Consider the following 60,096-nt stretch of genomic DNA (forward strand, 5'->3'; position numbering starts at 1 on the left):
ACTCACAAAAAGTGATTGATTTGGGGCTTTCAGGTGAAGTTTCAGCATGAAGCTAAAATGACCATAACCTTTACAGATGAACTTAATTCCTTTAAACTTTTGAATGGACACGTCCAACTGTTCAGTGTGTCAGACAAAATGAGAATGTCGTCAAGTCACACAAAGCAGAAACGATTGATCATATACAGGTCCATGGGTAGTATTTACAATCTGTTCAACAACAATGGTTGTAATATCTATTTTCTTTTCATATCAAGCAGAAGATGTTTGCAAGCCTGTTAGGTGTTTTTTTCAGAGGGGAATTACTAGTTGTCCCTGCAATAGAAGAGGGAATAACCCACAATTCAATCCAATCCAAGACTACAGTAGCAGTGTTGTTGCTTCATGTGCTAAGTCACAATGATCATTGTGATGCAACGAAAAGCAGTTAAAGGGATAGTTGGGATTTTTTGACATGAAGTTGTATGACCCATCAGGAGTCCATCAGCAGCGACTTACTCCCCACTTGGTCCCCAAAGTCCAGGTCTGGTTGGATTTCAGTGATGGAGAACGTAGTTCCAGGTAGTCGATGGGTTTACAGACGTAAGGAGTTTGGCTTCTCAAAACAATATGCGTTCAAAAGAGTCATTAATACATTTGCATCACAAAAATGCCTTCTCCAAAAAAAATATCAGACCTCACAAATCGCGAGCCAAATATAACGCAGAGCGATTTGTGAGATTGTCAGATATTTCAAAATAACACATTTTAAGACATAACTCATTACAAGACGGTGAAGTTGTGATATTTTTGCCCAAGGTTATCGTACCGTCAGAATCTCACACCGGCCCATGCCTACACAAAACCAATCAGCTGTAATACAGTTCCTGGATACACTGATAAACCAGATTGCTTTCTCTGCAATGAATTAACCATGTTACCCTCTGACTTACTATTAGTCTACATTGCTAATGATGTGGCTAACCGAGCAGCAAAGAACCACAATACTATCACTTGGGGAGAGTGTATCAGTACAAATACAACTTATTTTACTTTCAGTCGACCCCGGCATTCTTGTTTCATGGTGGCCTTGACATGTGACTTGGATAAGACTATTGTCACTTGTGAGTCAAGGGTTAATCTTGTATAATCTCATGATTAAAAGTCTGTTCTATATAATGTTGGTGTTTTTTTACTGGAAGTTTGATTTGCATTTTTGCTAACTTTATTGTTGCAAGTTTGCATTGGTGGATGTCAGAATTATACATTACACTTTTGAATCAATGCTTGTATTTAATACTCGTATTTAATGTAGTACTTTGCAGTAACTCTCCGCTTTTTATAGAGGTTACATTCCTAAGATAACTGTGAATGGCGAGTAATCAAGATACCAATAAAATTTCCCATGTGGAAGTGATAGACGACATGAGTGCTTCAAGTCGTGTAAATGCCCACTGCAGGTTTTTTTCTATTAGTGGACCCGTGAAGCAGCTTATGTCAGAGTTGGTTCCCCCACACAGTTGAAGCTTGCCACAGACAGAGATGGAAGTGACATCGCAGAAATTTACCGTCTCTCTTTTGAACATTCCTCACGCATCCAACATGGGAGGCATTGGGAAGGCACGATAGGTGCGGCGCGATGTGTCCTGGACTCCATGTTGCTCCAATCTGGACGGATGAAGATTACCCATGAAGTTCTGTGCACATTGACGGCTGAGTGTTAAAGGTTTTCTTACAATATCAAATACCAATCAGTGCCAATGTACATACAGTATTTTATTTTATGATCTCAAGTTGATCAAACATTCACTGTGATTCTCTGTTTTTTCTGTGTAAGTGGAAAAGTACTGTGAGTGGACTGAGAGGAAGCAGTTGAGATAAAGGAGCACCTTGGGGTGCGAGGCATGACCAAGGTTGTCCCCCCACATGCGTGGGCTCAGGTCAGATATAGCTCATCTCAAAGACATAAACACATTCCACAGACGTGAGCTAAACAGCCGCTTCCTCAACAGTCCACTACCGAAACTTAACTTACCACGTCCATCTACATCAATAAAAAGAACCAGGAGAGTATGGTCCGTCAGAGGGTGTTGTAGTGTGGCACGGATGCTCTCTCCTTGCGCAAGAATATCTCAAGCCTTCGAGTCTGTGTGTCAATTTGTTAATTCATCGCTCAGGGGCAAGTTCCCCTGACAGGTTACAGCAACAATGAACTCCGGACCGCTGATACCATTCACAGACCCAGAAGCACCACTGATACTCACCCCATCAATGTTGCTTACGCTGAAGATTGGTACTCCGCCCACTCCTCCTGGAAATTTGGCAGATGCCAGTCTTTTGCAGCATCAATAGAAGAGAGTTCCGGCTTTAGCTGAGATATTCTGGGTAAGATGGAGGCACGAAGTGGCATGCCAAGAAGCCAAACCTCAAGGAAGGAGATGTGATGTTGGTGAAAGACAAGCCAGATGTCACAAATGGCCAATGAGACGGATAGTTAAGGCCGACCAAAGCAATGATGGGTTGGTCAGGAAGGTGGACACGAAGGTGACGTCCCACCTGCCACCTAAAGCCTGTCCTACCTAGACCTGTCTCCAAGTCGGTTCTACTTGTGGACTCAGGGGTTACTTATAGTAAAGAGGTTGCGTCCTATGGACGCCAGACAAATCAGGGACGAAGTTGTGTGGGTTTTATGTTGAAATGAGGACCTTCATTTTGCTACTTTTTGTTAGACAGAAGCTCTAACTTCCTGTAGGGCATCCATATTGTAAAAGGAGATGCTTGTCTGTGCATGTTTGCACAGTTGCTCGCCCTCTTCATTTACTGTATTGTATTGTATTGTACTTTATTAATCTCACAACAGGGTAATTCACTTGTTACAGCAGCAAGCAAGATACGCAAGTAAAGAATACATAGTGACATAGTGACTACAACATGGTTCAGGTGGTGCAGGTGTTGTAGAGCCTGACAGCGGTCGGTATGAAGGACCTGCGGAACCTCTCCTTCTTACACCGTGGGTGTAACAGTCTGGTGCTGAAGGAGCTGCTCAGGGAAACAACAGTGTCATGTAGCGGGTGAGAGGTGTTGTCCATGATGGATGTCAGCTTAGCCAACATCCTTCTCTCCCCCACTTCCTCCACGGAGTCCAGAGGACCGTCCAAGACAGACCTCGCTTTCCTGATCAGCCTATTGATCCTGCTCCTGTCCCTGTCCGTGCTGCCCCCTCTCCAGCAGCCCACAGCATAGAAGATGGCCTGGACACCACAGAGTCATAAAAGGTCCGTAAAAGAGTCCTGCACACACCAAAGGACCTCAGTCTCCTCAGCAGGTGGAGGCGACTCTGGCCCTTCTTGTAGAGGGCGTGGGTGTTGACGGACCAGTCCAGTTTGTTGTTAAGGTGAACACCCAGGAATTTGTAGCTGTCTACCAACTCTATGTCCGCTCCCTGGATGTTCACCGGTGTAAAGTGAGATGTTTTCCTCTGGAAGTTAATGATCATCTCCTTTGTCTTGCTGGTGTTGAGTTGCAGCTGGTTAAGCTCACTCCAGCTGACAAAGTCCCTGATGACCGTCCTGTATTCCAGATCATTCCCCTCTGAAACACAACCAACAATGGCTGTGTCATCGGAGAACTTCTGGATGTGACACTGTGTGGAGTTGTGTGTGAAGTCCGAGGTGTAGAGGATGAAGAGGAAAGGGGAGAGCACCGTACCCTGAGGGGCACCTGTGCTGCAGAGTACCATGTCAGACACACAGTGACGGAGCCTCACATACTGTGGTCTGTTGGTGAGGTAGTCTATAATCCATGCAGTCAGGTGTTGGTCTACTCCCACACTCTCCATCTTCACTCTGAGCGGTGACAGCTGCATTACCTCCATTCCTGTGGCATAGCCAGTAAGTGTATTGTAATTTAATACATTTAGGAAGGGGTTTTATGTTGTTAATAATTGTATATTGTCTGTAACTTCTTGCCAGGCAGCCATATTGTAAAATGAGCCACTTGTTGGTGCGTGGTTATTGTTATGGTTTCATTTATTTCAAGCATGCATACAGTTTACATTGAAATGCTTCATGTTACAATTCACAATTCCACATGTCTGAAAAGGAGTAGGAAGAAGCAATGCTTGCTGTATTTAATCCTAACCCCTCTCCGTTTCATATCAATTGCTAATACTGTACATTTGTTCACTTCCTGTATTCAAATTCACTATTTATATTATTCTTTCATACAATAAGAGCAGTTGTTTGTAAACAAAATAAAGGTTTTTCCTTTTCCCTTGTAGTTGCCCCGATCTATATCATTCTCCAACCCAATTGTTTGTAGTCTGGATAGCTAAAGATTTCCACTAGCAGTTCTTCACCATCTCATAAGAGCCGTCCTACCGCTGCACAAAACTCCGACACACCGCAAGACGTCAAAAGTCACCAGGACAGTGTTCAACGTTGACAGACTTGAACAACCTCAGCAATGAGTTTGCGGAAGACCTGGACAACAGACTGACTGCCCATAGACCTTTGACTGGCTGCTCGACACAAAGGTGGGAGCAGCTCAAATTTCTGGTGACGGAACGAGCGCACTGGTTTGATGCAAACATCAAGACACTTCAAGCCGTCAAGCAGAAGGCCTTCCTTATGTGGCAGAATGATAACTCCTCCATCTCGAAGCGTGGACGCTTCAAATACATCCAGACTGGCCCAAAAAGCACTGCGTAAAATGCAAGACGAATGGTGGCAGAAGAAGACAGGTGAAGTCCAAAAATACAAACCAGACAAACCAGCCTGGGTCAAGCACCCGGTATGGATGGGATCCCAGTGGAGCTCTTCGAGTCAGCTGGTCCTGTGGCCTGAGGGGCTTTTCACTCCCCCTCGCCAGCATCTGGGAAGAGGAAGCCCTGCCCAAGGACTTCAGGGATGCCACAGTCGTCCCCCTACTTAAGAATAAGGACAGCAGGTCTAACTGTAGTAACTACCGGAGCATATCCCTCATCTCTATTGCTGGGAAAATCCAGGCTAGGGTCATCCGAAACCACCTGATCACCAACGCCACCACCAAGAAGATTGTTCGCTGATGACTGTGCCTTTATGGCCCACACAGAGCCTGACCTCCAACTAATAGTAAGCAAGTTTGCTGAAGCCTCCCATCTCTTCGGTCTTACCATCAGCCTCAGCAAGACAGACGTAATGTTCCAAGCATCGCCTCCTCCATCCATCGCCATTGAGGGTACCCAGGTGAAGATGGTGGACGACATTAAGCACCTTGGCAGCACCATCAGCATTGACTGCAGCTTAGATAAAGAGATCAACGTCAGGATCTGCAAAGCCAGCCAAGCACTAGTCCGTCTGTGAGCTTGTGTTCTGAACCAGCACAACATCAGTTTTTCTACAAAGCTCAAGCTGTACAGAACTGTTCTACTCACAAGTCTCCTATACGAAGGGGAAGGCGTATAAAAGACACCTCAAACAGCTGAGGTATATCCTTAACATCCACTGGCAAGAACGTGTCACAAACATTGAAGCCCTTGACAAAGCCGAGATGACCAGTATCGAAGCCATGATCCTGAAAAATCAGTTGCGTTGGGTGGGTCAGCTGATCAGGATGACCGACTACAGGCTGCCCAAGCAGCTCATGTATGGAGAAACATGCTCTGGCAAGCTACACCAAAGCAAACCATGCAAAAGATTCAAAGACTGCGTATGTTCATCATTAGCTACAGTGGCGTCCCGACCAAACACCTAGAGACCAATGTGGACAGTACAGGCTGGCGCTCCCTCACAAGTTGAGCACAAAAAAACTTTGAGGAGACACGGCTAGCGGCTGTGACAGAGAAAGGAGAAAGAAGGCCTCTGTTGCTGACCCAGACAATCCCGGTCAATTCTCTTGCCTCCACTGCAACCATGTCTGCCGCTCAGGGATCGGAATGTACAGCCATCTGCGGGCCCACACCAAGAGAGGACAACCTACATGAGGACAGTCATCATCGGACCGATGGACAACCAAGAGAGAATCAAGTTCATTTGTTTTATGGCAGCTTTACATTCAATATTTCTGCCGAGCACAACACGTTGCCTGTTCATTGGAGAAAGGTTTGAGGAAATGAGTTTAAACTGGCTGTTCCAACACGCATGGGAACAGCACAGGTAATTTAATTAAGTCATTATTTTTTATTGCTTTTTAAAAATCAAATATCTTTGTATTTTCAGTTATTGTATGTTTTTTTTTTTTTTTTTTTTTACCACTTCCCATTATTACTACTACACCTACGTACGGCAGGTGTTTAGGTGTGGTGGATGTCCTTAGAGCGCTCATTTGTGTGTATGCTGTGTAAGTTGTGCATGTTTTGCACTGTCAGCTGAAAAGAATGGAAGAGTCCCATCAAGATGCTACGGAGAAGGAAGTTGAAAGGATCCCGGGCTGCTTGAAGAGTTACCATCAAGATGATTGTGAGTTTTAAAGCGGACCACCTTGTTCTTGTGTAATTAAATACCACTGTTTGTGTGTATAACATAACTCTGCTTTAATGACAGCGTCGTCTCCAGTATCATATTAAAAGTTTGTTATTGACCCCAACTCATTTTCACGGACAGTAGAAAACATTTTCCACACGTCTTTTCTTGTCATTGTGAGTTTGAGTTTGTAGAAACATATAAACATACGCCTGTCTGCCCTCTAGTGACTTTTTCTTGTGTTACAGGATGGGTTGGCACGGATGCATCTCCATAGTTATAAGCTGCCTTGTATAGGTAAGTGCATACGTGTACCACTGATTTGTGTTATTTAGAAACAGAAAATAATTTGTATTACGTACATTACTAGGTAATTTTTCAAGTTGTGTTTCAGGTCCTGTGGAGGAGATAGAGATGGAAGCTGGAGCATCATGCAGCCACAATCAGTGCATTATTTCCATCAGCCCAAAGACATGGAAGGTGAACACGATTCCTCCGCTCATGTGTATGTTTCCAGCTATCACACACGTGTCGAGTAGGCACTGTTCTTCATTCTGAGCCTTTTGTCTTCAAGGAGCTTGTAGATGCCTTCGACATCACCGAAGCCATGATTCCGCCTCACAACACTCACTCAGTGATTGGCCAGACAGCATTTTGTACAAGGAAATGAACCTTGTCTTTAGGTATCTCACTTTGTTTTAAAATGTTTGAAATAATACAAATGTTTTGTTGATATTTGTGAATGCCTTAATACTAAGGCATTCACAATCCCGTACTGTAATATCTGTGACTTGTGTGTCTGTGTCTTTAAGGGGAGGGGCTTGGGAAGTGACTGTGCGACGTCACTGGCAAGAGAGCTAGGCTGAGTGCTAGCTGAATGTTAAGAGTAGTTGGAGTGTGGATGCTGGCGTGGGTTGTGCCCTACAGCAGCCCTTGTGTGAATGTGCATTTCTGCAGTGTTCTCCGCTGTTAATAAAGCGATTGAAGTGCGTTGGCGACGTGAATCTCTCCTTCTCCACAACCAGGGGCATTACAGTACGTTATTTTGATGTTTTTAGTCATTTCAATAATAAAAGAGAAGGAACATTGTGAAAACATGTTCAAACGCAAGGCTGGTAAAAAGGTTTACCAAAACTAAGGGTGAAGCAAAACGGCTTGACAGTCCGACATAGCAGGATGCTAGCACAAGAGAAAAGGCAGTACATTGTTCACCTTTTGCAGATTTTTTGAAGTGCAATTTTGCCCTTTTTTTTTTTAAACAGCGAATGAACACGCATTGTGTTCTGCATGCTTGTGGCATGTTAGAGTGATGTCTGTTTTATGTGTCTGTTATTGTAATTACTACTGCTACCAGTAGAAGGTGTTGTATACTCATGTGAGTCCAGTTTGACTCCGTTAACAAAGAGGCACAACAGTCCTGATTGGCTGAGGGAGAACCAGCCCATTGTGCGCTGCGTTCTGATTGGCTGTAGACCATTGTCAATTAATGGTAATGGTTTCACTCCTCTTGAAAATGCACACAAATTACAGTGGAGCTCATCACAAAACAATTCCCAATTCTGCATGTCCAAGAAGGCGTAGCAAGAAGCAAAGCTTATTTAATCCCACTCCTCATCAGTTTCACATCAGATGCAACACATTTGTTCAATGTGCAGCCGACTTTATCATGGTAAGAAATTGATGATAGCTGATGAAATAGTTGACAGAGAATCAATCTCTTTCGTGCAGGACTGCCTGTTACCTGTTGTATGATTGCTCGCTGCTAGTGATCATACATGCTGAATGAAGGCAGAAGTTACGCAGCTGTAGGGCGCCTGGAACAATGTAAATGAATCTTTGGTTCATGGAGGACGACAAGGAAGAATATGTTTTAACAAGGATACAAAAACGCTACAGCCTAACGGCGTCAGGACAAGCCACGATCAGAGGCGTGAGTCACTTAATGTCTTGTGTCCAATCCTGTAAATTGAAAATTAAAGCGAAATTTGAACTTTGAGTGTTTCAACAAGAGAGAAATGTTAACATCTGTCCGAGAAAAGTGTATAAAGTGTACGGTGAGGGGGTTTTCAGCCTGGAAACGTATATATTAATTGTACAAAAATATACTCACTTATTACAGGCTATTTTGGGAACCTATCCTCTGCGATAAACGAGGGAACACTGTCGGCCAAAGTTGCCTCCTTTGGCCAATAAGGACTTGGGAGCGGCTCTTTGCTGTGTTTGTCACCGGCATCCTTCTTCCTGGTCCTCCCACCTCCCCTGGGTGGAGTACTCACAACTCACTCGTCAGCTTTGGCAACCAACCTCCTGTTTCTCCCAGTGGCGAGGGACGACTGTGCTCGAGTTCAATTTTTCGCCATTTGCTGGTGGCCCCGGACTTTTAAAATAATCACAAAGTGAAAATTAAAACAGTCATAGAGTGAAAACCTTTATTAAGTGTTGATATACTCTTAAAGGAATTTCTTAAATTTGTTGTAAGATAAGTCCTCTTTTCCATATATGCTAATTGTATATATATATACAATACTATACTATACTACTATCATCTACAGTATATATCTATTTACACAAAACAGGTGAAGCTAAGTCCATTTCATCTCGACATATTAGATGACACTAAATCCTGTTACCCTGTATGCACTCACGATTTAGCTCAGAAGGGAAGTCAAAGAGAAACACAAGAAGACACATGTAAGATACACAGCAGGACAATTGTGTGTGTGCCGGTGACATTTTGCATCACAAGCAAGCTACTGCACGCAGACCGTGTGGCACATTCACACAGCAGCTATAGTCTTGCAACAGGCAGCCCTCCGATACCCCCGTCACCGTGTCGATACTAGAAAAGACCAAACTGAAGCCATGTGCAAAGTTAGACTGACTTTCAACTTGGAGTCGTTACAACAGGGGTGTCCAAAGGGTGGCCCGCAGCACATTCTGAAAATACAATTTAACAAGAAACAAAAGCAAAAAGATGTCATGTTCTGCTGCAGTTGCAGTGCACTGCTGGTCCTGACGGGGCGGAGTCACCTGCGCACACCTGAGTGCAATCAATCAGGCCACGACGGGAGACTCACCTGTTACCAGGTTGTTACCTTTGCTTCGTGTTGTGCTTCCGTGTGTATAGCTAGCTTTCTGGACATTTGCGCTACAAGCATTCTGTGTGTGGGTACTTTATTCTGCTTGGCTTACTCCAGCATCTCCTTTTGTTGTTCTTGCATTCTTGGTGAGTTGTTTTGCATTTTAAACTTCGCTACTAATTTTCCATCAGCGCCTTTTGTTCTCTAGTTTAGGGTGGCTTCACTTATTTTGTACTTTATTTTTGTACATGTTCTTCCACTCCGTTGGAGTGAGCCCTGTGTATTAAACCTTTTATATACACCACTGGGGTCCAATCACCGGCTTACGCCATTCCGAACAAAAAGGTTGTACTCTAACAAGAAAAGGTTGTAATTTTGCAGGAATAAATTTGTAAAGTTATAAGGAAAAATAATTTTCGTAGCATAAAGATGAAATATTAAAGGAAAATGATATTTTACTGTGCAGCTTCGTAGCTGTAAATATACGAGAATAAAGTCTAAATATATAAAATCATAATTACGAAAATTAGAAAACCCAAGCAGAAATAAATAAAAAAAACAGCTGTAATTTTATGAGAATAAAGTACAAATTTGAAGAGAAAAAAAGTCTTATTGTAATAAGAAAAGTTAGTAGAAAAAAAAAAGATAAAATACGCTTTTTAAAAGAATTGTAATATAAGAAAAAAAAGTAATGATAAGGGAATAAAGCCAAAATATGAGACATAATAAATAAATAAAAACATACAATATATATATATATATATATATAAAGACATAATATTAGGAGAAAAAAATTATAATGATTATTTAAGAAGAAAGTTGAAATATTTGGAAAATGTAAAAAAAAAAAAAAAGTTGACACTAATAATACACTGAAATGTTCTCTGGCCTTTCCATCCTTTCATTTTTCAGCATGTGGCTCTCGGTGGAAAAAATGTGGACACCCCTGTCCTAGAAGCATCTTCATATATTTTATGTACATCCTTACATCTAGATATATTTGAAATGTGAACAGAGAGGGACATACAAATGGTGAAAAGAAGACATCTCTATGTCATAGTCCTCCAGCCTTACATAGTTATGAACACAACAGATTTACTGTACAACAATTCTGAGCTTGTGTGAATAAACTGAGACACAGTGGAACACGCAGAGTTAACATATCGGAAGTTGAATAGAGTATAGTAAACTGGCATATATGCATGTGTGGATTGTACAGAGATGTATGCTGTGTGTGCTCACAACGTAGCTGTACATGTTGCTGCATCCTAACTAGCACTCAGGCCATACTTCTCATTTAGATTACAGTCTATGCCCCTGCCATGGTCTGCCTATCCAAAAGAGGGTTTGCCCTGTAGACACAGTATGTGCACTATGACGGGCTCTAAGTGCTGGAGATGATGTAAGGGGCTGCAAGCAAACAAGATGACAAAAACTGGGGATTTCTTCTTTTTTTTTTTGTAGGGCTGGTTGGGTTTCTCCTTTCTTCTCCTCCTGTCAGCTGATGTTGAAGGGATGGTTCTTTGCGGAAACACTGAGCATGGAAGCCTGGAAATATGACAAATACACACTTAACAGCAAAAACACAAGTCATCCATTCATTTTGGGCGCACTGGAGCCCATCCCAGCTGACTTTGGTCGAGAGGGGGGGCTCATCGCAATTAAAAAAAAAAAGGAGAAAAATTATAATTCTACATGCAGAAACTGTGCAAAATACAGCAATCCACTGTTGATGAGTACATTTTGGCGAAGCAGGATTCCTTATTCATAAAAAGAATATTTTTGTAGTGAGAGCATAGAAAACTTCTTTCCCACGCATTTACAAAATACATGTTTCAACATTATGAGAGCCCTCTAGATCGGAAATAACACCCCTATAGTCACCTTTACCCTCACATGACCCAATATAGTAGACATACTACGAGAAAATAAGACATAAATAGGACATATGCTCGTGTGTGTTGCTATAAATGTGTTCCTGAGGGGAGCTTAGTGGGGGGCAGACAGGAAGTGGCGTCGGGGGTTCAGAGTTGAGTTTTAGCTTGGCGTGGGTTCCAGCCGCAACAGTAGCCAGTGTTAGGTGTCACTGTGTCTGTCAGATCATTCAAGCCTGCAATAAACGCCTGTTGCTCCGGCGATCCAATCTGGTGCTTGTGTGTCTCACTGAACATTACAGTAACACTGCTGACACCTATTGACCAGTGTAGAATACTACATATCATCGCAGCGTTTTTGAATGTGACTTCTGAATGCCTTATCTTGCTTAATGTTGGCAACAAGAAGGAGAAACTGAGTGAAAAAACTGCCAACTCAGACACACCTGATTGAAGGCAGTCAGAAGACGCTGTGATGAAAAGACGCTGGTCACTAGGTGTCAGTAATGTTACTGTAATGTTCCGTGACATCTCAACTGCCAGACTAACAGGCTTTTATTGCAGGTTTGAATGATCTCACGACAGTCACAATGATAATAACATCATCATAACATGGGCTACTCTTGCGGCTGTAACTCACGCCGAGCTAAAACTCAACTCTGAGCCCCCGATGTCACTTCCTGTCCAAAACCTGTCTGAACGCATTTATAGCAACACACATGAGTTTTATTTGTCTTAAATGGCTTATTTTCTGTTATTAAGTCTACTATATTGGGTAATTCGAACATCAAGGTGACTATATGGGTGTTAATTCATGTCTAGCAGGCTCTAATAATGTGAAAAAACTTACTTGGAAGGTCGTAAACAGTTACAACAGTTACGGTTTTCAGTGCTCCATCCATCCATCCATCCATTTTCTATATCGCTTCATCCTCATTAGGGTCGCGGGGGCATGCTGCAGCCTATCCCAGCTGACTTCGGGCGACAGGCGGGGTACACCCTGGACTGGTCGCCAGCCAATCGCAGGGCACATATAGACAAACAACCATTCACACTCACATACATACGGACAATTTAGAGTCACCAATTAACCTCACCTGCATGTTTTTGGGAATGTGGGAGGAAGCCGGAGTACCCGGAGAAAACCCACACGCACACGGGGAGAACATGCAAACTCCACACAGAAATGCCCAGGGGAGAATCCAACCCAGGTCTTCCCGACCTCCAGGCTGTTCCTGTATTGGCCAACGTGCTAACCACTAGACCACCGTGCGGCCTGTTTTCAGTGCTCAGCTCTGAAAATATTCCATTTATAAATAAGGATCCTACTCTGCAGAAATGTACTCATCACGGTCGGGTCTGGACGCGATAAACGATGGCTGACTGTACAGTATACCACTGTACAGTATACCCAAATGTAAACTACGTCTTTTCTTACTTACCCACATGTTTTTTAAGCATTGCCTCCCTCTGAAAAACAGAAGCAGAGAGACAAGACTAAAATGCATCTGCACCCTCTCAAGGTCATGCTATTATTAGACTCCCACTTTCACACATTGCCAAAAGCACCTTTCACATTTACTGCTTTTATTACTGGCATACACCAGCAGAGGGCACAATGGTTGCGCTTATTGGTGCGCTGTCATGTAATCAAGCTCCTACACTATAAAAGCTTTCATGTTGGTGTCATCATCAGCTCCATCATCCTCACCCTTGCTCTCTGCCAGCAGCTCCTCCGTCATGAGGCCGTCCTGTCGATTCCCAAGGACAAAGGCCAGGAAGGAGAGAATGAGGGCGTCCAGGATGCCCATGATGGCCAATATGTAGGCCCAGCGCATGGAGCAAGCGCCCAGGCTGTATTTGTCCGTCTGCTCACCGCACATCCGCCGGACCTCATCGCTATCCCAGCCGTCGGGGTAGATCATACATCCCAGGACCAGACACACACCTGCAGAGAGAGAACATAGGTCCGACATGGTGAAAAGATGAGGCAAGGGGGTGAAGTGACCAGTTTGGCAGAACTGTGAAAGTCAGTGAACAGTCAGTGAAACTCAAGCCTTCGTCTAATTGTGAGTCAGTGACACTCCAGGGGTTTCTGCTACATGTAATGGATCGTGGCACACCGCCACGGTAAAATAAAAGCCGCCACACCTCAGAAATTGTTGGGTTTTTTTCCCCCGTGAAAACAATGTTAAGTAATACATTGTATGAATGGACATATATGCTATATCAGGGGTGCCCATTACGGAGCTCACGCAGGTAGTGTGGGTCGCATGTCACCCACATCATAACCGTCACTTTGTAGATGTCATGTGACATCAGTCAGGTGACATTAAGTCTCCTCCTGAGTTGGGACAAAGTAGCCCACAGGCTAAAACAGTGCGAGCACCCCTGTGCTGTATAGATACGTGTATAGCCTATTTACATATTGACCACAAATAGTTTGAAATAAAATATCAAATATCATAGAAAATGTGCAATATTTTCAAACACGTGCACCGGATTGCCTGTCTGCCCTATTGGCACTTGGATATGGAGAGAGAGAAAAGGCCGAGAGAAAGGTATCTAAAGTTAATGAATGCATTCTTGTTCAAGCCTGTGAAAACGGCTCATGTTGACATTATTACCGACAGTAAATTTAAATATTAAACATGTCACGGGGTGGCGATGCGCCGATTATAGGATCCCAGAATGCAGAGACAAAAACTTCCGTGTAGCAAAATGTATTCACAAAACCACACAGGATGGAATAACAAAAATGATACAGAGCAAAAGGGTTGACAAAAACTCTGGGCAGAGCTGCGGGACAAAAATACATACAACAGAAGAACTAAAAGCGCTGCACACAGGAATAAAAAAAATAACAAAAACACACTGCAGACAAAAGGTCTGACAGGGAAAAAGGATAGCAACAAAATAGCTGCTGAAAAAAAACTAGCAGTGTACAAAAACTCAACTGCTGCTAATAAAAGCAAACAGGAACCTACAAGTGCTCACAGTAAACAAGGCAGGATGACCAGAAAGCTAGAATGCTAAGCAATGCAAGAGCAACAAGACGAAGGCGGGTAACGTGGAGAGACAATCTGGCTACAGGTAATGCAGGGAATAAGTAGTCCGAGGCTGATTGAAAACAGGAGTGTCGGAGCTCCTCGAACAGGTCGGTAGGTGTGCTGCAACAACAGACAGTTAGGCGGCAGCAGAGCAGCACCCTGGCTCATGACAAAAAAATTGCTATCGGTCCGCCTCCCATGCAGCCCACCACCACAGCTTCAAAGCTTCCTAGGGGACACCCTGCACTCGTGGGCCAAGTGAGTGTATCGTTCGGGCAACCGCTGACGTTGACTTAAGTGGCACCTTTTAATCATAGAAGAACGTTATGGACCGGAACACGTGTCAAACTGGTGCCCTGGAGGGCCGAGACGCTGCAGGTTTTCTCTCCAACCAGTTTCTTCAGCAGGTGATTTAATTGATGAGCTCCTTCCCTCAAACTGAAGGTGTTGATCATTAAAATCACCTTCTTTAGTGACTAGCTGGAAAGAAAACCTGCAGTGTCTCGGCCCTCCATGGCACCAGTTTGACACCCCTGGACCGGAATGTGCTGAGTTGCTTGATGGTTGGCAACACTCATCCAGGTTCCACTGTAAGAACAGATGTGAATTTGCAGCTTTCCATACTCCAGACACAATATAATATAATAATATGCTACACAGAAGAACATCTGAAGGTGTGGAGGGAAAAAGAAGCCCACTGCACAGTTTTTCCAGAGTGCATTACACATTAATAATACAAGTACAATTTCCACTTCATTATTCCCATTACTCCCTTTCTCACATTGCAGTGTTTGCTGTGTTTGAGGTTGAAAGTTATCTTTGATGGTCACCTCGCTTCTTTACGTCCTGCTTACCTCTTTTACGGATGGGCCTTTTAAATATAAATGTGATCTGTAATTGCACTGCATCCATTTTCTCTTTGGCCCATTTTACAATAAATTGCTCTTCACGTACAGCTGCCCACATATTGGCATGAACACACACGCACACACGCTTGCACGGAGCCAATGTTGGGGTTCATTGTGGATGCAAAACGTTCTCCACAGCCTCATGCGGCACCATTAAAGTAAGGTCCAGCCAGTAAATCTGTGTAGGAGTTGAATAGGTTGCCAATACAGGTGTGAAAAAGTGTTTGCCCCCTTCCCGATTTCTTTTTTTTTTCACGTTTGTCAGGGGACAATTAAGTAAAGTGTAAAGGCTTCTCAAAACAAAATCCGTTGAAAAGATTGATACATTTGCGCCACAAAAATGCCTTCTCAAAAAATCAATCCTCACAAAACACTCTGCGTTATATTTGTCGGCTGTGCGTTCATGTGCACGTGACGAAGACACTCGCATCTTCTTCCGCTACGGAACACATACGTAAACAAGATGGCCACAGTAGATGCGAGCGTCTGTCACGATCTGGAGCTGTCGGAAGCTTGACCCCCGGGATGCAGAGACAGAGGCGGCAGCGTGCAAAAAAGAGTCTTTAATAAAGCACGAGCAGGTGCAGATACTCACAGTTGTACAGGAACAAAACAACAGGCGACAGAGGGAAAGGCTGTGTGAAATAACACAAGTGGTACTAACCGCAGGTACGTGATGGCACAGGCGGGGTGACCAGAGGCAATGAACCAGCGCCGTACTCGAGGTGGTGCTGGGCTTTGAAACCCCACTAACTGTAATCACTGCCAGCTGCACAGCAACCACCTGAAGTGAAGTGGCTACAGTTTCCTCCCAGCAGGAAGTGCAGCACCCCAAAGTAAGAGCACAGGACAGGAAGTGCTCGCCCCTGTCTTTTTTTCTTTAATACAGAATTTCAACTTCAAGCGACTAAAATGATGTTGTTACGTGATGACGTAACGGCTCGACGGCTAGTGCTCTCGACTCTCAGTCTGCGGACCTTGGCTGGAGTCTGACCCACCAGGACTTGATGAACTGGCCGACTGAGACGGGTTATCGACATAAAGGGGGTCAAATTAAACTGCTTCCCATGTATTTCAAGATGTTTCAGTGAAAGAAGTAACTGCGAGTGGAATGACACGGCAGTGCATGCAGCAGACAAATATAAAAGAGCAGAGCATCCTCCTCGAGCTCCCCCATGGCTGTAACTGTCATAACAAATTCCTGCAGACCCACGAGCTCACACAGCAAACATTCAGACACGAGCTCTGATTCAGGTGGACAGCGAGCTCACCAAGAGGCATGAAAACGCCGTTTCCACCCCCCTTTGCATCCTTAAACGGGCAAGGAAGTGATCTAACGCTTCTTGATTAGACAAGAAGCGGTCACGGGTGTCTTCGAGTCAAGTGGAACTTTTCACTGGCGCTGTACTTTAGCAAACGGAAACGTGAACGCCTCCAGCCGTTAGAAGATAACAAGGCCTTTTTGTTGGTGTCTGATTTAAGTCAGACGTGACAGGCTGTGCGGTTGGCACCGTGTCACTCACTTTACTGTATGGCAGCCTGCCACACGTCCTCTACTATCCTGTGCGTGATTCAGACCCAGCTCAGGTCTTGATGTACACGCATTGTGACCGCTGAGCCCAAGGTGAGGTGACTCTCCCGCATGTGCATACACATGATACCTGCTGTCACTGATTGGCTGACACAGTGGAGGTTGTATATGGAAAACAATGGCGGGACATAAACCACGATGAATTTTTTTATTTTTCGCTTTAAATTTGGCGCTGTCTGCTCACCCTCGCTCACAATCACATGTCTGGCTTGTTGTTACATCTCCGTACAGCGATGGCATCGTCACTCAGCTATGTCAGAAGCACTTCTGATCGACAACGCCACGGTGCAAACGGACAGACTGTCATCAAACCAAAACGCCAGTCTCACAATAAACAGCAAAATAAATAATATAATAAACAGCAGAACACATAACAGGTAACAACGACTAAGTGCTAACAACAAACGCGTTACTTTAACTGCTGCAGTATTTACTAAGCGCTCACAAGGCATGCTGGGTTCTCCAGCAGCAGCTTCAATATAGGAGGGGTACACCGATTACAATTTTCTGGCCGATCACCAATTTTTAAAAAACCTGATCTGCCGATTCCGATTTCGGCCGATATCGATTTTTTAATAAATAACTGACAGCGTGCACCTTCACTGTTCTTTTTTTGTTGAAAAACATTGAGCAATGCGGGGCCGCACGGTGGTGTAGTGGTTAGCATGTTGGCCACACAGTAACAGTCTGGAGATGGGGAAGTCCTGGGTTCGATTCTCCCCTGGGCATTTCTGTGTGGAGTTTGCATGTTCTCCCCGTGCGTGGGTTTTCTCCGGGTACTCCCACATTCCAAAAACATGCATGTTAGGTTCATTGGAGACTCTAAATTGTCCATAGGTATGAATGGGAGTGGTTGTCTATATGTGCCCTGCCATTGGCTGGTGGCGACCAGTCCAAGGTGTACCCCGCCTGTTGCCCAAAGTCAGCTGGGATAGGCTCCAGCATGCCCCAAGGACCCTAATGAGGAGAAGCGGTATAGAAAATGGATGGATGGATAGACAATACAAACTTGTTGCTTTAACTCCACGTGAGGAAAATTTTCGAAAATTGCTGTCCAAACGACTAAATTACATCAGTTCCTTTAGTCTTTTATTTTTCACATTTTAAAAATAAACAAAACTTGCACGACAGGTTACACCGCAGACCTGATTTGAGCCTCTTATCAAAAAACTAAGCGCACAGCGACCTAAAATGGCTGGACGCCATAGTTTTCCTCATAGCTGGGGGCAGGCATCCTTTGGATTCGAACGAATCTGGTTTCGATTCTGAGTCCTCGTTACGATTCTGGTGCCTAACGATTCTCGATTTTGATGCTTTTAAGAGGCATGGTCTTAAAAGTTTGCATGGTTTAGGTGAGGGCAGTAACCAGAGTTCTTTTTGGATGAAATGTCTGAAATTCCATCCATCCATCTTCTATTTTGCGTATCCTCCCAGCGGGTATGCTGGAGCCTATCCCAGCTTACTTTGGGTGAGAGGCAGGGTGCACCCTGGACTGGTCGCCAGTCAATTGCTGGCGACCACATATAGACAAACGAAGTGCGGAGGGAAGTGAAAAATGAAAGTGAAAGGCATTTTGCACCGAGACAAAGTGCAAAATCTCAACATCTGACAAAAAGTCAGCCAATGAAGAAGTATTATCACGTATTTAGAAATGATTGCCGAAGCATGATGAGTGATATGGCAGCCAGGTCACACCAGTCTTCTACATGCTTGCCGTTGCTGAGTTTTGTCACTCAGGGGGAGGGCACTGAATTGACGGCCCAGAAAGCCTTCCTCCTTTCTGATTGGTCACTTTAAACACCTGCTGTCTCCGGGTCAGAGCCAATCTGAGCCGAAGTCTGGATGGTCATCATGGCCTACTTTCTCCTTTCCACGCAGTAAGCCAGTAAACCATCACAATTACTCTGAAGTCGTTCGATAAATCCTGAATGTAAATATTGACCTCTTCCTCAACTTACCTCCTTTCCCTCTGACATCTCAATCTTACATTCTCGGACAAATTCTGCCAGCATGATGACGCGCCCTACTCTGCCTTGGATTGGCTCTGACCTGGAGACAGTAGGCATTTAAAGTGACCAATCAGAAAAGAGGGGCTTTGCAGCGCCCGCCCCAGAGCGGCAAAACTCAGAAGGCACAGGAAGTGGCTGCACGCAGCGGATTATGGTTTTTATGTGCTGTATTGCACGCCACAGAATGAGACGTGGGTTTTTTTGTGGAAAAAATGTCCTGTTTTCTGAGAAAAAAATGAAACACAGTGTTCCCTCGTTTCTGCAGGGGATAGGTTTCCCAAATAGCCCGCAATAAGTGAAATCCGTGAAGTAGACAACTGTATTTGTTTAGAATTATTATATACGTTTTAAGGCTGTAAAACCACTCACCATACACTTTCCTCAGACAGGCATTAGCATTTCCTCACATTTCTCTCTTGTTTAAACACTGTCAAAGTTCACATTTCGGTCAAATTCTAATGAACCTACTTGGTTGGATACAGGAAATATCTGTCATGTTCTGTGTGCTGCTCTGCTGCCCTCTGTCTACCACGTGTTGCAGCACACCTCTGAGCCACCGGGAGGACCTAATTCAGCACACCTGGGTCTCATTAACTGGCTTCTTAAGCTGTGGTCTGACAAGCTTCCAGTGCCAGATTGTTAGCTGACTACCCACAGAGACCTGCTCCTCCCAGCAACTCCAGTCACTCAGTGCATTCTGCTTTCTGGTCATTTCCTTGCCAAAAGTTCTGTACGTACTTGTTCCCTGCTTGGCTTCCTCCAGCAGCGGTCTATCTTTGTTCTGCGTCTCCTGCTAGTTTTTTGTCAGCAGCTCTTTTCCTTTGCATTTTTTTATCTTTTCCTCTTGCTTTGTTCCCGTGCTTCTGGCAGCGTCTTTCGTTCCAGTTAGTATTTCCCTGTGACTAGGTCCGGGTGTATGAGAGTGTAACCCCCCGCTGAATGCACTGTAGCTCTGGGTGGTGCAGGTCTCCTGAGCTCTGCGTTGTGTTTAATGGTGGTAATAAACAGGAGACTTGGAGCTTCTTGCAGTGACACCATTTACTCCTGGTGTGAGACAATGTGCATTGGTCACTACCGTGAGGGTTGTTACAGACTCGGGTCACAGGGCTGATGAACTCAATTAAACATGAACAATGTATAATATGGATTACATAAACAATAATAAACACGTACCTGGTGTGAGACAATGTGCACTGGTCACTACCGTGACTACAATGACAATGAATTACATTAGCATCGTAGCTAAGCATACCATGGCATAGGAGAGCGCTCCTCTACTCACCTGGGGTCAAAGGGCTGATGAACTAAAGCTGCAGTAACACTCTGCCCTATATATAGCCCACGAGTGAGAGAGGGCGCTATTGAGTCGTTATTCCAACCACTATTAGAACAAGTGGAATCACAATAACCAAAGTAAACCTGTTAGATGAGTTGTACTTTGTTTTTTCTGTTTTGTCATTTTTGGCAACCCACATTTTTGGAATCAACTTTGTTACACGGACTGCTTTGTCTCTGCGTTTTGGGATCCAACCCGGTGGCCTGTGGCCAATCCTAACAATATCAATCAAAACTGTAGTACTTGTCACGTTATGGCTGGTGAGTGTAGTATCATATGTACCGTAGTAGTAAAAGTAAAAAAAATAAGAGAGTAAACGGCTAATTCAGAGTCAGTCTTAGAGTTCCTTTACTGTCATGATATTTTTACTTGGGAATCGTAGCATTTGCTGTACCAGATCCTTCTGGGTGCCTGCTGCATGCCATCATGAATTTTACATAGCCCAGAAGGCTCGAGTGGAGGCACAGGAAGAAGAATAGTACCGCGCCTTAGAGTGATAGCATCGGGAGAGGAAGCAGAATGGAGGACGCTCACACTCCCACTATGCACATGGCTGGTGTGTGCTGGCCTCTTGTGATTCCACAAATAGCAAGTGGCAAGAAAAGGGGCACATGTGTCCTTCATTGACTTTTTAGCCTGGAGTCAACTACGCCACAAACACAGCAGCAGCAGGCGCATTCCAGAAGCGCCGCATCCTCTTACGTAACAAATTCACAGCGCGTCGACACAGTTCATATCTATGCAGTGTTGCAAACTGCAATGAAGGAAAATCAGAAAACTTATGTAATCAGAAGAAAATATTACAATGTACATGTTTTAAAACATTCACTGTGATTGGCTGGCAACCAGTCCACGGTGTACCCCAGCTGGGATGGAGTCCAGTGATGACAATGAATGAATGAACGAATGGTAATCAACCCTGGGCAAGACAACCCATTCAGTACCGGTCATTTGAGACCAGGGGTAGGCAACCCACGGCGCCGGAGCCACATGCAGCTCTTCAGCCTCCTTGTTGTGGGTCCTTTAGGTCGTGACCAATTATTTAATAAAACAGTTGATTCTATATCGTGGAGTTTGAAGTGAAACTTTAAAAGTCCATTTTAAATTGTTTTTAATAATGAATCAATTAAAATATGCGCCACATCCAGGTTGATGGCCCTCGCCTTTACCTGCTTCTTGAGCGTACGATCCCCGCAGTAAGCTAACCATGAATGCATTAAAAAAAGACATAATTCATCAAGACAGGTCACAAATGAGAGCCTACAGTCCTGTTTCTAACTCACTATGATTAGGGCAGCTGTTTAATACCATCGTGGTGCCTATCTAGCATAATTCGCGCAGCGCTATGCTAATTTTCCGCTAGAAATAATATCTTACTGAAAGAAGAAAAGACCCGTCAAGAAACGTTTCTAAATTTATGTTTACTTTTTAAAAAAATGCCAACGATACGTCTTTTTTGTTATATTAAAGTGGGCTAGGTTTTTTTTGTGTGTTTGTTTCATTTTGAAAGATGACAAAAACTCACTACCTTTGCGGCTCCCGGCTATTTTTCTTGAGCGTAGGACGGGCCCTTTTGGCTCTTTTGATAGTTAAAGTTGCCGACGCCGTTTTAGACGATTTTGATTGATCCTTCAGGGCAGACAGAATATTGTGTTCTAGTGTTATATAAACATGGAACCTATCATAAGAAATATTAGACTCCTGTCTTTCATCAGAAAACAAAGTTTGTTTCTACCTTTTTCTGTTCTTTAGTAATCAGCTTTAGAACATAGGTAAGTTTCAGGACAATATCAGTTCCCGACTAAAAAAAAAAGGAGAAAAACAGCTTTTGTGACAGCTCAAATATCTAAACAACTATACCACAGCATAAAAAAGAGTTGTTTTACAATTTATTTGTAAATGTAACACCATTAACTATGTATTTGGAACTGAACTGTGCGTGTGCATGCGTAAAAATTTTGCTACAATGCGCAGCCTTTTGCACGCTACACTCGTTCTTCCACTTCCTCCTTCCTGTCACGTATGTTTCTTCTATTACAATTCACATGCCGAGCTCATATGAAATGCACTTCTGTCACCTTGTGGTCGTTTTCATGGCTTAAAACTGCTCTAAAAGTGACATCCCTTAGTGTGCAGTTGCGTCATCACCTCTTTTTGCCTCTCGAGCAAAAAACCATATAAATATGTCTTTGGTATTGAATGAGTTAAGACATGAAAGTGATAAAACAGAGTCTTACTTGAATGAAAAATGACGAGCATGTACGTAACGCGAATGGTCTCGGGTCACAGACAAGCCTTACGCGTGGTTTCAAAATTCATACTTCTGATACAAGCGGAAAGTTCACTCAGCTTCCTGTGTATAATCTTATTTTCCTCATGTTTTCTTTACATGGCGACGGTCTGAACCCCGAGGTTTTGTGCGTATTTCTTGAGAAAATTGGGTTTGAGTTTGGAATTCCGACCAACTTCAGGGACTTTAAAAAGTTTTGACCACAATTACCAATCACCAACCACATTCATTCTTAAAGACTTAGTGATCTCATTGGGGATTTTTTTCGTGTTCAAATAAAAATATTGCACTATTAGATGTACAATTTAGTTTTTTTTGTCATTTCATCTCACAGCCTGCATGTCCAGCTCCCACTGTACGACTGTGCTGTCGTGGAAATGCTCCTCATCCTCACTGGCTGTAAAATCTACACAGTCATAGCAGGGAAAGCTTCAGTGATGGCCTTATGCTACCCTTCCATCTTCTCTCAGGAGATCATAAGGACAGGCGGAGAGAAGAGGAGGCGAGAGAGACACATTATGGGGGGAAGGGCGGAGGCGGCACATGTTCCACGCCTGCCTGAATGCAGCCGCTGGCGAGCACCGAGCACCATGCAAACATCCTGAGCACTGGCCACCATATGCCCTGGCCTTTTGGCACTGCTATTTTAAACTTGTGTTCATTTATGTAGTTAACACTCACATCCACGTCCCCGTCTCATTCCCAAACACTGGAATCATGCACGTGGAAAACTGGGCTGCGAGATTCTTGTAGGCTAACGGCAGCTTATGTAAGAGAGACGGTAGGTAGGGCAGATTATTCTCAAACAGCGCTAGCCTGCAGGAGAGTCTGAGAGCAGACCGGCAGATGGTACCGAACTGAAGTGCAGATTTGACTGCAGCACATTGGCTCATTTTCACAAAGAGGCATAGTGAAAGAAAAATCCTATTGACTTGTGAACTCTGAGTGTCATTTGCGAGTACTGCGCCGTGTCGGCATCGGATTTGGTGTTCAGTCTTTCATTCATTATGTCTGCTTTGTCGCGATTCAGCATTGACCACCCCGCAAATTTCCGCCTTTTTGGTCAAAATATTTTTTAATGTGAATTTTTTTTCTCCAAAAACAGGCCGTTTTCCCCCGCAAAAAATGCATCTCATTCACCACAAGTATAGTATATATAATACAGTATAATATACTGTAGTATATGGTATATAGTGAAATACACAACAGAGATGCAACAACATCTGAGCACTTAAAAAACCTGCAGAAAACCCAACGCTCCTCACTGGAATTCAACAAAGACTGAACAAGCACAGTGATTTTATTTTCTGTGTTTTATAGTTTTCAGATAAACTCGCTGTCTGTGTGTGGTTATTTATTTATTTATTGCTTGATTTTATTTGTCTCATTGTCTACATACAGCAGCTGTGCTTGTGTTACAATGCTCTCTTAACACCGCTGACCTGCCAAACAGCGGCATGTGCTGCGTAACGCGCTGTTAATCAATCGATTGGCTGCGCAAGTCAATACGTACTCTCATCATTGGCTGGCCAGTGTTTGTCATTATGTTGTTACCACTTGTTGTCGCCTGTCACTCACCAAGCTGCACTGCAAAACGGCAAAGAATAAAAACAGTAGTACCTCGCATAACAAAACCTCCTTTTACAGAAATTCCACTTCACACAAAGAATTTACAGTATGTAAAGCTTTTGCTTCATATTACAGAAGAAATTCCATATAAAGCGTCAAGTCAGTGCAAGTTTTTTTTTTTCTCAATCAACTTTATTAATGCCTGAAGTCGGTGCAAGTTCAGACTAACTCTTGGTGACGCCTTCTGATGCATCACGCTCCCATTGGCTGATTTTCGGGGCACCGCCTCCGCTCTCATCTCATTGGCTGATTTTCGGGGCACCGCCTCCGCTCTCATCTCATTGGCTGACTTTCGGGGCACCGCCTCCGCTCTCATCTCATTGGCTGAGTTATACAGAGCGTACGTGAGTTTGTGTGAGAGACAGGCTTCTCCCTTCAACCTCCTTCCTCTTCGTAGTCCCCCTGAAACTAACTTAAACAATTAAGTTAAGTTACAAATTAAAATTTTGCACACAGCATTATCGTGTAGTGCGTGTGCGTTTGTCTGTGAGACCAGCTGACTCTTAGACTCCTTGAGTCGCGTTTCGACTCAGGCTAGTCCTCCGCCTCCTTCCTGCCTCCACTTGCGCTCCTGATCAAGACATCTCATGAACGGTAGGATTGTTTTTGTTTTTCAGTTTTATTCATTTACAGTAATCTTATTTATTACCTTATTTTATATTGGAATGTTACTCTACTATGTTTATGCTAACGTTTTCTTATATTTTCCCACCATATTTGGTGGACTTTGAATATTTTGAAGTGCCAAAGTTGTGAGTTTGGGAAGATCTTGGAACGAATTAGGCTATTTACATGTATTTTACGCTTCGTATAACATAAAAACTTTATAACATAGAGGTTCTCGGAACGGATTATTTACATTGTAAATGGGGCGTCTCCTGTAGTTATGTGTGTATTTTATTTACAGTTCAGGTTGGATTTTGTTTTGTTGCGCTGCAAGTTTTTGACAATAAAGCGACTAATTCAACAACACCACAACATATCCACATTAACGCAACGTTTAATCGCAGAAATTTCCTATTTGGATATCAAATTTTAAGTAGAAAAAAGCGGTTGGCCCTGTATGTTGACGTAAGTGAGTGCTTTTTAGTAAGAAGGACACAGCGGACTAGACTCGATTTGGTCCACATAGTCGGGTTGTCGACCAGCAGGTTGCACGGTGTGTGTGTGTGTCATAAAATGATTAAAAGTATAACTTCAGCTGCATTCACAGACTCATTTCACTGAAATAATGAGTGGATAGAATGAGATTAATCCAATCTTACCCATGGCCAGTCCAAGCACTAATGAAGTGTGGGCCGCTCTTCACACTCAACAATTAGGCCTCCTATCAGTCTCCAAATATGAGAGAATGTGTTGCCAAACAGATGGCGTAGGACCGTGATATGCTTTAATTGCGTTCAGATGAATGGTGCATTCAAAAAAGAAAAAAAAAACTGTCATCACTGGTAGTTTTGGGGTTCATGGGCTGGAAAGAGAATCAATTAGCTTCCAGAGATCCAGGGGAGGTGAACATATGTTCTGTCAGCTGCTCGTACACAAATCGGAGACAGTTCTTGTTGGGGACGGTGCAGCAGGAGCATCATTTCACTTCCACAAAGGAAATTTTAGCATCAGAGATCATCTGGCTAGAGACCAAATAGGTTTCTGTCTCATTTGCTGGTGGGACTTTGGCAAGGAGCAGTTCAGTCCCCAGGATAATAACGACGCAATCCCAACAGCAAACACGCCTTTTGCCATCGGGGCCATTAAGTTCAACTATGGTTTAAAAGGGGAGTCCAAACTTTTCCCACCAAGCACCATATAGCAAAAAATTGAAGGATGCAAGCACCACTGTGATGTTTTGTAAACCAACATATATGCTAAGTTGCTGTACAGTCGTCTCTGACATGAGCGTGGTTCGATCATCGCTCCCTCACCATATCGTGTTTTTTCAGAAATGAATTGAATTGACTACACTGAAATGTTGCCTTGATAAAAACAGACTATCCATGAACATAAAATAATAGTAATAGCAGAAAAGATACTTATGTGCGAATACGAATTTACGGCGTGGTCACTGACCTCAATACTGAACAAAGCAAAATTTGTTCTGGACCAAAAATGGCTCCTTGGTATGGTTGGGCGACATGCACCTTAGCATATATCACAATGCGATATGACGATATAATTGAATTCAGCTGAGTCTTGTGTAAAAAGCTCCACACCTTAACCCATTTACCTGTGTATTTCTCTTGGAGATAAATAAAAAGTATCTATTAATAAATACAGTATCTATTTATAAGTAAATCAAATAAGTCTCGAATTGTAAAGCACATTTATTGATTTTTTGGTCGCAAACTGTGGAAGAAGTGCATTTAGTGTTAACCAAACGAAGCGTTTTGTATTTTTGACTGGGTAAGTGCAGACGTGCTCGCTGACTCGAGGGAAAATTCAGCTCATTTTATCACTCGCACACTGATTTGGTCAAGCAGAGTGATGGGCATGGAGGGAGGGACGGGTGAGGGACGAACGCATCCAGTTTAGAGCAGAAGGGAGCCAAAGCTTACGTAACGAGTCCAGAAAGACGCTGCAACCCTCCACTGAGGACAACTGCTGGCAAGGGTGCTGGGGAGCAAGAGTGTCGTTAACATTCTTCGTGAATAGCGACGGGTCGAACAGGGCAGGGTCATCACAGTCACAGAATGACTGGATGATTTGCTGGATGATTTCTTCTGAGGCATTCATTAAATAATCAGCACGGTATCTGACAAAAGTCAGTACACCCCTTGGGCAACCATTTTATGATACAGTCGATGGATGGCCTTTGGACGGGCTGACTCGCATATAAGAGGCTGTCGACATAGCCGGAACTAACCATTGCTTCCATGTTTACTTGAGACGTTCACCAGCTATAGTAAAGGATACATGCACAAATCTTCCTTCTGTCGGTGAGCCCAGCCATCTTCTATGCCGCTTGTACTAATTGGGGTCGCGAGTATGCTGGGGCTATTCGTACCTAATTTAGAATCGGCAATTAACCTAACATGCATGTTTTTTTTTTTTTGGAGGAATCCGGAGTACACAGAGAAAACCCACGCAAGGGGAAAACACAGAGATGCTACACGGAGATTCGCACCCAGATCTTCCCGATCTCTTGACTGTGTGGCTAACATGCTCACCACTAAGCCACCGTGCGGCCCTTTTGGGGAACCATGTAATGAAAATGTAAGCATTTTGTTCGGTGCGATGCAGTATCCAGGGTAAGACTGTCATGCTTTTTTGTTTTGAAGCTTCATTTGTACTGAGCAGTACTGAGGTGCCTGTCTGTTATTTTCTTAGTCGATTAATCGGAAGCTTTTTGTTGCAATTAATCAAGTAATCGGTTAGGCCAGGGGTGTCCAAAGTGACCATTTGCGGCCTGCAGGTGTTTTTTTTTTTTTGGCCCGCAGCATATTCTAAATACATAGTATAGCAAGAATGAAATCTCAATTTTAAGAGAAAAAAGTTATAATTTTACAAGAATAACATAATTTTAGCATAAATTTGTAAGACGAAAGAAAGACGTTTCAAGACTTGAATGTCATGAAAGTCAGACAAAACGATGAATAACGTTGGTTGCAGAACAAGTTATAATTTTACAAAAATAAAGTCCAAGTTTTACAGCAATAATGTAGAGTTGTTAATGGATTCAAATATTTCATCGCAATTTATTGCATTTTGTCCATAGTTAACTCGTAATTAATCACAATTAATCACAATTAATTGCAGATTGAAAGTTTTTTATAGACAATAGGTGTACCTCAGAAAGCTCATTTTAAGGTTTTTAATGCACCTATCAGCATAAGACTGGATAATATGTTTGCTTGATGCAAATTTTTGTTTATGAAACATTCGGTTATTTTAAAATGCTGAACACAACACTGCAATGTATAAAAAAAAACAAAACATAGACTGCGGCCATTTACTCTAGTGCAGTCAGGCTATAGCTTATACCTTACTTCCAAACACTTTTACAGAGACATAACACACCCAAACGCTCTTTTACACACACTTTATCAGTCTTTTCTTGGTCTGGCGACTTCAACAGTGCGGAAGTATGACACCACTGGTCTTGCAACATGCAGCTTTTAGTCTGTCCTCTTTGACAAACACAGCAGTTCAAGCACAAACGTGAATAAACCGCTAATAAATAATAATAACGCAAATAAATTCATTCGCAAGCCTTTACTGCCGTGTGAGTGCTGTGCGTGTGCTCGCTCATCTTTGTTCCCACAGGCGGATCAGCACAGCGTCGCTGTACAGCAAAGCAAAGCTCTCAATTTACCGGTCCATCTATGTTCCCACCCTCACCTATGGTCATGAACTTTGGGTCGTGACCGAAAGAACGAGATCGCGGATACAAGCGGCTGAAATGAGTTTCCTCCGTAGGGTGGCTGGACTCACTCTTAGAGAGTGGTGAGGGTGAGGATCTCGGTCATCCGGGAGGAACTCAGAGTAGAGCTGCTGCTCCTTCACATCGAGAGTACCCAGTTGAGGTGGCTCGGGCATCTAGTCTGGATGCTTCCTGGATGCCTCCCTGGTGAGGTGTTCCAGATATGCCTGCCGGTGACTAACAGCTCATAATCCAAATTTTAGCTCGCAGTTTAAAGCAAAAAAAAAAAAATCATCCGAGAGACGGCTTGTAACTAAAAAACATTCCTTCGTTGGGATACTCCTACGCCAAGGTACCAGTGTATAAATGATGATAAAGAAATACCTGCAGTTCTCCAGTTGAGTCCAGCACGTGGCATTTGAAACTTGACGTTTTCTCAAACTACGGTGTGGGCTGAGGGTCAAACAGGACGTGTGCCTGAAAAATTGGTGGCGATACCTAGTGACCAGTGTCGAACATTACGTATCATCACATCTTTGAATGTGTCTTCTGAGTGCCTTGTATTTGTATTTTAGTTCACTTAGCCATTTTTATACATGAAAATGCTTAATTTTGGCAAAAAAACACACACATGACATTTGCTTACTGTAAATATGCATTTTTTTTTTTACTAATAATAAGCCGTATTCAACCACGAAACAGCATAATCGATTAATTCATATATTTTTGAAAAATCTAAATTTGAAGCGCAAAGTTTCCATGAATTACTGTAATACGCCTGTGAGCAACTAGCACCGAATCTAAAAAAATAACATTCAAGATAGCGCCAAATCCTTCTGTGGTGGTCCAAAATTAATTGTGCAAACATTTATTGTAGAAATAAATGAAAGTATGGGAAACACTGGATGCTTTCCAGGCACAAAAATTCATGGAAATCTGTGCTGTAGTTCTAATAAAAACAAACAATACCGCAGACCTTCATGCTTCATACCGACTGACAGTTTCTTTGAATATAAAAATATCGGGGAATGTTTGTATTTCCTTCCTGGACACTCGCTACAGCTGTAGAATAACAAACTGCCAGGCTGTGACAGAAGGTCAGTGTCACCTTGGCACCTTTGAGTTATCTCACCACAGTCTGAGAGATAGTTTGGGGTCCGTCAGCTCTTGTCACATTAGAAACTGTTTGATGTGTGCAGTCAGTCACACTGCTGCAGCTTCCACGCAGAAAAGAGAGCGCTGTGTTCTCAAAACGGCACATCAAGTCAAGATACCCAGTGGGGCAGATTTATGTAATGCACAAACTGTCTGTTACCATTACACTGTGGTGCACTGGGACTGTTAACGCTGTACAGGCAGTCAGTGCACCCTGCCACAGGGAAATAACAGAATGGATTCTTAAACCCTCTGAGATAAACAGACCGCCACCAAGTTGAGTATTTTTATTTTTTTTGCTTTTATTTCTTTGCGTTTGGCTCAAGTGTTACACAATAACATGGTTCAGGGGGAAAGTCAGCTGCAGTGTAAGTCATCAGCATGTAAACCATGTGCGTGCACAGCATCAACGCCACGCCCAGCTCTGCAGGATTAACTATCAAAACAAGTATATGAGAGATTTTGAAATGAGAGGAAAATGAATCCCCTGCAGAGTCGCCCACTAACCTCATGAGCATTCTTGAAGTGAGGACCAGGTAGGATTCGAGTTTCAACTGTGTGAGTGCGCACTGTATGGATTGTGCACAAATGCAGCGGATCCTTGGTTAGCATCATTAATCCGTTCAAGAAGGTCTGACACTTCCGGTTCTTGTTTGCATCTATTAGCAAGCTAACAGACAGAACAAGGGTATCTTGTGTTATCAATACAAAAAAAACACAGTTACACTCTCGCAGTGTATTCAATACCAAAGATGTATTTACCATGAAGCACCGTGTATAAACCGCACCCGTGTATTAACCGCACCCCCATTTTCAGGCTCACGGCGGGGAAGAAAAAATTTTTAGTTCATAAATGCTTGCCAACTCTTTCATCTCAAATCAACATGCGTAAAGGTACTAAGCAATTTCAAAAAGAAGAATAAAGGAGAAATCTGAACTTCGGCATCTTTTAATATTATGGCTAGGCACAGATTAATAATAATAACAATAATAATAATAATAATAATAATAATAATAATAATAAAAACAATAATAATAATAACAAATCAAAATAAAGAAATTTGCAATTTTCAGAGATGTTTAGATATCTTATCTTTCACTGCTGCATAAACAATTGCATACACAAGCATTTTCAGCAACTGTACAGCAGAGGGCGCTAAAGTCAAACCAACTGTCTGACCCACAGATGGCTATTCTAAAATGGGCTTCTCGTCAATTTCTGCGTCTGGTCACAGACCTGTCATCATGTATAAACCGCACCCCGATTTTTTGCTTCTTACCAGTGGAAAAAAGTGCGGTTTATACACGGTGCTTTCCGGTATATTATTTTTATAAACCCCAGCGCCTGACGTCTTTTACGTTTTTTTCGCGCTAGAGGCAAAAAGAGGTGATGATGCAACTCTCCGCAATTTTAACTAGAAAGAGCCACAAGGTGGCAGAAGTGCATTTCATAAGGGCTCGGCAGAGAGCATGTTAATGGACAAATCACACATGACGCATGCACACGCGCACACATGCACACACATAGTTCAGTTCCAAATGTGAAAATTGTAAATAGTTCATGGTGTTAAATTTGCAAATAAATTGTTATTTGGATGCAAAACAACCTATTTTTGTGTTGTTTATGTAGTGGTATACTTCTTTAGATATTTGAGCTGTCACACAAGCAAAACATATTTGTGTCAAAGTGAAAGTTATGCTTGAAATGTATCTTCACAAACAGCTACTTTCTCCCTGTTTTAGTCAGGAACTGATATTGTCCTGAAACTTACCTATGTTCTACTGCTGATTACTAAAGAACGGAAAAAGGGAGAAACAAACAGTTTTTTTCTGATAAACAACGGGAGTCTAATCTTTCTTTTGTTACGTTCCATGTTTATATGGATTGAATGAGTTAATAACATGCCAAGACGCTTGTCACAGTGTACGCTAATTTATGGCCAATGAAATCCGTTCAATGTTTTCACAAATTCCGTTTTATCTTTTTCCAAATCCCGTTTTTTCCTTTTAATCTTTTAGAATTACGTTTTTTACATACACTTATTTTTACCAACATAGAGTGTGTGCTTTTTTATTTGTCAATAAAATGTCTGTTCATGAAATGCAAAAATCCTTGCATTTACCTTATTTTGTATCACAACAGGATGTGCTGTTATTGTGATGTGACGGTGGCTATTCAAGCCACGAGCTATGCCGAATAAATGTGCCTGGTGTTTGATAGTGTAATAACAGCCCGCCACAACTGAGTGAATACTCTTTCAATTCGGTTAGAAATCGTTTTGGTTAGAGTGGGACCTTCTGGAACGGACGATGACAACATTCATTCACATTATGTCAAATTTTGCGAGATTCTGCGTTAAACAGTAAATTCCGTTTTTATTGGCCAATTCTGCGATTCCGTCCGTGACTTCATTCACACGGAAATCATCGGGCCCTGCTAATGTAATGTACGCAAACCGAGGCAAACTGTAAATTGCCGTAAATGTTCGACGTTACCACCAAAAAAAAAACACTGTAGGAACCACTGGAGGTTCCACTGTAATTATAAAACTATAAAAAACACCTGCGGCTTTCTAGAACACATGAATTGGAAATACATTATTTCTTATGGAAAAAAACAATTTGCTTAGAGTACGTTTTAGTTACAGTCGCACCTTCTGGAACTGATTAATGACGCTAACCAAGGTTCCACTGTAGTTGGCATAAAAATGGCTGCCTGAGAGGGTAGTGTTGTGCGTGTGACTTCGAATGAATTGTCAAACCACCTTCATACACGTACCGCCATATTAAGACACACACATTGTGAGGAAGGAAAAGGGGTCATTGAAATTGTGCAAAAGGATATTCTGCGAGTGAGAGAGATGCACAGATGGGTGAAATTGTGTGAAAGTAACAAGAGGTGATAAGGTAGGAGGGCTTTGATGCATGGATAGAAATAGCCACACGAAATAAGAAAAAACATCCTCGATATCCATCAAATGGACACAGGCACACTCGACTTTGCTTTTTGCCGCGCATTCTTGCTGAGCTCAGATGTTTCCAGGTGGTCTGCTTTCGAATCAAATATTTAACAGTTTTACCTGAGCTTCACAGACTCCAACCCCACAGCCGAAGAGTACAGATGACATGGAGCTCACATGAAGCCATTCACTGGAGAATAGCACTGTGAAACTGTGTGACTATTAAATCATGCTGTTGGGCTATATCTCAGTTCACATTTGCAAAAAGGTGCTGCATGAGTGGGAAATACATTGGCCGGCGCATACCGTGTGACCTTGATGTTTGCTTTGCATCTAAACTCAGCAAGGCCTTGCGGTGTTTGTGTCAGAATCCACACAAAAAACACAAGAAATAGGCAGTAATGTGACTAGACATTGTAGGAAAAACACCCGTAAGGATGCTTCTAACAAACAAAGGCTTGACTGAGTGGAGTGGAGTGATGTGAATGTTGATCGCCACGCATGTCCTGACAACAAGCCACAACGTGCACATATATTATATACTATTATTAGTGTGTCATGCACGGCCCCTCTTTGTTGGCATGACAGGAAGAATATCCACCGATATACAATACTCTGCAAAACACCACCATCTTTTGATTTGGTTATTCGGTGCTAAAATGACAAGGTATTCGAAGCGAGTGGATCGATTCAAACATTGATCCTATTGATACCACGGGTGGTAACAGAATCAGGTAGATATAAGGTGGTGTTCTCTTTTTCTGTTGGATTCTTAATATTGTTGATTCGTTGATATTGTTGTCGTTATACAGTGGATCCCCGCACATTCACGAATCAGCATTCACAACACCACAAATTTGACTTCGCGGAAATTCACTTATCACGGCCGAGTCTGGAACCAATTAACTACGATAAACGAGGGATTACTGTGCACTATTAAGTTAACTTTGCTCAAACAATTGTATGTAACAAAAGGGAATCGTTGTATTATATAATTGATATTGTTACGTTTTTCTTTTGCCAAAAGATTATGAGATTACAAAATCAGTCAAGTATCTTGAACAATTTAAAGTTAAAAAATACTAGGATCATTTTCGGCATCATTGGTACAAGGCCCGTATTTGGTATCAGATTGATACCAAAATTTGCAGTTTCGTCCAATCCTACCACGTATAATCATTTTACTGCCTTTTTTTCAATGCAATAGGAAAACAAAAAACAAATTTTTTTTTCTTTTAAATTACAAGAAAAAATACAATACACAACTATTTTTAAAATGCACCTTTCTCAATCACCAATTTTTACCACCATATTCCCCTTATATATTTATTTTTTTGTAAAAAAACGATACCATTATCTAAAATTGTATCTTTTACCACATTATTTTTACCATAAATTCCAGTCAATAAGCCGCACCGGTGTATAAGCTGCACATGCCAACGTCATAAAATCTCATATTAGGGCACGGGGACCAGGCAGCTCTTTATCTGACAGGAGCCAATCATGAGCTATGAAAAAACTCACAACGAGCAGGGGGTTATTAGCCAGTATAACAGTTTGACTCACGGTGTTATCTTGCAAAGAACACTAAACTCATCACACAACAACTTAACACACAAAGGGTATGTCTATCTATACAAACATGGACCAATATGAGTTTAAAATAAAAAAAAACAGTTATTTGAAAGTTTTCCCATTGTGCATTTCGGCCACGGGAGTACAAGCGGCATAGAAAATGGATGGATGGATGGATGGATGGATGGCTGGCAATGCAATGTTGCCTCTGCCCACCAGAGGGGGCCAGAGGAACCCAGAGGGAGGCTGACATCATTGCAGCACCCTGGAAGGCACCAATGAATGTGTTGCTCAGACGCAATGCATTATGGGAAAACTTTAAAGGACTTGTTTTTTATTTTAAATCTGTATTGGTACATGATTGACTTTTGAGTGTTAAGTTGCTGTGTGATGAGTTTTGTGTTACTTGTAAGATAACACCATGTGTCAGATCGGTATATTGAGCCATTTCCAATGGCTCGACAAGTCTGTTGTGAGTCCAGTGATAGCTTGTGATTCGCTCCTGCCAAAGAAAGGGCTACCATTTCCTCACGGACTCGTGAGCGGCACAGTATTTAAACAATTAGTAGTAGCTCTGAAGTAAAGGAGATGTCATTAGCTGCACCGCTGTATAAACCGCAGAGTTCAAAGTTGAAGAAAAAAGTAGCGACCGGAAAAAAGGACACCGGAAATTATGTTACTTTTTTTCTTATGATTTGAGACAGGTCTGCGAGAATTTAACGCAAAGTATTTACAGTATGTGTGTTTAGTGTGATTTGTCACATACAGTACACAGTTGTGCAGGATGCAGTCAAAACGTACGTACTTTAACTATTCCTGAGGGTGTCCATGACAAACTTGCTTATTTAATTTCGAAAAAACAGGAACTGAACAATCAATTGCATTGTAAAGTTGACACGTAACCATGTCATCTTTAAACGCTTGTATCTTTTACATTTACTATGTTTAAAAACAACACTAGTAATGGGCGGACATTTGTTCAATACGATTGATCTCGAGTATGTTCCTATCGATACACAACTAGTGCTGTACAGCAAATAAGAGATTCCAGAGGGTGCCTTTGCCCGCCATCGCACAGGTAAGAGAAGGCATCACAAGTTAAAGCTTCATCTAAAGCGTAATGCAGCTCGACAGTGCGAAGCAGTCAGGCTGGCTCATTAGGCTTCCGCAGCTTGCCGTGGTCAGGCTCGCAACTCTTGGCTTTCTCTTTCATCTCTCTGCTGCAGCCACACAAAGCCCAGCGGTCTGCTCATTAAAAGTGCCTTATTGCATTAATTCAGCCCGTCGCAGCACACTGAGCTGGACCCGCTCCACATAATACAACCTCATTTGAGTTTGTCACGAGCAAGACACCTGCTGTTTTAACACGCACAGACGCTAACAGTCCAATTGGACATGAGTTGACAACAGTTGCAATGATAAGCTGCGGCTAGAAGACATCCACCAGTGTTTCCCAGGTATCTGCTCGCCCTCACTCACAAACACATTACAGTAATCCCTCATTTATCGCAGTTAATTGGCTCCAGACCCGATCGTGACGAGTGAATTTCTGCGAAGTAGGACTCCTTATTTATAAACGGGATATTTTCATAGTTACAGTAGAGCGGCGAGAACCGGTTTACAACCGTCTAAATGCGTGTTTTAACATTATTAGAGCCCTCTAAACATGAGATAACAAGAGAAACATGAGAAACATGAGAGTGTTTTTACACCCGCATTAGTCAATATGGTAGACATAATAACAGAAAATAAGACATTTAAGACAAAAGTAAGACAAGTTTGTGTTGCTGTAAATGTGTTTCGGTGGTAGGGGCCATGAGTGGAAGGTGAACAGGAAGTGACGTTGGGGGTTCAGAGTTGAGTTTTAGCTTGGCATGGGTTTTGGCCGCCACAGTAGCATGTGTTAGGAATTACTGTGCCTGTTGTTCAAGTCTGGTGCGAACATTACAGTAACAATAGTGACACCTACTGACCAGTGTCGAAAACTACTGTAAATCACATTGCCTTTGAATGTCTTTGAATCAGTCTTCTGAATGCTTTATATAGTATGCATGTTCTACTTTTTTAAGCCATTTTTGTGCTTGAAAATGCTTAAGTGAGGCAAAAAATACATATAATTTGCTTAAATATGCATTTTTTTTAGTAATAGGCGGTATTCAACAACCAACTAGGATGATTTATTATATTTTTGAAAAACCGTGATAGTGAAGCCGCAAAATTTGCAGTGTGAAGTGGCGAGGGATTACTGTGAGGACTGTCTGTGCGAATTGTCATTGCAACTCCGTACAGTAGATGGCATCCAAACTCTGCCGAGTCAGTTCAAGTTCAAGAGAGTTTTATTGTCATGCGCATGGTAAAACAGCAGTTATACCATGCAATGAAAATCTTATTCTGTTCATTCTCCCAAGAAAAGAAGGAAAACACAAGAAAGAATAAGAACATAAGAAACATAAACACATAAACATAAATACCAATAAATTAAGCAACAACAACAGAAGAGACATTAATACAAGTAAATAATACAAATAAATAAATAAATAAATAAAGTGCTATGAGTGTGTGCGTGTGTTGCGTGCGGCGTGTGCGAGTGCTTCGTTTAGGAGCCTGATGGCCTGAGGGTAAAAGCTGTTTGCCAGCCTTGTGGTCCTGGACTTCAAACTCCTGTAGCGTCTGCCTGACGGTAGGAGTGTGAAGAATGAGTCAGGGGCACTTCAGCTTGTTTCAGGAAGGTGCCCTTCAGTTTGCAAGCCTTAGCCAACAACTAGCCTGACACCACAGTGCAAACAGATGGCCATCAAACACAACTACTGTATGTTCTTACTCACTTTAACGTGACCTGTTATTTCCAAAGGGCCCGCAAGGCATGTCGGGTACCCCTGTAGCAACTCCCCTAAATGCCACAGTATCGTAGAAACAAGACTGAATTCAAGAAATAGCTCATGGCAAAACACGGACGTGGTGTTGAAGAGGAAGGTGGTTGATCTCACTGCCACATTGTGTCTTTGGGAACTGTCACATCTCCAGTGAAGGCAAAAGAAACCTTAAATGTTCCTTTATCCCTTTCATTCGTCACTGATATGCATTCATATGCATTTTGAATTGTTATGTGCATATAAAACTATAATTGTAAAACTATAAAAACTTGTTTGGGATTTCTGGAATGGATTAATTGGATTTACATAATTTCTTATTCGGTTTGAGTCTGTTTTGGTTACAGTCGGACCTTCTGGAACGAATTAATGATGCGAACCACGGTTCCACTGCAAATCACCGAACTGGTTACCCAGGTCTGTCTCATCATTGGAGGTCTACTTAAAAACTTTATTTGTAAATAACCATCAAATTGTATGTAAATGTACATCAATTTTGACAATGCAGGCCATTGTTTTATTTAAAAAATAATATACAGTTAGAAATCCCAAAGTTTTTGGATGTTTCTGTTGCTTGTTGCGAGCGGCGACTCTTCCCACTTTGTTCGGTGGTCCTTGAACGCACCATTGTGCATGCGGCAACTTTCTCCCACACTGCACAGATAGACTGCTATACTGTATCTTTCCCCTGAACATACAGTTTCTAGAGAAAATGTCTAACTTCAGGAGGTAGAGCAGGTCATCCAGAAACTGGAAGGTTGACGGTTTGATGCTCACTCCCTCCGCCCAATCACAGCCGTTTTGTCCCCGGGCAAGGCACTTCTCCCACCTTGCCTCTCGTGCTGCCACATTACCGTCAGACTACCCCAAAGCACCTGTTACTACAGATGTAGACTACCAGCAGCGTGTGAATGAGAAGTGAATGAATAATGGCGCTTTGGGTGCCTTGAAAATCTAATCCATTATCGTTACTGTATGTGCATACATGAGGGGAGAGGCTGAAAGCTATCTTACAATGCCCAGACGTCCCAAGGCTGTTGAGTCTGAGCATGTGAAGAGGCCTCTAGCCTCGAGCAGATGATCATAGCAAATCTGTGTGGTGTTAATATATACCATGGCATATACTGTACATATGTATATTAGTTTATAATTATCACTAACATTAGTCAAATCAAATGAAATAATGGACACTAAACAGTTCATAAGTGCAATAAAAAAACATATTTTTTATTTACTGACAATATGCTGTTGTACAAGCCCAGCATCTCCATACGAGTTGAACGGTTTCAAATGTGGAGTGCTTTATGGTTTGATGAACTTCTTAACTGACTATTTCCATTATTTTGGAGAGGTGGCCCTCTGTTTGACCTTAGATGGCATTGGATGAAAAACTACTGATCTAATGGGCTAAAAAGCCCTCCCTACAGACAATGACACCTAGCAGTCAACCTTAATCAGGCTCTGGGCGTCCTACATGTGTACCCTTGAAACCTGGGGACGTTTGGCAATGCACAATGCATGGGAAGCTTGGAGGATTAATAACCCTACCCTAGTGTCTAAATCAATACTGCAACTCAATCAATGGCGTGTTTATTATAGTCCTACCTGCTGCAGCCTGCATCCAGCCACAGATCTTGTACACGGTGGAGGTGCTGAGGAGGAAGAAGAGCGAGAAGCAGCCGATGCAGGTAACCACTAGCATCATGGACATCCCGATGAAGAAGGAGGCTGCCTTGAAGGCTCTGGAGGGGATGGCGGCGAACTCGGTGAAGCTGCCCTGGCAAGCCAGCTCTCTGGAGACGCCGTCCCCGATGCAGTAGTGAAACAGGCCGAAGTAGCCTGCCTGCGGCGTGTCCACGCCATCGCCGATCCAATAGGGCTGCGAGAAGATGGTCACGTTCACGATGCCGAACAGGATGGTGAAGATGGCCCACAGGAGTCCGATGACGCGGGAGTTCCGGACGTAATTGGTCTGGTACAGTTTGGCAGCTTCTGCAGACGGTAGCATGGATGCGGCACTGGCAGGGATCATTGTATGCAATGCAGACCTAAAAAAACCGAAGAGGCGCTAAAGCTGTTTTGTCAAGGAGAGAGGAGGAGACGAGTCTACGGCCGTGCAAGTGCAGCACAGCGGCATCTGTCTGGCGCTATCATCTCATGAGGTGGCATCGTCGAAACAGGCGCTGGACCTGGTCTCGATGAAGGCTGGATGTGCCACTTGCAGGAGTCCACGATCACACTAGCCGTGTGTGCACACTCCCTCCCTGCGCGAGGCCGTCAGATGTGCCCTTGGAGCTCTCCAACGCAATAAACACCGTCAAGCTTGGTGTGCAGCAGATAGAAAGAAAAACAACAGCGAGTGGCTCTAATTGTCCGTGTTCAGAAAAAGAAAGGAGACACAGACAGGCCGATCTGGGTCGTTCAACCGAACGTTGATGACAGCATCGCCAGCCGGTCAGCGGGTGATGCTGGCAGCCAGAGAGGGAGGGGCATGGGCGGTGTGGGTCTGTGTACACAAGAACACACTTTATGAACAAGGATTCTCTACCCTCTCTGCAATGTCGGCGCACATTGATGGATGCAGTTCAAGGACACACAAGACACTTTAAAAAAATATATATCATTTTTTTTTGATTGAGGCAGACAGAGATGTTCAGCAAAATATCTATTTATTATGTATTGTTGTTATGAAGTTGCGTTTTCACTATGCTTTAAGTTAAATCAAGTCAGTAACAATTGACTACTGCACTGCAAACTACAACAACAAAAAGAAACACATACCTCTTGAAATGATGAGCAGTCATGAATGAGTGGTTGGAATCCCTTGTATCATTAATGAATGGAATTGGTTATTTGGTTCCAGACCTGACTGTGATAAGTGCATTTCCTGATGAATAGAATGTTTTGTAGTTAGAGCAGAGAAAACCTCATGACCTTTTTTAACATTAGAGCCCTCTAGACATGAAATAGAACCCCTATAGTCACCTTTACACTCATATTAGCCAATATAGTAGAAGTCGTAAATAAGACTTGTGAACATGTGCGTTGCTGTAAATGCGTTCCGGTGCTAGGGGAGCTGAGTTGGGGCAGACAGGAAGTGTTGCCAGGGGTTCAGAGTTGAGTTTAAAATTGGCGTGGGTTTCGGCCACAACAGTAGCCCGTGTAAGGAATGATTGTGCCTGTTGTGGGATCATTCAAACCTGCAATAAAAGCTTGTTGTTCTGGCGTTCAAGTTTGGTGCTTGTGTGTCTCACTGAATATTACAGTAATATTACTGACACCAGTGTAGAATGTTACATATGTGTAACTTGTATTTAAGTTAATTTAGACATTTTATGCCTGACAATGCTTAATTTAGGCAAAATATGTCAAAATTTTCTAAAATATGCATATTTTTGTTTAACAGTAGGCCACAATCAACCACAAAACAGTGTGATAAACACTCCATTTTCTTCTACTTCAAAAAAGTCTTAAATTACTGAGGAAAAGTCTGAAATGTCAAAAAAAGCACCAATTCTTCAGTGTGCTGTGCCTCCATGGCTGGAGTGACTGCCGAAAGAGTGTGACAGGCAAGATGGTGGCTGGGGAGGAGGGGGGTGTCAAAATAACCACTTCATTTCACTCCTTTTCATAGTTGTTTATTTATCTATGACAATTTTTTTTATTAAGTGAGCACTTTCATTTTGTTATTGTTTTTTTGCAAACTTTTTTTTGGTGTCACGAGCACTTTAAGGCACCAGGCAGTGAGGTTTACCAGCGTACTCTTGCATTGTTGCAGCTGTTACATGTGCACTCACTACTCTAAAGTATTTACAAGTTTCAGAAGATGCACTGTCATGAAAATAAAAATGCTGAAATGTGAGGGTTGGACACATTTCTTCCGACAAACCCTTGATAGGAGACTGCATTCTCTTTTTAAAGGCTTTGCTCACATGCAATTGTAGTTTCCATAAAATACAAGCAATCCATGACAATAGGCTCACCACGCCCCTATGAGTCACTCACTGAAGTCAAGGGCACAAGTTGCACCCGTGAGCAAAATTCGAGTCTTGGTCGAGTGCCCGTGAGTCAGTGGAACTTGTGTAAATAGGTCGTTCAGTGGAGTCCACGATGCAGCTCGGACAGGAATGGGAAAGGAGAGTCGATTTGATCTGTTGATCTGGCAAGTCTGTTTGTTTTTCCACAGGGCTAATAAATTTATTCAAATGCAGAATAACTGTTTGCATTGATGTTTATTGATTGAATTATTAACCGGGTGCCTTAATACTGTATAAGTAGAGTATAAATATAACTGTTTTATGATTAACTGAGTGAGTGATTACAAGTACTTTATAGAAATACTGCTTTCTTAAATAATTAGCTGGGTAGATGAACAACTGTTTAAGTGTGTCAAAAGTTAACTTGTAATAGTAGTGAGAGCTCACACATAGTGAAGGCCAGCCGGGACCCACAGCTGGATAGGGGAGCACAAACAAGTCAGACGCCTTGAGATAGACTGAGGAAAAGATATGTCTTGTTTATGTTAGGATAACTGTCAACAACTCAGCGGCTATCACCTGCTGACGTCACACAGCTTCGTCAAAGAATCCAGGACAAAGTTATCTTTGGAGAAACTGGCGCCAATGGTCTTAAACTTCATCTGGTGTGAGTCTTCTTTCCTTTTCTTAACTGAAGATGAACTAACACCTAAGGGGGAAGTAGGATTGGCTTAATTGATTTTCGAAAGTGGTCCTTTGGCCTTTAGTAAGTTGTGGAGAATTTCATCTCCACCAAGTAACAATTGCACAGTTTATGCATGTTTCCTGGTTTCCTTTTTCTAATTTAGCTAGCTCTAACAAGCGTGAGTAAGTGTGCAAGTTAGCAAAGATGAGTAGCTGTGAGGTCTGGACAAGTTGTTCATGAATTTTACATCTATCATAGTGAGTACACTTCTTAAACTCCATGCGTGCTGCGGGATTCTTCTCAACCTGATTCCTCGTGATCACACTGTGCTCCTTCCAAGTGGTCCATTTCATCTTGAAGTACCTGTGGGTCATTATTTTGCAATATTTGTTTGCTACGTTTTATAGTCCTGTCTGACAAAGTCTGCTGCTTGGCTGGTCACCCCGCTCCACTTTTTGATATTCCTTTTGTTTTTGTTTATAGCTGTCTGTTTTTATGTGGTGCTCATTAAATACTATTTTTGAGGCCATGTTTGCCCCAGCATCTGGTCTCCAATCTTGAACTGAATGCTACGTGTGTGTTTAGTTAGTTTCAGAACACAATAAATTCACACTGCTATACACACCTGATCAAAATGTTAAGACCAGATGAAAAATGGCAAAAGTTTGATCTTAAGGGGGTTCAAAGTAGAGCTTCAAAATGCAAAAAGAAGAAATAGAAGTGATACTAAAAAATGTTGTTGCCATCCATCCCCAAACGCTCTCAGTTGGATTTAGATCAGGGGAACACACAGGATGGTCCAAAAGGGTAAGCTTATTCCTCTGGAAGAAGCCCTTTGTCAGATGGCCATTGTGAAGTGCAGCCTTATCCTGTTGAAAAAGACAGTCATTACCACACAGACGAGGGCCTTGAGTCATGAGGGACGCCCCCCAACATCTACACATCACCAGCTGCCACTTGACGCCCCTGCACAACCTGAAGCCCCACTGAAGGATCATGATAGCGCCCCATCCACAGTGCCAAGTGGAAAACATCTCAGGTGGGATCTCCTTGTCATGCCAGTAACGCTGGAAGCCATCAGGACCGTCAAGGACGAAGAAAACTTTCTTCCACCTCTCTATGTCCCATGTTTGGTGCTCTCCTGCAAATTCCAAACAACGGCACGCCAACCTGAAATACTTCTCTCACAGATTCAAGATTCAAGATTCAAGAGAGTTTTATTGTCATGTGCATGGTAAAACAGCAGTTATACCATGCAATGAAAATCTTATTCTGTTCATTCTCCCAAGAAAAGAAAGAAAACAAATGAAAGAATAAGAACATAAGAAACATAAACACATAAACATACATACCAATAAATTAAGCAACAACAACAGAAGAGACATTAATACAAGTAAATAATACAAATAAATAAATAAATAAATAAATAAAGTGCTATGAGTGTGTGCGTGTGTTGCGTGCGGCAAGTGCGAGTGCTTCGTTGAGGAGCCATATGCCGACTAGACTGCACTTGGCACCAGTAACAACCTTCATTTGAGCCGGGGATGGTCCTGTGTCTTGACGGACAGGCAATCGGATCCTCCTACTCAGGGCCGGTGACATTTACCACTTGACTTTTTTGTTCCATAACCTCAGGATCTTTTAAGAAGTTTAAAATGACTGTCTCACTGCGACCGATCTGGGCATCAATGTTGAGAGGCCTTGCTTATGCAGCTCAAAGAGAGAAAGCTTTTTCGCCTTTGCCAGCAAGAGATCACGACAGCGTGAATACCTGAAAATGACATCGAATCCACAATTTTGCTGTGGTTCTAATCATTTGATCAGCTAATGAAGAGCCTATTTCACTTTAGCACACAATAAATTGTGCACGAAAATGTTTTTTGTCTCACTCCCATTTGTTCTTTTTATATTTCGTTGATGAATAAGGTTCCTGCTTTGTGGAAATGCACTTATCACGGTTGGGTCTAGAACCAATTAACCACAATCAACGAGGGATTGCTGTAATTTGTTTTGTCTTAAAAAATATTTTCCAAAAACGGGTCTTGATATCTTCAGGGTCGTTTTGTATTTGGGCCAGTGTGGTAGCATTTGCCATGACAAGGCTATTTTTAGATTGCATATTCAGCAGTGAGTACTATAAATCAATCAGTGCAGAGTTACGCTACAGTTACAGAAGACATCATTTTCAGCATTTTGCACGATGGAATTTTAAATTAAACTGCGATAGAAGCGAAGACTTTTATCTTTATTTCTATGGGGTTTAACACACGTGTCAAGCGACTATTTAATTGGGAATTACAGACATTTTAAACCAAAAGCCCGAGTCAGCTGCATTGTCCTCATTTTGCTCCCTCGATTGCTGTAATGCCTGCCTCCCATGGATTAACATTCGGATTTACAGGGAGAGTTCAAGCACAGATGGATTGGGAGTCTTTTTATCTGCAATTTCCCACGTTTATTTCAAAGAACGCTGGTGGAAAAAGCCACATACTGTATCTTCAGGAAAAGTATGCACATTTGCACATCAACAATACATGAGCGTGATTGTTGTATATGTATGAGCCACATCCACAACTCAGAGGTACTGGCAAACAGTTAATATTTGATACAGCTATACCAGAGCCACTGAAAAAGAAAATGGACACCGTTATGAGTCTTTCTGATGTGAGTTAACTGCAATACAGTCGGCCATGGAACTTTGTGAAATGTATCCAAATTGGCTGAAAAAAAACTTGAATGTTTTGTCGCGTAATCTCATATAATAGTACCATTTCACGACATTTTATTGGTTGAGCTTAGCAGTGTTTGATTTGGCTTAGTGGAACTGTTTTGGACTTTAGTGAATATTAATATATATTACGAAAAACAACACAAGGGTCCTCCTTGGCAATGAACTGCTTACAGATTATCCTCTGGAATTTGACACATTTGCATTAAGCACGTATTAGCTGTTGTAAAATACAGAAAATACTATCGCTTTTACAGCAGCACAAAATTACTCACAGCATTAATATTCTTTGGAAGGGGGGGAAGCCTCCAATAATGTGATTAGCAACATGTTTTCCCCTCTATCTTATGAATGCTACATGTTCACTGATCTGTACTAATAAATCTGGATGGCTCATAGTCTGAAGCCAAAGAGACGCCATCTTACTACTCACATCTCGACTACGTTGGCACAGCGTACATAGTGTACAGAGCAGATCAGGAGGCTCGCAGAACATCTATATTTTAAATTAAAAAGCGGGGAGATTCTCCCATTCCTTCAAGTAACGCAACCTTCGTCCCTTAAAAACCATTTGATACGTTATTCTCTATCTTTTGGCTATATTAAATGTACTTTTTCCCCTTCCAATTCTCATTGCCTTTGGGACAAAATTCTACCTTGCACCCTGGCTCAGCACTCCCCTATAGCAATGATAGTTTTACTCCTCTAGAAAGAGATTTTCATTTGAACTGCATATCCCATCCCTTTTTTCCACTAAAATCCATGGTCATGATCCTTTACTTTTTATTTTTACTTTCATACAATTCACTATGCTCTCGTCTGTACAAAATATGAATCATAAAAGAGAGTGACTTTGGACACGTTTTAAAATCATTTAACATTTTGCTGATTTTTTTCTGATTTTTTGTTTGTGTTATGAAATAGAAATGATATAGAAATATATTTTAACAAAAACCACAGGAATAATATGTAATATAATATGTAATAATATATAAACATTGTCTCCATATGGGGGTTCATTTGAAATTTGGCTAAACAAAAAAAACAACAAAAGAAAAAAACGTATTTTTTAATATTTGCAAGCAACCGCAAATTATTTAGTAGTCTAGTTGCGGTTGTTTGTTTCCATATCCCCCACAGCCTCCTATGTAAAGCCGTCATGACTCAGGTATGGTATGATAGACAGAATTTTAAAAAATGATCATATCCGAGTCCTTATGACTAAGCTCAAGCACACCTGTTGTGCGAGGTTAGCCTGAAGACTAACCTTGCATTTAGTGTGAGTGGGTAACAAACTAACAACAGACTTAACAACTCACTAGTTCTTCCATAAGTCATTGTTCGAGAAGTGTTTCTTGAGAGTGGCAATATGGCGGCCGTTTGCCTTCACAAGTCATCGCCAATGAGATATCCAGACATATTATACAGATCAGTGTACATGTTTAAGTACATACTGACCCTGAGTTTCTCCTGGGGATTATTACCCAATCAGGACAAACCAACAATTATCTGGCCCCGCCCTATTTTGCCTTATCAACCTATCACAGGTCTTTTCTCACACCTGATTCTTGATTGGCACCAAACAAGCAAAAAGCGAAAGGCATGACGCGATTGAAGTTGACGGACCTGACATTTGAGTAAACCTGACTATTGATAAAGTGCAGATATAATTCGTGGTTACTGAAATGAACGTTGGGAACGTTTGACTCTTGGTATGGTAATGATACTTTTTCAAGTATCAAGTATAGGCTTTTTCACGAAGATATTAGGTAAACAAAACCAATATGGATATCAACAACCTTATTTGTCAACAATGTATGGTCATTCTTTTAAAAAAATGTATTGCATCAGCCCAGCAGAGGGCGGTGTAGGCTAACATTAAACTAAGGCCAAACTGACTCACCCGCACTGACAGATTTACAGTATTGTATATTTCATGGAGAAAAGTTTGAGAACACCCCTTTTAATGTATTAATTGGTCTCGCTGATTTAGCAGCGTGTTTTTCCCAGAATTGTGGAAGCTGTGAGGGATCCCAAGTTCCAAATCCGTCTCAGTTAGTGCACTTCTATACTTGCCATTTTGAGTGTGCATTTGTCTTTTATTAATCCGATGCCCTAAATCTTCAGGTCAAATACATTTTGCTGCCAAAGTTCAATAAGCAGATTACTTTAAATTAAGACGGTCTGGGACGACCTGCATCCAATTAAATGTGGCGCAGTCTAGAAGTTTGAAATTGCATTGCTTGACAAACAGGAGGATAATGGATGGGGGCCTAGGATTTTGTGCTATGCTCCTGAATACTAGTCGCTAACATAGATGAATTAATAATTGCTGTTTTTTTGAGAGACGATGGTCCATTTTTAGTCAAAACATGTTGAAATTCAAGCGATATGTAGTCGTCTGGCCACTAGGCAGCAGTAATGTTACATGGGTGAGACATTCCATCCTTATCACATTACCATACCTTGCATTCGACGTAGCCAGCCATGCATGCAGAGTGAAGAAAGGTTCTCCTCTCGTTCCATGTGGAAGTGGTAAGTTTGTGGTTTCTTAGTTTGTCCTTCTTCCCCACTTTGTTTGAAACCCTTTCTCAAGTTTAGAAGAAATACATTTGAGGCTACCAAGCTCGCTAGCTTGCTCGCCAGCGGCTGTGTAGAGTTTCTGTAGCATCAGCAACACTTGTGCAGAATCAGTTGTAAACAATTATCGGCGTGAAAAGGCGGTTGTAGCGGTCTTATTTCATGTCTTCAGCACTCTAATAATGTTAAACGCATTTAGAGAGTGATAAACAGGTTTTCTTTGCTTTAACTATGAAACTATTCTATTTATTAACACTGAATCCTATATTGCAGAAATTCATTTCTCGGTCGGGTCTGGAAGCAATTACCAGCTATAAATGAGGCACGACTGTAAAATAGTTATAATTTTAGTATCAGTTCAGTAAAATTGCCGTTACATTTGTTGGCATTCACTGACAGCTGAGCCTGTCACGATAATCGATAATTCTATTCATTGAACGATTAACAAAAACCAGTCGACAATTATGACGTCCTCGATAAATTGACATGTGCATGTATGCGTGAGTTTGCTGGATGACAAGAGGCTTCTCCCTGCATCTGTCTGTGTGAATTGATTGTTTAGTGGAATGAACGGAGATAGCGGGCTCATATCTCATTCAGCCTCTTTGTGGAGGCGGGACTATTAGCTACTATCCTAGCAGCAGTTTACTTTGTGAGCCAGTATACGCTAACAGGAATGACGGCACAAAAGTGAATACCACAGCCACAGTGTAGGAATATTTTTGGTTTTAAACAGAATGAACACGGTGTGAACACAGTTCTCAAATGGAACTACCGATGGAGGTGCTCGGGCAGCGCCACCTCCGTCCTGACAGTCAACGTTTACAGAGGCCTTTGGTCTGCAAATATAAACAAAACAGTGCAAAATGGTGCACGCCCACAGAGTAGATAGTGTCGCTGGCTACATTGCAAAAACATACAAACAAGCGACTTGTGTGTTAAGCTGATGTCTCACGCAGGTACACCAGGCGTGAGTGCCATCTCGTGGTTCAAATGTGACTGACACCTCATGACTAAAATGAATGAAGAAATGGTCTCAAAAAATGTTGCCGATAATATTGAATATCAGCGATAATTTGTAGCTCGGTTATCAACCAGTAAAATTTGTTGTCGTGACAGGCCTACTGACAGTGTCTGCGCCGTTCCCAAGTCTGGTACACAATGCTAATGAAAATCATCAACATTGGGCATTGCTGTGGAATTGGATAGTGTTGTCCATTTAATATCTGCATCATTTTATTTTGTTGAGCAAAGTGTCTTCCATTTGGGCATTTGGCCGTTTCCTCGTGACGCCCACTAACTGGGCGTGACATTAATTGCGTTTGGTCAAGCTTAATTTTAGAAAAGGGAAGTGGACAAAGCTGCAAAGCTCAACTGGCCAGTGTTTGCCAGGCTGGAGATTTCAGAGGCTGTGTTGGGACTGAGGAGGACGGCAAAAGAATGGTTGGTCGAGGATGAGAGAGGTTTGCCTCCGTGACTTTAGGGATGAAAGACAGGCCTGTCCGCATACTGTGTGTGTGTGTTTGGGTGAGTGAATGCCAAAGAGAGAAGGCCTGCATGTGTTGAGATAAGTGTGGTTTGTTGCTTGTTTCTGGGGCTCATAAATGTGTATGTGCACGTGTTGATAATTGTTTGTGGCTAGTGGAAGTGCCACAAGTTAGCTGAGCAATGCTGACATGCAGCAGCACTTTTCTCTTAAACGCCACTCTAAACTTCAGCGTTACAGATGCCATGTCTGCTGTGAGGCTGTGTGTGGTTAATGTGTTTCCCATAACACGCGGTGGTTTTAGCCATAGTAAGTGTCATTACAGACACTTGTTTGTTCTGCTCAATGGCTTCACTGCACATCCTGAAATACAGCCTGGAGCTCTGCCAACGATCCATTACTCAGCTATAGGTGTGGAAGCATTGTTACGTTGTTGTGTCTGATGCAGTATATGACCTCTATGACTTGGGACCAGTGCAGAAAGAAAAAAAAAGGTGGATAAAGTGCACCACAGTGCTTGTTGGAGCCACAGACTCTGCCAGAGACAGACGTGATAATATCTGAGAATAGTATGAACTTGTGGGACAATAAACATTTCAAAATGCATCTGCAGTGTTTTGTGACTCAGTTAAATAAGTGTTTGTCCAGTTGTATTTTTTTCATCCATCGTCTATTCCGCTTATCCTCACAAGGGTTGCGGGTATGCTGGAGCCTATCCCAGCTGACTTGGGGCGAGAGGCAGGGTACACCCTGGACTTGTCACCAGCCAATCACAGGGCACATAAACAACCATTCACATTCATACCTATGGACAATTTAGAGTCTCCAATGAAGCTAACATGCATGTTTTTGGAACAACTTGGTGTCTGAAAGGCTGTAGAAAGTCGGGGCGTTTTCGGTCCGTTTGTTCCCCATTTGGTGCTTAATTTTCCTTTTTTGTGGCGGTGACTCCCACAACAACACACAAACGCTCCCTTGCATGCATCGTCACAAATCTGACACTAAAGCTCAGGATGTCAAGAAGCCTCATAATTATGTATTTTCATTGTAATGAAACGGGCTTTTTCCAAAATGCCCCTGTTTTCCCCCCTCTGGTGCGTTTCATGTACCACCGCGGATCAAACAGAGCTTGTGCCAATACTTTTTTTTTTCTATAACAAAAGATGAAAACAGCCAAATGAAAGCTGGAGAGAGTGCAAAATCAACACACTGAGCTTGTATTGGTTGATGATGGTCTTGTGGTTTGTGTAGAATCTGCTGAACGGAGCAAAGTCAGGTAAGTAATAACACGTTTGTTTGTTCGAAATTCAACAGATCTTGGCGTGGCCAAACTGCCATGACATGAACCAGTTTGGTCGATGTTGATTGCTTTTTTTTAAGGATGGGGATGAATGAAAAGTCTGCCTCAGCTTTCCCAGTTCTGCTACGCTGCTGTCTCTCTGGTTCATATGTTTACATGCCCTCATTAGAGCAATAATGCTCGGTGTCACACTAATGAGCCTTGTAACATCTTGTGCAGCATGCGTGTGCTTGGGTATGTGAATAAGCTTTATTAATACTAATGAGAATAAACAAACATTGGTGGTCCGTGTTTCCTACAGGTCTGCAGTTTAAGTGTGGTGGTGGTTTGCAGGGAGGAACTAGATCATGTCATTGTCTAATTAGCATAGTTTTGTGTGTGGACAGGTAAAACGAAGCAAACAAAGAAAAACCTTATTTAACAAGCAAAAATGAACTTATTGACTGATTGAGGCTGGTGCTTTCAGTGTGTGCTGATGGTGAGATAAATTTGAAGCTAACGTACGCGCCGCCGTACAATATCTCTGGTCGTGTCCGGGGGAGTTGCTGCTGGAGTACCCAGCATGCCTAGTGGGTACTTTGGTTGGTTTTGCTACCTCTTTGCTTTCCCCTCTGCATTGCAGTGCCCTGTTTTGGTCATTCCTGGTGCTGCCTTCTGTTCTTCAGGCCTTCACCAGCCTGCTGTTTGCCACATGCTGATGCTGCACTGTCTTCACGTTACTCGTCGTGCTCCTTGCCTTACTTGGCTTTATTTGCTCGTAATTTATGCCTTGCATTTTGTTTGGACTTGCTGTGTTTGTGGCTTCGCTGTTAAATTTTTATTTATTTTTTTTATTTGCCCCTGCTGCAACCTTATATTGCGGCCACCTTTTGTTCATCTTTTTATATTTCACGTTTTACAGGCTTTTTAAAAAATTAGTATTATTTTTTTACACCACATGGCTGCGCTGTCCTTGTAACTCTTTAAGTAACAGTTAAAGCTACCTGTTTGTTAGGCATGAACAGTTATTAGTTCAGCTGGTTGTGGAGGCCATGTTGGCTAAAACAGGAATAAATGAGTGATGTCTTTCTCCAACAGGCCTTCTCAGCAGAATTTATTTACATTCTATTAAGAAACATTGATATACAATAGTTTGTCAATGTCACATTCCCCAAGAATAATTTCCAACAATAAGGCGCAATAATAAGTTTAATAATAATAATAATAATAATGTTCTTTCATAGTGCATATTCAAGTACGTATTAAACAGGCTAGCATATTGTTCCTAATGTATTAGGCACTGAGTGAAAATCTATGCTGCATTTCCTCACGGGGGTGTGCTTGAGCCTATCCCAGCTGACTTTGCGTGAGAGGCGGGCCACACCCTGGACTGGTCACCAGCCAAAAGTGACAGTCATTCACACTCACGTTCATATTCTGAGTCTCTAATTGACCTAACATGCATAATTTTGTGGGTGTGTGGGAGGAAACCGAAGTACCCGGAGACGGCCCACGCACTCACGTGGAGAACATGAAAACTCCACACAGAGTAGCCCAAACGGAACCCAGATCTTTCCCAATCTCCTGACTGTGTGGCCAACATACTAACCACTAGGCCACCATGCGGCTGAGTGAATATCTATGTGCAAGAAACGGCAGACTTAGAAAAGGTTGTTTTTTCCCCCGAAGTGCTTAACATCACCTTATTAATAAAATATACATCTATATAACCATTCACAAAACATATAATTAGTGTCACATCTAAGTTATTGTATACGCAAACAACTGTAGGCTATTGTACTGTAGACCAAAAGTAACCATACATTTTGTGTGGATCAGACATTTTCGATCACTGTGCACCTTACTTTTGGTAAGAGGCTCCTTCACCTGGCTTGTCTGAATCCGTGTCTGCTCGTCCTGCCTTGGGCTTTGTGCAGCCAATGAAGCTTAGACACTGTTGTTTTGGATTGGGTGAGCTCAGCTCAGTCTATTTATCCTGGATGTCTGAATCCTACTTTTGTGCAACGGGCCCCACCTTTGACTTTGGGAAACAATGATGGACATTTTTGCCAACTTCATTTAAACAACAAGCTTCAGATTTATCGACTAAGGACATAATTGTTAGTTGCAGCCCTAATTTGCAGTGCGTCATAGTGCTGTTGAGCTGTGACAGTCAGCCAATAAAAATGTGCATTTGAGAAATACAGTGCATTTCTTTCTGTGAATTTAGGGTGCTTCCTGCACACAATCTGTACACCCAGGTTACTCATATTTTTTGGTAGATTTAATTTATGCAAAGAGGGCACACACACACACACACACACACACACACTCACTCGTATGGTGTTATATAGTTGTTAAATGCAGTGTTTTTATCTGCCAAAGAGAAGTACACATGAGTTGTTTTGAACTGGACATACCATGTGCATTGACTGGCGACCCCGCTCCTTGCCCAAATTCAACTGGGATAGGCTCCATTTCCCGTGACCCTGACCAGGGATTAGGGTTAGAAAAGAAATTAAGCCATGAGTCCATAACTACTCTATATACCTACTACAAAGCTCACAGCATGGGAATGAGCATTCTGCTGTCAGGCATTCATTAAAATAACTGGTAATGATGCATTTGAGTTTTGGCATTTAAACATCAACATGAAACGTTTTCTAACAACCCACTAGGTGGCACCCTGAGAGAAGCCTAGGTTACCTCCATAAGCATGAGAAGCTTTGCTGTGTACGTGCAGTATGTGCAACTTTTTTTTTTAATAAAATCATACTCATGCATAAATCTTTTATATTAGATGTCCTGGTGTCTTCAGTCATCAGACGTGATGTTGAGTGTCTCCATATTTTGGTTTGCCAAACATGACCACCTTGGCCCTTGCAATGGTGATGTTGAACCTTAAAACGGGGATGAGCAGCAGTGACAAATGCCTTTTTGAGCTATGAATGTGTGTGTGTGTTTTTTTTTTTAAACAGTGCACTGAGGTGATGAGTTGCGTGTGCTATGAATGTTTGCCTTTGTGACTGAGACAGACCAGGTTAGGTTTGCTGTGCGTGACTTTGAACAGGTCACTGAGCTGCCTGCAGTGTGTAGCGTACACATGAACCAAGACAATAATGCTGGAAATGTTTCTCTCCGTGCTGGACCACCTTCGTCTTGCTTACATAAATGTCTGCGGTCTTCATTTTGGAATATTACTAACCTGTAACTCTCTTTTCCTCTCCAGTGTCCATAACCGTCACCTTTTATGTCGCACCACGCTGGCTCTCTTTTCTTAACAAACCTTTCTCTCATTCATTATTGAGACTTGTTTTTTTTTTCAGCCTCAGAATAAAGAAGGGCACGGATCTTTTGAATATTTAATATTGCCTATGAAAAATGGAGCATGAGTCATTTTCAACAATATGAACTGGTAAAAATTTTGCAAGTCAGTAGATGGGAGTTCTGTGTCAGATAAAAAGTGAGCAAAAATTGTGTACCGTAATTGGCCATGATGCATGGGAATGCTTCTTTTCTATACGCTCTGTGTCAGACAAAAAGTCAGCAAAAATATGACAAGTTAAACAAATGTTAACAAATCAGGAGTCTGATTCGACAATCAACCTCGCAGTCGAATCGTATGAAAATATCATGTGATCAAGATTATACCATTCTTTTTTTTTTTTTTGCTGTTGTCCTGTCCAGCCATTAAGGCAGATAGTATTATTGATCTTAATTCCCCCATTGTGCTCAATAGATTTACTTTGCCAGGGAAAAGTGTGACATACACTTCCCCTGTTATACAGAATTTATTTGACTTTGATGTTTTGTTATGATGTAAATTTGGAGCGGCCAGACCGGAGCTGGAGGAGGGGATAGAGAAGAAGAGAAAACAGGAAGGGGGCAGGGGTGCAGGGATAAGATGGGGGCAAAAAAGACAAGGACAACAGCAGCAACAACAATTGTGACAACAATAACAAAACAACAGAAACAAACATCAGCAAATGTCTGTGATGACTATAAAGACCCTGACGGAAAGGACAAAATATCAACAACCAAGATGACAATACTGCATTGAAACAGTCACACATAATAGTAGTCATGAAATGATGAACTATGATAGTGATCACAATGATAATACTGCATTGAAACAGTCACACATAATAGTAGTAATGAAATGATGAACTATGATAGTGATCACAATGATAATACTGCATTGAAACAGTCACACATAATAGTAGTAATGAAATGATGAACTATGATAGTGATCACAATGATAATACTGCATTGAAACAGTCACACATAATAGTAGTAATGAAATGATGAACTATGATAGTGATCACAATGATAATACTGCATTGAAACAGTCACACATAATAGTAGTAATGAAATGATGAACTATGATAGTGATCACAATGATAATACTGCATTGAAACAGTCACACGTAATAGTAGTAATGAAATGATGAACTATGACAGTGATCACAATGATAATACTGCATTGAAACAGTCACACATAATAGTAGTCATGAAATGATGAACTATGATAGTGATCACAATGATGATACTGCATTGAAACAGTCACACATAATAGTAGTAATGAAATGATGAACTATGATAGTGATCACAATGATAATTACTGTAATGCACATCATTGTAAAAACTATAGTCATACAGCTGATATCACCGTCGCTGTAATAAAACCAACAACATAATAACACCTTGGTTAACTCAGTGGGTAATGTGGGGAAGTACGTATGTACTGTGAGTGTGCATATGTACGTGTGTGCAAGTCTACATGTATATAAAAGTGTGCGAGTGTGTGAGCGTGCAACCGTCACTGAGAATGCATGAAAGGAGAGGGGCTGCCCTCCACCACCAGCAAGCTCCAGCCCCACATTGCAAAGCCAAGCCCCGACCGCCAGAAAGCCACCGGACCCACAGGGGCAGGCAGTGCAAAGATCAGCCCCCCAAGAGTCAACCCACAGAGCCATCCCACCCCAGGAAGACCAGCAAGGGGCCGCAGAGAGGAAATCCCAACCAGAAACAGGGCACTGGCAGGCCGGAGGACAGCCAACCCCGAAGACCGGCGAAAGATCACATCCCACAAAGACATCCCACGCACCAGCAGGCCCAGAGACCCCTCTGCAACTGGCGGAAGCGCCCTGACCAGGGATGAAGGAGGCACGCCCCCCCCACCAAAGGTGCTGAGGTGAGCGATGGTCGTCAGCATTGATGGACTGATTGGCACATTATGGTTACTAAAAAAAAAATCATCTAATTCCTCAGTCAAAATGAAGGACCGCCCCTGCTCCATAGACCACCAGTGAAGCTCAGCTTCCCCAGGAAATAACATTTTTGTCATTTATCCAATCAGGCAGGGTCTGCCTTTCTCATTCTGAGCTTCCCTGAGCTGAAGCTACTGCTTCAATGGAGATTTACCAAAGCGTCCGTGCTGCTGCCAAGAGAAGAGCGCTCAGAGAGCAAACTCAAAAACTCACTCAACATACTTGCAAAACGAAGTGCATTCGGGCTCAATTTTAATGCAATTTGAAGTCTACACATATGACCAATTATTTGATAAAATTTAAAAGGGGAAGGTCAGCATCCCTTGTAGTTAATGAGCAATCACCACTGATTTACAGACAGTCCCCTTACAATGAGTTAATGAACAAGGGCCAACAGGTACTGTAATCTATTGTCGCATTACAAATGTATTCCTCGGGGGGCCGCCACACCTACAGTAAGTGAATGTATGGGAAACACTGCTCAACGATGTCCATCTGACCCGCGTACTAAGGCTGGACGATACTGCAAAGGTGAGCAGCATGACTCAAGTGCAGTGCAAATACTATACGCAGTAGTAAAGCGCTTTGAGTGCCTTGGAGGTGGAAAAGCGCTATACAAGTGAAAGACCATTGACCATTTAGTAGAGTTTCACTAAAGATGCAACAGGCTGTTCTTACACTCAGCTTCATCCAACTCTCTTTAAAAAGCTTCATATTTGATCCATACAGCCGAGCTCCAAGTGGGGGAAGAAGCAGGAAATGATCAATAGCCCGAGGACTTCAGATATTCATGCCGTAAGCCAGGAGCATGCAATTAATATTTATGCGCTCATTTAGATGTTTGTGTCTGCAAATATGCCATAGCGTGTCACTGCTTGTAAATATGACCAAAATATATGTAATACAATGCATCTGGATGCATTAAAACCTTGTATAACATGCTTGCACACATTTTGGATGGATGGTTTCCCACAGGACTGCAATGTATCTGTGGCACTGGGTTGGAGGGGCGTCAGGTGGTTGACACCATTGTCTAATTTGCATAATTGGCTAGGATTTAAACCCCAGTGTTTGTGTGTGGACAGGTAAAAGTGAGCTTCTGGTTTGTGTTATATGCAATTACACTTGTAATGTTTGTAAACCTTATTTAACAACTGAACATGAAGTCAAAAACATGCTGATTTGTGATAACGTACACGTTCAAGTCAGCTGTAGTATGTGTTGGGGCGCAAGGGTGACCACGCTATCCTTCTCTGGCAATCCAATTTTAATTGTGGCCGGCCACCACAAAGAAATACATGTGTGGGAAACATAGACGGCTCAATTTATGGCCAAATGCACCTGAGAGATTTTTCATGTTTGGTCCGTTAGTGAAGAACAATGGTACCAATAAAATGACACTTCAAATTGTCAGTGTACTATTATACTGTATATGGCGATGCACTCAAGGTATTTTTGTACTGCAGTAAATGTCTTTCAGTGAGCTCTAAATAAATGACGATGGTAGTTTTTTTTTTTTATAGTTTTTTTTGTTTAGTTTTTTTATGTTACAGGTAATCATGTTCTTGCAATTTGTTTTTCATGCAAGTGGCAATCTAGCCTTGGGTTTCACAGCAGGACCACGTTTGATGTAGACCTGATAGGCAGGAGGGAGCATGAAGGACCTCATCTACAGGTAGGCCTACAATGGAAAGCAGAAATGTACATCAACATTTTTTCCTCATCTGAAATTAAATCAGGTTAACCCTGTCCTGTTTTGAGGTCTTTTAGTATTTCCAAAGTGATTTCTATTTCCTGTGTGCTGCAATTATGAGGTTTTCTTTAATAACTTTTTTCAAAGTCGAAAGTTTACATACACAAAGATGACTTGTCTTTAAACAAAGTGGGGAAAGCTCACGAGTGTCTTCATCACGTACACAAGAATGAACAGACAACAGCGCACGAGGATACGGCGGGAGACAAATAACACCGAGTGATTTGTGAGGTCTGATTTTTCCGTTTTTTTCCCAAATAGGCATTTTTGTGATGCAAATGTTCTCTCTTTTGATCGCATATTGCTTTGAGGAGGCAAACTCCTTACTTGTATAGCCCCAGCGACTACCTGGAATTATGTTCTTTATCACCAAGATCTGACCAGAACTGGACTTAGGAGACCGAGTGGGGGAGTAAGTCGCTGTTGACGGACTACACTGCTGATGGGGACGTCTTACAACTTCATGTCAAAAAATCCCAACTATCCCTTTTAAGTAAAGAGTTTGGCTTCTCAAAACAATAGGCATTCGAAAGAGTCACAAAAATGCCTCCTGAAAAAAATCGCTGGGCTTTTACTTTCTCTGACGACGTATTAATGGGCACTATCGGTTGTCCATTGTTTATGTGTATAAGATCCGCCGCGAGTGTTGCAGCCATCTTGTTTATGTATTTGTTCCACAGCGGATGAAGACACGAGGGTCGCAGCCATGGCAGACCCACCAGACTTGATTGCCAGAATACCAGGCTTTCATTTCATTGTAGGTTTGAATTATTTCACAACAGGCACAATCATCCCGAACACGTGCTAGTGTTATGCCAGTAACACACGCCAAGCTAAAACTCAACCGCCACTCGGCTCCCTTACGACTGGAGCATGAGTCCTGTTTTTTTCTTATGTCTTAATTTCTCTTATGTCTTTGTCTTTTCTCTTTGTCTCCTACATTGGGTAATATGAGTGTAAAGGTGACTATAGCGGCGCTATTATATTTCTAGAAGGCTCTGATCGTGTTAAAAACCGTATTTAGAAGTTTGTAAACAGGTCGTCAGTGCTCTAACGCCGAAAATATTCCAATTATAAATATGGAATCAGACTTCGGACGTTAACTCATCAGGGCCTGGTCTGGAACCAGAATAATCACTAAGCAGCGTGAAACTGGCAGCAGCTAGTAGTGTCTAGTGCAATCAGGGGTTTCCTGTTCAGTGTACAGTAAGCTTCAAAATAAAAGCATTGGAGTGTTACTTGGGTCCTACCACAGTCAAGAAATGAACCCAAACATCTCAGCTTGTACAAAAGATGTATAAGCTTGTACAAAAGATGTATAAGCTTTAGAAGCATACAACAGAATGACTCCAGCAACTCTGTTAGTATAAAATATCAAAATAAAAATATGTACAAATGGAGGAACAAACTGTCATGGGATCAAAGATCCTTCTTCACCCTTTCTTTTTCATTTCACTGGCAAAAGTCCAAAAATGTGCAATGGCCATTTTCAGTTTCAGTTTTGTTTATGTCGACAACCGCTTATGTCGCTGCCCATTAGCCAGCCCGAGGGGCAAAGACATGTTATGGAATGACAAGGTGACGTTTATTAGATGTTCAGTCAAGCTGCTCTGGTGTCATCTGGAGGCTGCTCACATGCTATCTGCTGCTGAATACCGACCAATTTTATTTACTCACCGCTTGGGCATAGCACAGTATTGATCACCATCTTTGCTCTGTTTTTTATGTAAATGAAATGAAAAGTTCAATGTAGCCCAGAAATGATTTTACAGTGTGTGAAGCGAGCAGGTGTTGCATACGTGGGTTTCATCTGTACATGTACAATATGCAGAATGTATAGCCCACGGCAATAACCAGAAATAGAAGCAACAGCCTGTCAATGAACTGTCAAGAGAACAAGGAGCAAGTAGTTCAAATGAGGAGGAGGAGGAGGAGGAACCGAGCAGGAGCATTTAATGAGAGAAGGACTGAACCTCTGAAATACCTCCATAACAACAGGAGGGAAACAAGCCATAATTCATGATCATATCTGACAAAGGTGAATGTCTTCAGTCTTCCTTTAAATGCCATTCTGCTCCTCTCCAAACAAGATGAAGTTTTAATAAGGAATTGATTTTTTTTTTTTTTTTTAAAGAGTGACCTTCTGACCTCATTGCTCATTGGAGGCGTAGCAGAAGATGGTCCTCATCTCCACAAATCGATGCAGCAGACCTTCATAACCCCCCCCCCATGGCTGATTTCAGGGGCCCAAATGTGCCATTAATGTGTCATTGAGTACATGTCATCGCCCGAGGCGACAGGATGTTCCTCACCCGGCCCCCCGTCGGATGAGAGGGTGGGGAGAGGCATTTCCCCCCAATTCTGTGAAATGGTGCAGAAAACAAGAGAAGAAAGGACACGCCTCCCAGTGTCTATCAATCCTGTGTGTGCAACATTGACCTCCTGCGAAACTTCATCTCGCTGCGCTCATCTGTCAGTGAATGGTAAAGGAGGTAAAAGAGGAGGGGGTGGTATTGGACAAGCAGCCTCTCCCCTCCCTTCTTGGATGCATAATTCAGTGTTTCTCTCACAACAGCCTGCCTTTCGAAGGGCTGAGCTCCCCCAGCCATGAGGTTGGCAGTCTGTTCGTATGAAAGAGGCTCAGCAGCCACTCTGTTGTTCCTTCAGGCTTTCTGGCTCCACACGTTCCCAGTCATACTAGCATGATTTATTCTGCCTGTTCATCCATGGCGTGGGGCTCGGACCCCAGTGGACGAGTTGGAAACCATTTTTGTCCCTGTCAGAATCCAGTTGCAAATTTGGCATAAGAGATGTGCCAGCATCACTGTGGGCTGTCGCAGTGACACTGCAGGAGCTTGGCCTGGCCTGGTGCTGAGTTTACTGCTCCTGAGAGGCTGCTGCCGGGCCACCGAGCAGCGGCCCTGCTTTGGCCTCAATAACCAACCAAGGAAGGAAACGCAGAGGGCACAGCCTGGCCAGCTAAATTTGGAGGCACAGGGAGATTCGGTCACTTCAAATTAAAGGCATTATTTTCAGTATAAAGTACAGTCGTGGTTTTTCAGAAATATATGAATGAATAAATCATGCTGTTTTGTCGTTGAAGTCGTAAAAAAAAGCATATTTAAGCAAATTTAATGTATCTTTTTTGATACAAAAAAATGAATAGATGAACATAAATACAAATATGATGCTTTCAGAAGATGCATGTGATGATATGTAGTATTCTACAATGGACACTA

At 42.3% G+C, this 60,096-nt stretch overlaps 1 protein-coding gene across 1 annotated transcript; it reads right to left on the bottom strand.

Annotated features, from left to right (window-relative positions):
- Positions 1-8,834: 8,834 nt before the first annotated feature.
- Positions 8,835-39,600, bottom strand: LOC129181556 (LHFPL tetraspan subfamily member 3 protein-like). The gene is made up of 4 exons (XM_054776904.1): positions 38,706-39,600; positions 13,085-13,321; positions 12,816-12,843; positions 8,835-11,047 (listed from the first exon to the last, which is right to left on the bottom strand). The coding sequence occupies exons 1-3, from the start codon at positions 39,130-39,132 to the stop codon at positions 12,827-12,829; spliced, it is 681 nt and encodes a 226-aa protein (XP_054632879.1). The 5' UTR covers positions 39,133-39,600; the 3' UTR covers positions 8,835-11,047; positions 12,816-12,826.
- Positions 39,601-60,096: the final 20,496 nt, after the last annotated feature.

This window comes from Dunckerocampus dactyliophorus, chromosome 5 (assembly GCF_027744805.1).
Source record: "Dunckerocampus dactyliophorus isolate RoL2022-P2 chromosome 5, RoL_Ddac_1.1, whole genome shotgun sequence".
Classification (NCBI taxonomy): Eukaryota; Metazoa; Chordata; class Actinopteri; order Syngnathiformes; family Syngnathidae; genus Dunckerocampus; species Dunckerocampus dactyliophorus.

Excerpts from the sequence above, each read along its gene's own strand:
- LOC129181556 (XM_054776904.1), bottom strand. The coding sequence starts at position 39,132 with ATGATCCCTGCCAGTGCCGCATCCATGCTACCGTCTGCAGAAGCTGCC. Across the intron at positions 13,322-38,705 it reads CTGGATGCAGGCTGCAGCAG|GTGTGTGTCTGGTCCTGGGA; the intron begins GTAGGACTATAA and ends CTCTCTCTGCAG.